The sequence below is a fragment of the Cibotium barometz genome, chromosome 4, assembly GCF_041138505.1.
Source record: "Cibotium barometz isolate CiBa-2024 chromosome 4, ASM4113850v1, whole genome shotgun sequence".
In the NCBI taxonomy this organism is placed as follows: domain Eukaryota; kingdom Viridiplantae; phylum Streptophyta; class Polypodiopsida; order Cyatheales; family Cibotiaceae; genus Cibotium; species Cibotium barometz.
This window is the reverse complement of record NC_141049.1, coordinates 55,272,066-55,344,154: the sequence shown is the minus strand read 5'-3', so window position 1 is coordinate 55,344,154 and position 72,089 is coordinate 55,272,066. Positions and strand designations below refer to the sequence as shown.

Sequence of the window (72,089 nt, the reverse complement as noted above, 5' to 3'; positions counted from 1 at the left end):
TTATGCAGCCTTGCTTAAAACCTTACAGCCAACATGAAGAGAGGATGAAAACCTTCAAAATCAGACATCCTTAATGCCTATAAAAATGACGAGCAAAATTCCTTGTGTTGAATGCAATCACTATGACCATCCCAATCCTCATTGTGCATACAAGGTACGCAATGACCATCCCAATCCTCATTGTGCATACAAGGCACCTATTTTTCTATATTGCATCATGTATTGTAAAACCTTTGACCATGATAGTAAAAAGTGTCCTGCTTCATCCACAATGGACTCAAAACCTCCATCCCTCGTGCACCAAACAGAAACAGTCCAAAGAGTAGAAACTGATCAAGAGGCAATTAATCGGGCACTTCAGTGTTTCTATTGTTGTGGACCTCACAAGGTGGCAGACTGCATAGTGTGAAATACTTCCATGCCCATAGTCACTAACACCTTGCGACCAATGTGTGAACAGTGTGGCATTGATCACATGTTCCAAGATTTCCCAAGACGAGTTGCTTTAATGCAACTTGTCTCATAAAATACAACTGTTAACATCTTAAGTGTACAAAACGGGCAATTGGCCACAGTGCCATTGAATGTGCTTACGCTTACAAGCCAAGGCATGACAAACAGTCCAAAAGAATGTAAAAGACAATACCTCAACATGGGTAGAAGAACATGCTTTAAAACATAACCCAAAAGTGAAAACAAAACCTTCTAAAACCAAGAAAAATAAGGGACAAAAAATTGTCGAAACCAAGGTCGAATTAAAAGACAGGGAAAAGGAGTTTGTAAAGGACATAAACCCAAAAGGGGACATAAACATGACGGAGCCAAAAGCTCTACATGATGCAGAAGCATCCACATCAAAGACCACCACACAAACCTCAACACCCATACGTGCGACACAAGATACAAAAAACCAAAAGAAAATTCGATCCCGTCGCATGGGTAAACATAGTGAAGAACTAACAAACCAAAGGAAGTCAGAAGATGAAACAAGTTCTAGTACATCACTAGGATAAGACAAGTTCTTACTCTTCGCTCAGTGCACCACATAGACCAATCACGAAACTAGAACCCACCCAACCACCCCAAATGGATAATAATGATCACATGACATATGCAGAATGCAACAAACGAGCTCAAGAGTGCATGCTTAGCATGGTGGAATGTCTTACAGAGTCACTAGTTGTGATTGAGCCTCATAATGCCAAAAGTAAAACAGCAACCAAGATATAAAACCTAGAGGAGTATCGCTTTCCCTTTCAAAAGGAAAACATACTCTCTACAAAAGAGTCATTTTAAATAGACTGTACGAACTATAGGATTGAGAACACACGTACGGAATTTGATAATTCCCTTACAAGATTTGCACCTTTAATGGATCAACTTGAGTTATACAAGGACATAACAAACTACATAAAACAGGACTATTAGGATTTGCAAGTTTTCAAATAGCCCTCATTAAGAATTCTTAGAGGGTCATATGCCATTGTACGCATTGGGTACTTTTGAAAAAGCTGAGACCCAAACAAAGGATGAAAGTGAATGGGAATATGAAACAGACACAGGATCTGAAGCTGAAACACTAATTGAAACACCCATGGTTCCTTTGGAAGATTCTATCTTGATATGGTTGGATTTCCCTACAAGAAATGATGTTCAATGTAAATGCGCATTGGTTAGCCCCCTCGAGCAAGTCATAACATCATGACAATAGACACTTGGTGTCATTGGGACAACCTAAACTCACCCCGATAAGTAATAGTCTTGCAAAAGGAACCAAGGAACAAAACATTGAAGTCCTAGGTTACTTTAGATACACTACTCGAACAATCGATGGTGATATGCAATTTACATTTTATGTCACCCTAGATTCCCTTGAGTATGATGTCATCATTGATAGTTCTTGGATAAGTGAATCATTGTATTCACTAGATGAATCCATGCAAATAGTCACCTTGAACACTCCTGCAAGCACTGTACAATTTCTATTATGGGAGGAAGAAACCTTGCAAGAGCTAGAACTTCCAACATATCTTACGGAAAAGATCCCTAAGATTTTAGTTAGATTGGAAATTTCAAATGAAATCACCATAGCTCAAGCATAGCTTTATCCAAAACGAGAACACAATCTCATGACCCTCGAGCTATGGGATTTGTTAGGTCAACCAACACTCACGGCATATCCTGAAAGGATTACCTTTACACAAGAATTGATCATGCCATGTTTGGGGTACTTTGAACATACAATGTATATTGAAACTAAACCCCTCACTTGCAAGTTTTTTGTGGTTGAGTATGTGTTAGAAGCAGATTTGATCTTGGGGCATAAATGGACTGTTCCTGCCCAAGCGGCACTGTGCCTTGCTAGTAGTGATAGGGTCATCATATGGTCAACGACGACAAGAAGTTGATAATACCATACTGCGAGGAGGAGGATCCAACTTTAATGGATATCTATGATGCTGAATGCAAAAGGATACAAGCCTCGTCCATAAAAGCCCCTCTACACAATGATCTACCATATGCATCAACAACCAACTCTGATAAAGACTCTACTCCATCAACCCCATCCTCACCTACAAAGTTCGATGCTAAAACCTGAGCTATTCTTGAAGAATTTCCCAGACCCCCAACCATCTATCTCTAACAGGGAACTCAAAGGAAAGACCCTGGATCCTATGCATCTTCACCAAAGGAGACAACCACATGCTCAAAGGCCTCATCATTGAAATCCACTAAACCAGAGACTCTAACCTCATCATCATCAACAATGCCCATGAGTCTCAAACCTGCAGCCTCAGCGCCAACCAAAGTTAAACCCCAAACCTTCCACACCACCCCAAAAGAAATCTCCACACACGACAACCACAATCAAGATATCTTAATAGTATCAAAATGTGGGTGGAAAAGTAGCTACTTGTAGCTCAAGGCTACTATGAAGGTGCCAATCAAATTTGGGTGCCTCGACAATCAAAATCTAATGCTCAACGTAGCACTCAAAAGCCAAGGAAAAAGAATAGTACTCCACAATACCGTCCACAAAAGCCTATGTGAGTTCCTCAAAGAACTCCACCAATGCAACAATTTTGGGTACCAAAAACATTGCTGCAAGCACAAGGGTACTACCAAAGAAATACCAAAGCTTGGGTCCCCAAGTGCATCACAAAGTCCCCTAAGCTCGCACAAAGAAGAAAGCCTCAACACCAAGCACATCGGCCAACAAATTACAGTGTTCATCAAAGATGGGTACCTGTGCATGTGCTTCAACAACAAAAATACTATGATAGTAATTCTATCATATGGTTGCCAAAATCGAACAATGTGAAGAAACCCTCACCACCGACAACTTCACCTAACGTTCAAAAAGCATGGAGGCCCAAGCAATAGCAAGCAAATCACTCAATCACTCTCGTGAATTCAGCACCAACACAAGAGCTTGTCTGTTCAAGCAAACAATTAGCAGTCTTCCCTGCAACCTCAACATCATTTCAGTAACAAATTCAAGATCAAATACAGAGACTTAAGAGCACATCAAGAACAAAATAATAATGCTCTTATCACCCCTCTGGAAATGATAAATGATCCATCTTAAGCAAGTGCAAACACAGTTGTAAAGTCACGGCCCATGTCAGTCTCTGCTATTTCAGGTAATGACTTTCACGTCATGACTTTCACATCTGCCATTTCATGTCATGACTTTCACGTCTGCTACTTCACATCACGACTTTCACGTTTGCAAGTTCACATCATAACTTTCATGTCTGCAACTTCACGGCATACTTTCACGTCTACAATTTCACGTCATGACTTTCATGTCTGCAACTTCATGGCAGACTTTCACATCATGACTTTCATGTCTGTAACTTCACGGTAGACTCTCATGTCTGTAACTTCATGATAGACTTTTAGGTCTGTAATTTCACGTCATTACTTTCACGTATGTAATTTCATGACATGACTTTCACGTCTGTAACTTCACGAACGGGCAAACTTTCACGTCTGCACTCACGTTTGCAACTTCACAGTAGACTTTCACGTCTGTAATTTCATGTCATGACTTTCACATCTGCACTTGGTCTTTCATGCCTCATTGTTTCACGTCTTAGCAGTTCACGTGAAAAAAAAGAGAGAGGTCAAATTTATAAATTCAAGGAGTCCATCTCAAGGCTTAAGAACCTCCACTTTCACGATTTAAGTCTCATCATGGATTAAGCCAGATTACACAATAGCCACTATATATTTGTTAAGCTTATTGCTTACTATTATTTTGGCTAAATTAATGTAGCAGCTGCTCCATAAGTACGAATCCATACTCATGCGACAGAGAACATTTGCACCAAAGCCTCACCTTCGACAACTTCCAGATACATCTCTGGATGGGGAGCCATGGTGGGCGGAAGCCTTGTCAATGGTACAACCCATCGCCTGGAATTTTCCTTCAAATTACAAACCTCTCTAAAAGACACCACCATCTTCACAAATCAATGATCTTCAATCCATAGTGAAGATATCTATATTAGCCTCGCAAGTCGACGTAATTCTTTCAATCCTCGCCAAACAAGTGACTACATCAGCACATAGCAGTTCAATAAGAGTCTATATGACTCAATTCTTGGACTTCATGTAAATCTGCTTCTAAGAGCACTTAAATATACATAAAAACATAAAAAGCACATGGACAGAAGACATGATCAAGTCCTACTCAATAACATTTGACAAGAATCCTGCCACACACAAAGGGACATCATCACAAGTCAATTACTTCAAATGATGAATGTCGCTTCAATGAATCAAATGAGGAACTGAGAATCACCATCTCATTCTGATGATAAAGTCTATGTTTCTCCGGATGCTTCTCTCTCTCTTCCTTCTCATTATTAACACCTCTTAGTGTCCCACTAACAAAAATCACATGTAACCTTACCAATGATTGCCAAAAATAAATTGAGCAAAAAAAAAGACACTCACACAAATATAAAAATGCAATCATTTGCAAAAATCTCCCATCCTGTTAGGAATTCCCAATACACCACTAACCTCTTCATGCATTAACTAGCTTTTCTTATTCCTTCTGGAGGAACACAGACCATTGAACGCCATTCAACATTAAAGCCATCGACAAAGCTTGTTCATTCTCCCTACACAAAAGTCTTTAACACGATCATGAGGACGCGATTGTCATCACAGGAAGGGAGGAATGTTAATCCGATTCTAGGATTAACAAGATCTACCGCCATTATCTTACATCAAGAAGTCACGGTAGATACACCAAAGGGTCATACATTCAAGATATCAAGGAATAGTGTCCAAAGCTACAACTTGGACGGGCGCCCGTAATGGTGTGACAGAGTATTTATGGCAATTCTTGCTTCAAGAGCATGTGGTAAGATAGGATGAAGTCGTAAGTGATGTTCATCATGGATATATTATGAGAGTAGTCATTGTAATAGCATTAGGCCTCTTATGAGCCTAAAGTGCTTGGCCTTTAAGTGATTGTGAACACTTATGGCCATGTATATAAGTGAATTTCTCTCATAATACAAGATACTCTCCAATTGTACAATTGAGTCTTGCTCTTGCTAATCCTCTTGCTAATCTCTCTCCCTAATGCATGCTAGTGAGTGTGTGTGAGTGAAGTGAGGTGAGAGGAGGGACGAGGAATCGTAGTGCAATGCGGCGGTGTAACAAAGCTTGCGGGAGACGCGGTGGAATTTCTTCTCAAGGAGTTGTAGAGCTTGGAGACCTCGAGGGTTACGAGCTCGGCCATTGGAAAGATCCTCCTCACCACGACAATTGCGGTTCACCAGGTAAGCTCTTTTTGGACGTGTTTCAAGGAGGGTTAGAGTGAGCATCTTAACACATGTTGAGAGCCTTTTCTCATTGTAACGGGCTGGTGAAATCGAACTCGAGCAAGATTAAGAAGCCACATGGTGATTTTTCCTATCATACAGGGCTTATTGACTAGGTACAAGAGGGCTCGATGATGTATAAAGAAGATAAACTTGGTCGCCAAAAGATAATGGCAAAACTTCTTAACCGTGTAAACCATCGCTAATCCTTCTCTCTCAGTTGTGGTGTAATTTCTCTCAGATTTATTGAGTTGGCGACGGCTGGAAAAACTGCTGGGGGGGGAAGTCCATCTTGTGTTTGCTTGGTTGGGGCCAGCACGCATCCTATGGAAAATCATGAGGCATCAATATGGACAAGGAAGATGAGATCCCAATTGGGGGATCTAAGGATTAAAGTGCTTGCCAAGGCTTTTTTGAGTGTGGTGTAGGCTCTTTGGCATTATTGTGTCCACTCAAAAACTATAAGGATTCCGTAAAGGGGTCTAGCAATATCAACGTACATAAAAATGAATTAGCGATAATAGCCGACATGTCCCATGAAGCGCTGGACACCCTTGAAGTTGGTAGGTGGGGGCAACACGAGAATGAGCCACACCTTGCTGTCATTAGTTGATATTCCTTGTTTAGAGACAATGTGTCCCAAGATCACTCCGTGTCAAACCTAGAATTGGTATTTAAGAGGGTTCAACAAGATGCGGTATAATGTGCATCACTCTAGCACCTTGCGCAAACATGTGAGGTGCTCCTTCCAGGAAGAACTAGCACATAGGTCATCCATGAAAACTTCTAGGAATTTCTAGAGATATTCCTTGTAAGCCGTACACATTAAGTGTTGGAAGGTTTTGGGGGCATTGGTCAACCCAAAGGGCATGACTCTATATGCGTATGCACCCTATTCAATAGCGAAAGCAGTTTTGTGATGGTCCTTGGGGTAAATCAACACCTGGTTGTATCTTGAGAATCCATCTAGGAAGTTGTAAGCTTCCTTTCCCACTACTCTCTCTAGCACATGTTCAGTGAATGGAAAAGGATAGTGATCTCTTATGGTGGCAGCATCGACCTTTTTGAGGTCAATGCATACCCCTTTGTAATTTATTATGTTACCCACTCCGGTTAACATTACCTTGTGCATTACTACACCTTTGTAATTTATCTTTTTATAACCTGTTTAGGCTAGACCTTAGGAGGAATTACTTTTATCATATGTATGGTCTTTAGTATAATTTTGACGCTTGTCTATTTTGATGACTTTTGGAATCTTGGAAGTAGAAGGTCATAGCTATTCATAGCACGGCAGATGTTCAGTTATGAATCGTGTGTGTTTTTGTCTATTTTGATGTTATGGGTGGATTCCAAAATATCAGATGCAGTTTGTCAATCTGTTTGTCTTATTCTGTGTTTCAGATCTTCTGTGTAATTCATACTTGAGTGCAGTATATATGCAATGATGTAGACAGAGAAATGTCTGTGATGTGTGAATGAAGTTCTGTGTAAATTCTGATTATCTCAATTGTCAGATAGAGTGTCATTTGAAATGTCAAATTGTGTAACTGTTGCTTGGTTGTGTAACCATTGTACACTGGCGATCACGGTGCTTATGAAGGGTGTTCATGGTCGAGTTTGCTCTCTTCTGTGAGCTGACAGTTATGGTTTTTGGAGTCAGATATTGAATGATTGTTCGTTCAGCAGCCTATTCATCCGTATTTCACAAGATTGGCAGCAAGGCAGCGAGGTGTGCAGCAGCACGAGAATGACCAGAGTGCAGAATGGCATGATGGTGGTGAAGAAAGTGGGATGCAAAGTGAAAATTTGGAGGATGAATCAAACCTGGGTGCAGAGGAATTGGAGGATATAGAAAATTATGGAGGAATTTTCAATGAGCCAAGAGAGGAAAGGCAATGGGATCCGGTAGGAGTTTTGTTACAGCATTTGTTTCTAGTAAGGAGGCGATCGGACTTTGATCCACTGCGGATTGGGGGGACTTACCAGTACCACCTCCATCACCAGTATCATCCTCATCATCTTCTGCAGGGCATTTAACCCCGAATACGCTAAGGAATATGGCAGCAGCGGCTAGAGTGGATTTACGCGCGTCAAGTTCGGGACCTATTCCGGGAAGTCTAAACAAGACCCCGATTGCCACGTAGCTCAATTCAAGACAAGGTGGCAGGCCAGAGGATTTGATGGAGTGTATGACGCGCAAGCTAAGATGCGACATTTCAAAGCGACACTTGAGGGAAAAGCCATGCAGTGGTTGAGTAATTTCAATGTAGGGTATTTTGCAGACTATGGAGATTTGAGAAATGCATTTTTGAAGAGATTTCGGAAGGAGAAAACTCCGAATGATGTGCTTACAAAAATTAAAGAGATTAAGCAGAGGAAAATGTTTGTGGAGGATAACACTCAGAAGTTTAATCAGTATTTGAAGAGGCTTACAAATGAAGAGAGGCATACACATGAAATGTTGGCTGGATATTACATGCAGGGGTTGAGGAAAGAATTGAGGAATGCAGTAGCAGTAGATGTCAGAGTTGGTTTTGATGCTTTGGTGGATACTGCAACAAGAGCAGAGAAGAGGTTTGGAGTAATAAATCCGAGTTCCTCAAAGAAGAGTTCTAGGGTGAAAAGGAAGAGAAAGAAGGGGAAGAAGAAGAAGAAATATTTGGATGACAACAGTGATGATGGTTCTGATTCAGATACAGATTTGGATTCCGATTTAGAAGCAAGTAGCAGTTCAGATTTCGATTCCGATTTAGACTCAGATTTTGGTTCAGATAAAGGAGATAAGAAGAGGAAGCATAAGAAGAAGGGTAAAGAAAAGTCCAAGGGGAGTGTAGTTCAGAAGATGGTGGAGAAGAAGTTGAAGGAAATGGGGGTCAAGCAGGAGTCAGGTAGCAAGGATGGTCATTTGACAACTAACTGCTGGTACAACCCAAACTTTAGAGGCTTGTTACAAAGGGGGGTTTGAAACAAAAGAGCTGCTTCAAAAAGCAGGTTAACATCTAAGATCTCTAGATCGTGTCTTGCTCACCTCGAATACGCCGAGCTAGTTGCATGTCCTTGGCAAAAATGGCAATCCTCTTTGCATCTATTGCAAAAGGAGGTTGGTGTCTTCAAAAAGCCCAACAAGGTAAGCCTCGGCGGCTTCTTGCAATGCTTCAAGGGTAATCCCCTGCACACAGAACTCTATTCTATATCAACAACGGAGAATCTCCTTCTCACTGTGCAAGCGAAAGGGGCTCTTCTTATCAGCAAGTCAGTGTTCCCTCTGATAAAACTTGATTTCTTATAGAGCCATATGCCCTTGGCGCAACCTTCTCCTTGGATCTCTCTGTGTTGTGTTGGTGCGTTGGCGAGGTTGGGACTTCCTTGGCTTGAAGAGCTTGACCTTTCTATGCTTGCGCGTACTTGCAAGAACCTCCCCTTTGTCTCTCTCATAGTCTGAATCCTCCTCTTTCTGTTGTTGTGGTACCTGTGTATCAAGTTCCTCCGGGTAGGTAGGGGACCCTGTCCTAGTAGTAGGGTCTTGCTACTTGTGGTGCTGCGCAAGGTAGGAATGTTTTCACCAACCTAGTTGAATTGCTCATCATCGGCCTCTCTGTCTTGATCTCTGGGGTGACTACATTGTGGGGTCTTCTTCATGCGCTTGCTCCCACTAGAAGGGCTTGCATGTGTGCACGTTGGTGTTGCTGTGGGAGGAGGGTTGGTCTCTGGTGATCCCATTGGACATGTCCTAGAATCCAAGGGGTCACTCTCTTCCGTGGTGTTGCAGTATGTGTGTTGCAGTATGTGGTCATTGGGTGCCTTGCACTGTGTTTTGTGAAGGCATGGTAACACGTGCGGTGTTCTTGGTGCGTGCCATATCCATGTACGACTATGTCTATTGTTCTAACGTGGTGATGTGCTGGTGTCCTTATGTGGGTGCCTACGTAGATCTTTAGCTTAAGCTCTCTAAAAAGGTGAAATGAAAATGAAGTGAGAGAAGGAACTCTTAATAGTTTTTTTTAAGGGCAAAATAAAAAACCTAACTAAACTTATTTTCTTAGCCTTATTACATCTAGATTTGTGATGGTGCATGCACAACCCAATGCCTCCCTTGTCTCCTCATTCGTGCATGCCAAGCACCATGCCTATGGGGAGCATTGGTCTGGAACCATTCAAGAGACGAGCATGACAATAGAATTTAATTAGAAAAAGTCCATGTTAAAATACCAGTTTATTTTTTTTATTGTACAACTTACCATATAGTGTGTTACTTTACTCTCTCCCCAAGCACCTAGCTCAGTTTTGGTGGTGAATTCTACGATATGTTGTTGGAATGATGCTTGTTCTTGGGTAGTTGTGCTACTTTGATTCATAGTGCAAACCATGTTATTGAAATTTATCCAAAGCTGTTTGCGCATATTTACAAGAGCTGGCATTGGTGGACAATCTACATTTGTGGTGATTACACACAGGTCTCTCCAGAGTCCCCAAGTCTTCTTTGAATTCTCTATGTTTACTGGCTTCTCCAAAAATCTCCTTGCCTTTGCTCCAGTCATGGAGACCTTTTGAGCAACCTCGTATGACATACCAGAGGCCTGATTATTCACTTCAATTTTTATGTTTTCACCATGGCAGCCTAGAGAATTCAAAAGATGCTCTAATTTACTAAGGGCTGTAACTTTCCTCTCTTGTGTAGGCATTGTGAATGCATAATCGATATGGCACTTTAGCAATCGATCAAAGATTCTCATGAATGCAAGAAGTGTGCAGCAAAAGTGAATATTCTTTAGTGGAAAATTAATGATGGGGCTCCAATTTGAATTCCTGTTTGGTTCTCCTAGCATATCAGGGTCTTCCCTTTCTTGGGACCTTTTGAGACATCCTTCCCAACAGAACCCACCTTCTGCATACCTTTTCCATTTGTCTTTTTATGCCTAGGAATATCAAACTGAGCATTGCAGTATGGACAAGGCCATCTTGATGTCACGCCTTGAGCACAACCCATCATGCATTTAATTGTCTTCAAATCTCTCCCAAGATGCCAATCCACCTTGAACTTTCCTATGTTTTCAACATCTAAACGTTGACCATCAATTTGCTTTTTGATTACATCTGTTATCCAAGGAGTCCTCTCAAACATCCATGTCAATACCTCATGTGTCTCCTTCTTCAGTACCTCGAATGCACCAAGCCACCAGACCTCTTTCTCAGATTGCACACTAAAACTTGGTTTGGTAGTCTTTCCCATGCACATATCATGCGCGTAATGCTCATACATTGCAGCTTCCGACCTTTCACAATTTGGCACTCATCTAGCATGAGCACAAATGAAAGTGTGCTCCCCAAAACTATAAATAAACGGTAATTTACAATATTCAAAACATAATAATCGTCTTCATTTTGTACTAAAAAACATGAATAGTAGCAATTGCAAGTTCTCATCTTCTGGTGAAAGACCATAAAACTTCACCATAGCTTGTTGTAGTCTCTAAATATGAACAAAGATGTTATTGTAAACATCATAGTGAAATTCTCTACATGTTGTCTTGATTTTCTTTCTACTCGACCCTGTGTCTAATGTTAGTGTGCCCTCAACGTGATAAAATTGTCCTATAGCTCGCTACACATCATCATTAATGATATGCTTGACATTGTGAATCACCTTGAGTGTAGGAAATAAAGTACCAGTGTTTCCTTATCTTAGAAATGCATCTTTTACAACCTAACGAATTTCTTCGTATCCTTTCATGCTGATTCCAACCGCATCACAAGCATGTTGAATTAATGAGGAATCAATGGAGGTGGTAATCTCGCTCACCACATTGCTGACAATAGCTTGGTGTATTTTAGAACGATGAGGGTCAGTAATAATTGAGAGAATATCTTTGGTATTCAGAATGGCTTTGACCAAATCCTTCCATCCCTCTTTGTTAGAGACACACACCTCTTGTTGCAAAAAATTCCTAGCAAAACACAAATCATGAGTATTTTGTTTAAATCATTGAGTGCTGAAAGTTTATGTTACTTTGTTGTATGAATCCTTTTCTTCCGTGCTCCACCTTTAAAACGCAAGAGATTCTATACCACAGCCAATGTCTTTTTGCGTTCACGAGTACCATTTGGCGTTGCTTTGAGTCATTTGATAAGTTCCTCTAGCCTTTGAATCTTTGCATCCTTCTCCACATTCTGTGCGAAGGATCTCTTTCATTTTATCTGATGATGTTTTAAGTCCTTCTTCACATTGTAAAAGGGTGAATTGTGATGCTTGCAATTGAGATTGGAGAATTTGGGTTTGCCAAGCTCCATTTATAGTTAATCTTCTACAGTATCCTAACAAGCCAAGCTCTTCTTCTTCACCAACAAATTGCATAAAACGATGATAAATTGCGGAAAGGAGGGTTTGCTCTTAATGGAGGGTCAATTGGATAGAGACACCCATCAACCTAAAGATCTACATTTTTCTCCTTAGCTATCCTACGAGCTTGGACACATTGTGCATCAGTATGATGGGTTGTTTTAGAGCTGCCATACTCTTTAGGAATACGAATGTGTAAATCAACCTTTTGTTTTCTAGCTTCACAAGGGACTACAAACATAGCTTGCAAAGGCTCCATAGCTAAGCAGAGGAAGAAGCTAAAGCAGAGAGATCCTCAGAGGGGGAGAGATAGATAGATAGATAAATAGAGAGAGAGAGAGAGAGAGAGAGAGAGAGAGAGAGAGAGAGAGAGAGTGTGTTAAAACTTTGCTATTGGAGGTTTGTTGTTGGAGGTTTAACACAAATCCGTTTTTCTAAGTAGAATATGATATTTTTGATATACAAATATACTAACATGGTGTTTTTCATAAATAAATTACATTTATGAGAAAAAATAAAAAATAATAATTTTTGGGGTCCCCACAATTTCGGGATCTCATGGATGTAGTGGTTCCTGATAGTTAGTTATGTTTATGGGGTTGTGGGGACCTGACAGTAGTTAGTTATGGATGTACTGGCTCCTAAGAGGCTTCTGATGTGACCCTTGAATTATAAGCTTTTTGGAGGAAAAAAAGTATTTTCATCATACATATTGGTTGGCTGGTTTTTTTTCCACCTCAAAATGTAAAAAAAATTAAAAATTAAAAATTTTCACTATTTGGGGCCCACCTAAATTACGAGAATGTTCTGCTAATGTGGAAGGGAGATATGGTGGGAGTTAATGAGGAAGGAGACTTCAAACTGACAAGAAAGATTCAATTTGTAGAGAGTGAAGATAAAAAATTCAAAAAGTATGAGAAAAGTCAAAAAGTAATAGAGAGAGTATGAGAATATTCCCTTTAAAAAGTGAAACTAGGGGGGTATGGCTGATGTGGCAAGGCAAAAAATAGGGGTCATCATAGCCTTTGTCTCCCCTAAGCCCAGCTTTTTAAGCTCTAATCCCTTAAAATTAAGAATCCTTAGGAGGCCCTTTTTGGGTCCAAAAATTTCCTAATGTCCCAATCTTCTGTTAGAAAATGTTGATCCAAGATTTGAATGCTGATTAACTTCTTGGAAGTCGATGATGCAACATTACCACTAGCCGCTAGACTATATGGCACCACTTGGATGGTCTCTGCTGGAGCCATTTAAGCGACTTGGGCTCCTAATCTTTGTTGACCTCTACACAAGGTCTATTGATTTGTAGATCTAGTAGCATGTATACGGGTCTCTACTTGCTATATTTCTTCTAGGGTTCTTCCATCATCTAGAGTTGTTGTATATGTGGGGGATGAACAAAGCTATAGTAGCAGCTATTGGTGAAGTGAGGTTTGTTTGGCTAGGAATATCCACATGGATGGTCCCTTCTGGTAATGTGGTCTCATCAAGGGTTTCCTGAGAGTTCACCTCAACTTCTTCATTCAATGGTTGGGTTGTGTCATAGAGGCAACAAGTCGAAGCCAAGCCATTTTGAGGTAACTAGCCATGTAGTTAAACAGCCTAGGGGTAGGTCTGGCAGACTCAGCTCGAGTGGGGAGTTCTCTTCCTAAGTCCTGGGATCCCTTCATTACACTGTAGTCTGAGATGAGGAGCCACTTGCAGCAATCTTGGCTCCCTGCACTACGGTAAATTGAGTTCCCAACAGTCGAAGGTGTAGAGCCAAGTGTGGGCTGGTAACTCCCTACTCTATCCACCCACTTTCCTTTAAATTGGCCTCTAAAACCCACCGAAATCATAGGTGCATGTGAATATGTGTTGTTAGAAGGTCCTATGGATGCCCTTGATAAGTTTATGAATTTTTTAACTAAAAAAAGGGGAAAATTTTTGGAGTGTCCAATTTTTTTCAAAATGTGTTTTTGGTGTTTCTTAATCCGTTTGGCACAAAAAATAATATACTTTTTCAGGTCAGACAAGCGCTATAGGCGCTAGCTCTCACAGTTAAGGAAGCTCCTTAACTATGGAAAAGCATTTTTTTTGGGTGTTACGGAAGTTCTGTCAAAATGATCGCAACATCCCAAAACATTTTTTGGGTCAACCTATGCACGCGCTTTTCCAAAACATTATATACCCCCTTACCTTTTACCCTTTTTTCCCCTCCCTTGCCTTTTACCTCTTTCCATTTTCCTTTCTCCTTTTTCCCTTTTTTTTTCTTTTTTCTTTATTTTTTTTTACTATTTTATTTTTGACTAATTTTAGGAGTTGGAGGCACTTATCAAGGAACTCAAATAACAAGATGCTAAGATCATAGAGGCAAAGGTGGAAAGGTGACCATAAATGAGCTGAACATTGACGACTAATGCTGACCTCAAAAAGAAAGTAGATCAAATGGAGGCTATGAAAAAGGCACATGCGGAGGAAGTACAATCTAAGGACAAAATGCTTCAAGACTTCAAAAGTTGGGCAAAAGGAGAAAAAAGGGCAAGGGAAGATCTGAAGACAAAAGTGCAAGAAGAAATAGGCCAGAAAAGCCTAAGTGTTTGGACGAATACCGCCCTTATGTGTATGCAAACTTTGGTCCACATGGCATAGCAGGTGGGTGCCATGAAGCCTTCCAACTAGGATGACATTTCTAAATTCATGAGCTGCCAAGTAGCTTAACATGCCAATGTTGGCTTTTTGCATTTGGCAAGCACAGCTGCATTAGTCGTCACTATTTAAGAGCGGACTAGGTGGTGTGGAACCACGTAAGTTCTGGGTCTTCACCAAATACCAACACTACTCCAACACGATTGTGGTGATAAGTCCAAAGAAAGGACCCATCATCATACCCCTAAGCATCATTGGGGTACATAATCAAACTAAAAGGTAGATCTTGAAAAATCAACATCACACATATGTGAATGCTATCATTTGGTTACAAGCCCAAAACCAACATTTGGTTACAAGCCCAAAACCAACATGTTCTTGATCAACGATCTGTGGCCTCAGTAGAGCAGAGTCTAATACATAGAATACGTATGCCTGTTTTGCAAAAAACTGCACTGTCGAAATTTCTGCAGAAAATGACGAAAACACCTGTGCAGAACTTGAAATGCAAAAATGGAGCCCGAAACGACCTCAGATGCAAATTCTGAGAACGCAATGCCCTGCGGGCGGATTCGCAGAGTATAGGGACCTGTAAGCGCTCGTGAAAGCTCACCTCAATCAGAGAACATGAGTCGAAGGGTGCTGGTGGCGTAGCCCTGGGAGCCGATGCCTGCTCTGATACCAATTGTTGGAATTAGGGTTGCAGGAAAGCACACAAAGCTTGGAGAAGAAGCAGCAAGAATGCACTAAACACAAAGTGTATTAGATTGTGTCAATGTACAAAAGATAAGTTAGCCCTAGTATGATGGGCGTATATACAAGCCAGGGGAAAAAACCTCCTTATAAAGAGGGAAAAAGTGCCCCGGCGGTCCTAAGTGTGTTCACACACACATCACTGCCTATGTATATGGCAACACATCTCCAAAAATGGTAGAGATGTAAACACTATGCGGCCAATCATCATAGAAGGCTACATGAAAGGATAACCACTGCTCAATGACTGCAATATGTTCGTGCATTCGATGCACATTGCAAGTTTATTGGCAACTAGGGAGAGGAATTACAAAAATTTATGTGTTACAACCCTCCTCCCACTAGGTTGCCGAAATTGATGTCATGGATAAACTAAAGCTTAATTGTTCTAGGCAGAAGAAGAACAAAGAGTTAGCCTAGAAAGAGAGGAAAGGAGAAGTTAAAACTAAGGCAAATGAAGAAAATCAAGAGCCAATAGCTAACTTGCACCTTGCCCCAGAACACTATACATCTTTTGTTGAAATTTGAGCAAAATGATGAGCTATGGTGGATCAAACACTAGAATCAACATAATTAACAAAGTGATTAGCAAGTGATTAAGACGTAATTAGTGAATAATTAGCACATAGATTAATGTAGGCATGGATACTCAAAAACCAGCAAATTCTCATTAGGGCTATGCCTCAATTTATAGAGTTTACATCAAGCATCAAATCCCATTGATTTCTCCATGATTCACTCCCTGAATATCTCCACCTCTTGCCTGATTCTCTCCACCTCTTCTGTTTTCCCTGAACATCTCCCAGAATATCTCCACACTCCTAAATTCCCTCATGCTACCCATTACTCTCCCAGTAGATTCTTCTCACCTTTTCACAGGTTCTTTCACAATTACATCTCCTCTTTTACAGCCTCTATCCAAGGGCTTGTTCCCGCACACACCCTATTCACTTGTATATTTCAACACCTCCCCTCAAGTGAATAATCCTAGTACACCTAGACCCTATACCAAGTTTGCCTCCCCTTACTTGATAGCCCGCGACCAGTGCCTCAAGTCCCTAAACTCCATAGTCCTTGACACTCTCTCTCTCTATGTGTCCAAGGCTACTATAAATGCCCGCGACCTTGACTAAAGTGCTCACACATACATCTACCACTTGGCCTACATCATCGGTGGCTCAGAGGTGGTTTTACTTTATTGGGGCAGGTTACATTGGGTTGTGGGTTCTCTCTCTCTCTCTCTCTCTCTCTCTCTCAGAAAAGACGATCCGACTCCACTTCCCTTGGAGCCTCCATGAAGTTTGCCGATGTCGTTCCTTCTTCACTGGGTTTGCGGTAGCAGTCTCTCGCCATGTGTCCTGGCGTTCCACATTTGTGGCAAGTGAAGGTCCTCCCTCCTACTCTGCCTCTTCCTCGCCCTCGTCCTCGAGAGAATCCTCCTCGTGTAAAGAATGCTTTTTCCTCTCCTGCTGTTGAGTCGAGCTCTTTCTTCTCTTTGCCTCTGCTCTCTTGCTCCAGTAGAGCTGCTTCTATCTCATGTATCTTCAATTCAGGTACATTCTTTAGTGTTGCTACAATGTTTTCATAATCTCCTTTGTCCACACTCTTCAAAAGTACAGCTAATGCTTCATCATCTTCTACCTTTTTGCCAATAGCTGCCAGCTGTTGTTTAATGCTTTTATATTTATTCAAGTGTGTGATTAAAGGTTCACTTTCCTTCATGTCCAGTTTGTAGAATTGCATTAACAAATTTATCTTGGAATTTTTTGCTTGTGTACCAAATAATTTATTGAGTTCATCCCATGCATCTTTTGCCCACTGTATCCCTGTGATATGATGAATGATCTCATCATTTAAACTGAGTGCAATAAGCCCCAATGCTTTTTCATTCCTACTCTTCCACTCATTTTCCCCTTTCTCTGGGCATTCATCTCTCCCTTCAACTAATCCCCACAGATTTTTCCTCATCAGCAAATACATGGTTTTTGTTTGCCATGTATAAAACTGTTCCCCATTAAATTTGGCTATTTCCTGTGCTGAATTCATGGTGATGTGAAGGGGGTCTTACCTCTTGATCCAAATTCAAGATTCAAGGGCAGTGTCTACCCTTTTACAACTCAATCTGGTGTTTAATAGATGATTACAATAATTTTATCAGCATAAAATCACCAGAAATTACATTAAATTGAGAGTAACCAATTTGTACGGGATGGTTGGAGTATCAAACCAACTCCGATTTGAAATCTAAAGTTATAGGGATCTGTATCAAATACCTAATGATTAATTTGAACCCTCAATTGCACCAAAGTACAGTGATTAGCACTGATTAATCATTGATTAGCAAATTAATGCTCTGGTTTGTGTGCAGAAAACAGAGTATGCGGGGAGCCCAGATCTGATGCCTTCCACTTCAAATGAGCTCAAATGCTTTCAAAGGCATCAATAGCAATGAGTCTAGTAGAGGATTAAGCCAAGAAACACAAGATTTGACCAAATAATGAAAGCTTAATCTCTGTTTTACCAAAGTCACTTGCAAATTTGATGAAGAGCTTGGATCTCTTTGTAGACTTGATGAAATTGATTTCTGTCTTCACCAGCTTGTAGAGCATGCTTGATTACCCCTTGGGCTAAGAGGAATTAGAAAGATTTGAACTGATGAGCTCAAGATCTGCAGTTTTCTTCAGAAAAACGGCGCCTGCTAATTAGCGAAAATTCGCTGCTTCCGCCGCGCCGGCGGTTTGCTGCGTGGAGTAGATGGGCTTGAAGCTAGGGATGTTAGCTAGCTTGTGTATAAAGCTTGTGACCTAATTTGATGTGTGCTAAGTGCTAGAGACCCTCCACTGGCTAGGGGTGAAGGGGAAGATGAAGAACTCACTAAAAATTGATTTTTTTTTTGCTAATTACATACTAATCCTAATTAATTCACTAATGGGCTCATAAATCTAGTTGATTCTAGGCATGGCTCTGATACCATGTTGAAATTTGAGCAAAATGATGAGCTATGGTGGATCAAACACTAGAATCAACATAATTAACAAAGTGATTAGCAAGTGATTAAGACGTAATTAGTGAATAATTAGCACATAGATTAATGTAGGCATGGATACTCAAAAACCAGCAAATTCTCATTAGGGCTATGCCTCAATTTATAGAGTTTACATCAAGCATCAAATCCCATTGATTTCTCCATGATTCACTCCCTGAATATCTCCACCTCTTGCCTGATTCTCTCCACCTCTTCTCTTTTCCCTGAATATCTCCCAGAATATCTCCACACTCCTAAATTCCCTCATGCTACCCATTACTCTCCCAGTAGATTCTTCTCACCTTTTCACAGGTTCTTTCACAATTACATCTCCTCTTTTACAGCCTCTATCCAAGGGCTTGTTCCCGCACACACCCTATTCATTTGTATATTTCAACATCTTTTACAATTGGGGATCGCAAGTTAGTGTTTGATAATGCCACATGAAAACCAACAAGTAAGGTAAAAGGAGTTTATGATGGTCCTATTGAAGTAAACGAAGTAGAGTTGGTTGAGCCTGGGGAAGACCCTAAGCCACTCTTTATAGCAATACCTTACTCTGAATAAGGAAGTTGAATTTATTGATCTCCGTAAGAAATATAAGAATTTCTTTACATGGACCTACCACCATGATATGTTGAGGTTGTGCAACACATAATCCCCATGGTACCAAACACTAAACTTGTCCATTAAAAACCTTATACAATGAATCCAAATTATGCTAACATTGTTAAAGAAGAGATAAATAAGCTCATAAAATATGGATTCATCGATGAGATTGAACATTCGGTCTGGATGTCACCCATTGTGGTTATGCCTAAAAAGAATGGAAAATTACGAGTATGTGTCAATCTCAAAAAGGTCAATGCTGTAATAAGACGAGATCACTACCCCTTGCCTAGAACATGTACTTGAATAAGTAGTTAGAAAGGAAGCATACAATTTCTTAGATGGGTATTCAGAATATAACCAAATTTCCATTGCTCTATAGGATCAAGTAAAAACTACTTTTGTTATAGAACATGGAGTTTATGCTTATAGAGTTATTCCATTTGGCTTCACAAATGCACCAGCCACATTCCAAAAGCTTATGAAAAACGCCCTTAAAGATTTTCTAAGGACGTTTCTTGAATATTTCTTAGATGATTTGTGCATTCATTTGTCATAGAAGGAGCACTTATCTTGTTTATGAAAGGTATTTGAATGATGTAGACTCTATTGCCTATCTCTAAACCCATTCAAATGGTAATTCTTGGTTAAACACGAAGTCATCTTAGGCCTGGACATATAGTATCCAAAAATGGGATTTCCAACAAATGAGAGTAAAATCAAAATTATCTTGGAATTACCCCCACCAATGAACTATAAGGGAGTTCAAAGGTTTATGGGATATGTAGGCTACTATAGGCCATTCATCTTCTTCTATGCCTAGATTTCATGTCCCTTGTACAAGCTTCTCATTATATTTGAGTGGACTAAAAAATGCCAACAAGCTTATGACACATTGAAGCAAGCTTTGGCTAGTGCTCCCATACTACGAGTGCCAAACTGGGATGTTATCTTCCATGTGTATATTGATGCTTCTAACTTTGCAATTGGATGTGTCCTAGCCAAGCCAAGTGAACATAAATTGGACTACACTATAAGTTTTGCCACCCAACAATTATGTGAGGCTGAGATGAATTATACCACCACAGAGCATGAAGGTTTAGGAATGGTATATGTCATGAAGGAATTATGGCATTACCTTCTAGCTAATAAATTTATTTTCTATGTTTATCATCAAGCCTTGCTATACCTTGACACCAAACCTTGCTCCATAGGGAGAATCACTAGGTGGTTATTGATTCTTCTTGAGTTTAGTAGTAGTAAGACCTAGCAAGAAACATGTCATGGTGGCTGATCATCTATCTCGTGTGCCTAATGGTAAAGAACCAATTGGAATAGATGATGATCTACCTAATGCTACATTATTTAAAGTTGAGGCTATACCAAAGTGGAGTGAGAAAGTTGTTAACTTTCTAGCTAATAATTTTCTAGAGGTAAAGAAAATATCTAGCAAGAAAGTTGCTTAAAGAAGCAAAACCTTACCAATTTATTGTTGGATGATTGGATCTCTTTATAGAATATGTAAGGATGACATATTGACACACTACCCTAAGGAGGATAAATATGTAAGGATGACATATTGACACACTACTCCAAGGAGGATAAATACTTATACATCATCAAACAAGCACACAAAACGGTAGCTGATGGGAACTTTTCACGATAGATATTACTATAAGAAAAATACTCCAATAGGGGTATTTATGGCCCACTCTCTTCAAAGATTATGTACACGATGTGCTAAACCACAAAAGAAGGATACGATGCCCTTGCACCCTATTAAAGTTCTAGAACCATTTATGAAATGGGGAATTGATTTTGTGGGACCCATCAATACCCAAAAAAGGTACATTTTAATAGCTATAGATTATATCACAAAATGGGCCAAAGAAATCCTCGAGTTTCAAGAAAGGCGGATGCTATGGCAACAACTAAGTCTCTTTAGGAGAATACCATTACCCACTTTGGTTGTCCTTTTGAGCTGGTAAAAAAATAAGTGACCAAGGGAAACATTTTATAGATGATTTAATCTAACATCTCACCACTACATTCATGATCTCACATTGCAAGTCCACTCCATACTACTCGCAAGAAAATGGTCAAGGTGAGAGCACCAACAAAGTCCTCTTTCCATATTAACAAAAACTGTTGCAAGCTCAACAAAATGATTGGGAATTCAAGCTCATAATAGCTTTATGGGCTTACCAAACCTCTTACAAAGTTTCAATTGGTTGCATACCATTTAAGATGGTATATAGGGTTGAGGCGGTAATGCACTGGGAATTCATGATACTGAGCTTAAGGGTAACAGTGACTAAGAGACTTGAGGGTAACATGTTAGTTGACTGGTTGCTCATTCTTGAAAAATTGGAGGAATAAAGACAAATTTATGTGTAGAACATGCTAATAGAAAAGAATCGACAAAAAAGTGATTTGATAATAATCTCAAGGATAAGGAAATCAATGAGGGAGACCTTGTACCTATGTATAGAGTCCGCGCAATAACTAAAGTATACCGTAAAAGGACCATTTAGAGTGTGCAAAGTAACACCTCAAGGTACCATGCATATATTGAAACCCTTAACAGGATTGAAACCGTTGGATTCCTTAATGGTAGTAAATTCAAAAAGTATTATGGTCCTCTTACCAAGGAAGCCTTGTGGGTTGCACATGATAGAAAAGGAAGCCAAGAAAAATACAAAATTGAAAAAATCTCAAGCTTGAAAAGAAGCTAAAGAAAGGGAAATATGACAGCAGCAAAACGACGAGAAACTATTCTTAGATCTGAACAAGCCTTTATGTGCGAGAAGTTGAAAGAGATATAGAGTAGCACATAGCACCTCTATAATAATCCATTCAATTTCCTAGCCCTTATGGTTGGTAAAGTGATTTATAATACATTGCTTGATATGGGGTCTAGTCAACCAGTTGGAAAAACACCAACTCGTCACAATATCTCTTTAAATGTAAAAGGTATCCATGCTAGGAATACCAAGGTTCTTGGGATACTACAGATAGAGACATATTGTGATGGCAATAAGCACCTGGTGGGAGACTTCCTGGTTATGCCTAGGAGAATATTACTTAAATCGATAATACTTGGTCGCACATGGATGATGCCTACTAGATGTATGACTAACTGGTCAATAGGGCTTGTCTCTGTGGGTGAAGCCACAATTGAATATTCTACTCACAAGCCCTTGCCACCTCTCACTCTTGTCGAGAGTCGCAACAAACGAGGAGGAAGCTCCAACATCCACAAAATCTACGGAAACCCCCTCCACTGTAGCATCCACTATTTAAGGAACTCTCATTATTTTACCTCCACACTCCATGTCATAAGGATGAGAAGATACGATGGGCTAAAAAATGGTAACCCAAATATACCTTAAAAAAGAAACTAAAAAATGAAAAAGGTTCCCAAGATTTCTTCTTCTATACCATCTCAACTGACCAAAGAAAGTAAGGCCTCTACATAATAATCGACCGGTGCAAGAGGTCCACATTATAGGTTACCCCAAAGTGGATACCTAAATACTTATTGAAAGCTCAATTCTACTACAAAGGAAACCATTGTATTTGGATACCAAAACATAAATGTATATCGCTGCCGGCTGCTTTCAAATGCCCAAGTCTCCTCAATGATGGACAAAAGCTTCAATAGCTCGAATTCCAACAAAGGAAAGTCTATTGTAAAGGAAACTTCACCACCAACATCCACACAAGTCTAGATCCCAAAGATAAACCAGATCACACGAGACATGGTGATTGATGGTGAAGATTCTACATCACAAAATGTTACAAAACCATTGTTGGCTATCCTAGCCCTAAACCAATTGGTTCCCTAGAATGACCCACTACTGAAGTACAAATATCCTTTATAAGGAGAACCCATAGGCTCCATTCGGTCTTACTTCTACGAATATCATTACTTTCCCTCCTCCACATTTCGCTCCCCAACAAATTTCATGTCCATATCACAAAAGGGAGCCTGTTGGAAAAGCTAACCCATGACAATATAGCTTGCACCAACATGTACAACCATATAGCACCTATACACATACTAAAAATCCGACTAACCATAAAAATTTTAAAAAGATAATGAGAAAGTGAACATATCAAAGTAAGAGAATGAAGTACGACTGTTGTGCTGATACTACACGCTGTGAGCATGGACTTTTCATGGATTCATATGGGTGACCCTATTGTGGTGGACCTAGATTGTCTAGATTGGTACTTCAAGGGCAGCTAAGTATTCCTCCTTTCTAAACCCTCTCAAACTATTTTTATGCACCACTAGGGGACCGATGTTGTGGAGCCACCTTTGTGGACCTATTTTACCTACAATGTCATCCCCTTGCACCATGTCTTAGCTGTGAGCATTGCATGGTGTCTGTAACATCCTACTTATGCTGGCACATTTTAGGTGCTATGGGATAGGACTCTTTAAGTCCATGGTAGGAGAAACCCCACAATGACATGATGATTGGCATAGAGCAATCCAAATCCTTGAGTGCCTTATAAGTATCTAAAGATACTTTTAATTTTCTATCAATTCTTAGTGCAATAGAAATGCATAAACTTTGAAATCTATGACACACCAAACTGAATGTTAGGCCACAAGTTGCACAAATACCAATAGCTTGATCATAAGTGGTTATGTTGAATGGTTCTCCAAGATCTTGTAGAGTGAGCTTTACACTAGGTACCATTGGTGGATATATTGGTTTGCAACTTTCCATATTGAACTTTTTGAGCTGTGCCTTGATGTACTTGGAGTTCTTAATGACTATACCATCATCTTGTTGTATAAACCACATACCCAAGTAGTACTGTTAAAAATTAAGATCAGACATCTCAAAATTTGAGGCAAGGTCAGTTTTAAAAGCAGTCATCAAATCCTCATTCGTTCTTTTATAGCATGACATCAACATAGAGATTAACAATAAACAAATCTTGCTTATCCTTTTTGACATATAAAGTGCTTTCTATAGGACTATTTTAAAATCCTTGCCCAATCAAATAGGCAATGAACCTTTTGGTACCAAGCCTTGGAAATAGTTTCAAACCATATAAAGATTTCTTATCTTCCTATATGTCACCATTTAAGAATGTAGTTTCGATGTCCAATCAGTGCACTTTCTAGTGGTCATACGAGAAGTGGAGGAAAAAGTTTCATCATAATCAATCCTTTTTGGCTAGGCATAACCTTTTTAAAAAACAAGTGTGGCCTTGAACGTATCCATAGATCCATCAAACTTTCTCTTGACTTTGTAAACCGAATTAGTACCAATTGCTTTCTTACCAAGAGGTAGATCCACTAAATCCCAAGTACCATTATTTTGAATGGATTTAATTTCATCATGTATGGCTTCTTTAACCTAATTTGGATCATGTTGCATCTCTTCAAAGACTTAGGTGGTTCATCTACATCATGTAGAGATCTAATAAATGAAAATTTAACAATATCTACTGAAGAGATGGTTTTAGCATCATACCTGGTTTCATCCAAAAGTTATGTGGAAGCTGCTGACCTTTACAAATATTTAATCATGCATCTAACCATCTCTATGAGAGCCATGCTTCTTTTCTTAGTAATGTCATTTTGTTGTGGCATATAAGGAGCATGGATTGATGCTTAATATCTTTTTATGCTGAAAATTCTTTGAAAGCATTAGACAAATATTACCCCCCCTCTATCTATATGCCAAGGGTTTGGACTTTTAAGCTAGTTTCATACTCAAGCAAAGAAAGAAGGTGTTCAAAATGAAAAAATACCTCTGATTTTTCTTTCATGGGGTAAGACCAACTGGATTTTTTGTAATCATTAATGAAGGTCACAAAAGTAAATATTTTCTCCCAAAGAAGGAGTTTGCATTAAACCACACATGTCACGTGTATGAGTTGCAATTTATGGTCAATTCTATCTGCCACATTCTTTTGGAAAGATTAGCTGGAGAGTTTGCTAAGAATATGTCCTTCACCTCGAGGGGTTCACCTCAAAAAATGTTAGTGTACCACGTGAGTTCAATAGGAGGGGTTTTTTAATTAGATACATTGAGAAAAATTAACAGGATTACATTAACAGGAGGGGTTTTTTAATTCAACTTTAGAAAAAAATCCGTTAGTTCATAAGTAAACAGGGGTTGTTTTATTGGGGGAAAAATTTTAGTTAAGGGGTTTTTTTAATACCCCTTGAATGCACGTGTGATACCTAGGGTTTTCTAGTAGTGCACCCCCCGAGTCCTTTAAGAACATATTTGGGTGGGTGGCTCTTTAGCATCCCGTGTTTTATCAAAAGCATTAATCCACTAAATTGATATATGGCCAAACCTAGCATGCCACAATTGGGCATCTTTCATTACATTTGAAGTATTTGCCAAGCATCATCACACTTATTATATGTCCAATCAGTACAAACCATGTCTAATAAGAACAATTTGCATATCTTGTTCTCTATCATGGATAATGTATATATCATCTGCACATTGAACATTAAGAACCTCTTGCTAGAGTGGGCTCTGAAAGTAGATTCTTCTTTATAACCTGGAATAAAAAGTATATTTTGAAGACAAATATCCTTACCACTAGTAGTAAGGAAAATCTCACCAATCCCTAATAAAAAAAACATTTTAAAGACAAAGATCCTTACCACTAGTAGTAGTAAGGAAAATCTCACCAATACCTTTGACCAAATAGGAGAAATTTCTGGCACACACAATAGTGTGACCATCTTGCATAGATTCCATATTATTGACCAAACTTCTTTGAGAAGTAATGTGCTTGGAAGCACCACTGTCAAGATACCATTGTCTGAAGCAGTTGCACTGAGTTATGAATCCTGGTCAAGATTAAAGCTACAAATAGCTATAAGTGAAAAGTCTTCAAAGACAGCATTCATAAAGTCCTCTTTCTTGGCACTCTAGTTATTTGGGACCCGTAGAACTGGTAGAACCTTTGTTAGATTCCTTTTTCTTCTTTTCTCTAGCCTATAAGTTATAACATAGTTCAAGTACATGGCCAAGCTTCTTGTGTAATACTAAGCGAGTAACCTTCTTTGGCTAATTAGAATCATCTTTAGCCTCAAAAGATTGGTTTGAATTATTCTTCCACTAGAACTTCTTGCCTTTATCCTTGGTGACAAGAGCCTGATCACTACTAGAACTAATAGATGCATTCTTTCTAGAATACTCCTCTTGTAACAATAAGATAACAAGATCTTGGTAGGTAAAGAGGGGCTAATGCTTATTCAGTTCTACGCTACCACATGTGCTATGAGTGACGTGGAGCTATGGTAAGTATTCAAACCCAGATAAGTATTCATGTAAAGAGTTAAGAGTGATATTATCCATTGCCTTGTTAGGAATGATATCATCAATGTTGAGAAGTTGTTCTCTTAAGTCATGAATCTTGTTTAAATGTTCATTCATGGATCCCTTCTCCCTTTTTTTTTTCATTATCAACTTGCCTTTTGACAAAACCAACTCATGCATCATTTTTAACCTGATACATAGTCTCTCTAAAGTATCCTAAGCAAGTTTAGATGATTTTTGTCATTTTTGCAAAGCTGATGCAAAATGCAAGAGAGTTTTGTAAATCTAGCTCAGAGTAAATATTCAAATTAGAACTCTTTTTCTGATCATGCCAAATCAATTCTTATAACTTGTTCAATGTAGCACCAATAAAGTTCTTAACAATCGTTGTGGAGAAGAGCAAAGATAAATCTAAGCGTACGACTATGAATCTCTTTGCTACATTTTATCATGTTGCAAAATCATTTAGTAAGTATGCTTCACTTTTGCAATTGCTATTATTTTTTGAGTTATTCTACCCTCCCATTTGAAATGTATCATAATGATAAGGTTTTTGTAATGTTTATGCAACATATATCAGTGACTTTTTGCTGAAATCACAGCTTGGTAGATTAAGAATGTCACCTTTTTTTAGTTTAATGATGGATGAGGCTATAGACATAGGAATTATGGATGAGACTATAGACATAGGAACACACCAAAATTTGAGTATCTTTGCATTGTCTCTTGAAAATTTTGACCTTGTGACCATATTTTTAGTATTCTTAGAGCTTCTACCGATTGGAACAATATCTTTTTTAATGATGCGTGCACTCAACTTTTATCAAGTCATAGACTTGATACATTCAAAATGTAGTTTTCTTTGGGTCAAATGGAGCTTGGGCCTAAGCATTCACTGTATTTCCCATAGAACAATCTTGTGCTTAGCAGAGTAGTCAAGCAATCAAAAGTAGTCAAGAAATCAAAAGTACCCGAGGAAATTGATGCTTGCATGAACTTTATTGCATCACTCTTCTCAAAGAGCTCCCTTCAAAAATCCATGCTAAAAGCCTTACAAGGGGAATTTGATTATGCAATTTGGCACATGAGTCATCTTAATAAGGTATGTTGGTTAAGTAGAGTAATTCTTGTTAAAAAGGTGCGTGATTCATATGAGGCCTTGTTAGAATTACCAAGAGTCAAAATAGGACACACTTTGAAAGATTTGTAGATTTGAGTTTATGTATAATCTTCATTTTTTGTTTGATGTTTTAGATAGACTTGCTACTTTAAAAAAAGTTTTTCAAAGTACTTTTGTGGATGTTATAGCCATGGTTGGATTTATTGAGATTAAGATTAAGGATTTAGAAATATATTTTTTACTAGATCATCCTGAGGTTGATAGCAATGCATTGACCCATGATCGATTCAACTATTATGGATGTTACATGTGTGGTTGGATTTATTGAGCTTAACATTAAAGATTTAGAAATGTATTTTATATTGGATCCTGAGGTTGATAGCAATGCATCGACCCATGACCAATTCAACTTTTGTATCATTCCTAATTATGGACCTCTTGTTAATGGTCAACTATATGCTCTATGCACCTCCATAAAAGGTGACACATAGGGGATATTCATATTCATAGAAAGATTGATGGATCTGATTTGGATGATTGTATAAAGTTTCAAAACTCATTTGTTGAGTCAAATATATAGAAAACGTGAAAGAAAGATTTTGTGATAATAACATATTGGGTTGTTTCAAAGCTTTGGCTATGCAATTTTCCATCAAGAAAAGAGAATCATGTAGAGACTTTGGGAATTATGAGATAGAGAAGCTAGTAACATTTTATGGTGAGGAAAATGTTGGTGTACTAGGTGAGACCTTTGAAACAATAGTAAGAAATTTTGAGACGAAACGAGAATTTCAATACTCTTTAAACTCCAAGCACCTTCTGACTGAAATGATTCGAGTTTAAAAGACACGTGAGTTTTCATCAAAAGAAACTCAATAATGAGAGAGAAGGGCCCAATTTTATTGAGGTTGGCTAACATTGTAATGTTACAATGTTATATTACATCTTGTGAAAGAGGCTAATAAAAAAAGTAGTGAAATCAATGACATACAAGAAATGATGATGCTCTAATGAGGATATCCATTGAAGGGCCGAGGTTAAGAGATATCGATTTCTCAGAGGCCATTAATATGTGGAGAAGTGGAACAAAAACAAGTAGGCATCTCTTTGGGGACATTGCAAGGTAAGAAGTTTTATTAAAATTTGATAAAATTTACTATTTTTATGCAGGTCTGTGATGGGGTGAGAAGTTGTAATAAAGTGTACATGCATCTCTCTCTCTCTCTCTCTCTCTCTCTCTCTCTCTCTAAAATGTTATCTTCACTTTTCATATTTTATTTTCTTATAAACCAAGTATGTTTCTCTCTTATTGAACTCGTATTAAATGAAATTTAATATCCACAAAAAAATCATGAACATATTTTTTGAAAAAAAGTTTGGAGAGATTTTGCATATAGGTTTCAAAAATTACTCATAATAGATAAACATGAGAAACTCATATCTTAGACAAACAAGAATAAGTAAAATGATTTTTTTACAACTCTTTTCAATTTCTTATATATTACCAAAATGTCTCTTGGCAACAATTCATCTTTTACAAGATATGTATGACTTTATCAAAAAGCCACCAAAAAAGGTTTTTCTTACTAGATTAGTATTAAGAATGAGCTCAAGGTGTTTGTGTCTTTTTCAAGGAAGGATACAAGATCAAATAAACGTTCACTATGTATTAAATGGTAAGCCGAAGTCTTTCTTGAGAAAGACTGTAATATTTAACAAAAAACTATGAGTAATAAAGTGCATGTGCATCCATGTGTGGTTGTGGTTGTTGCAACGCGCTTCTCAAGAAAGCAAAGAGCGTTAGATTTGGTAGGGGAAGAAATTTTGGCCTATGGTCATTGCATAGGAATGAGTCAAGCTTAGGAAAAACTAGCAAGAGAAACCCCCGTGTTTTAAAACTTAAATGAAGATGAGGCGCAAATATAACCACACATCACACTCACATCACAAAGCCTAAAATCATGAGAGCGCTACTAGAAATGTTAATAAAGCAACTTGAAAACTACCAAAGGGAGTTCATGAATCATAAGCTACATTGATAGAGAGGCATGATCTTTGATTGATGGGGTGCTCTCTTTAGGACATATGAGACGTTCAAACACGACCACAATAGGACATGTATGAGTGCTCAAATTCAACTCAAAATATCTTCAAAGATTTCTCTAAAGCTTGTGACTTGATAGACAAACTATATGCAATGTTCCAAGGTTAACAAGGTGTAGGTTGTGTGTGTATGTAGTATGAGATCAGGACGGGCACCCTTGCCCGTCAAAATTGATAGGTTTGGTGAAATATAGTACATTTTTTTTTTGTATTTCAGCATAATTTTTATGAGCATTTAAATTTTTGCAAGTATTCTACGACCAAAATGCTCAAAAACGGGCATGACCTGCTCAAAAACGGGTGTGACCGTGATCAAAAAATGAGACAATATCATGAACAAGTCATAAGTTATGAGTGAGTCTGAACGCCCAAGTTCCAATGTTGCATAGTTGTTGACCAGGTTGATTGAGGCTAGCTTATGCGGATAGAGTGAAAGCTAGGATGGACATTGGGAGGTTAGGATAACTTGGGGTCCGGGTTTAAGGACTCATCTGAGACTTGCTTCTTTCTGTTTAAGTACTAGCCTCTCTCACCCACTCACACAGCTACTTGTGTGCTGTTTTTCTTCTCTCTTCCCCCCACCCTCACCCACTCACACAGCTGTTTAGCTGACTTGTGTGCTGTTTTCCTTCTCTCTTACATTTTCAGATCACCGTAGCCTCTCTAGTCGCTCTCTCGTGCGCGCGTGTGTCAACAGTATGGGTCGCACCCCTTGCTGCCAAAAGGTGGGGCTAAAGAAGGGTCCATGGACTTCTGAAGAAGATGAGAAGCTGATTGATTTCATCAATCAGCATGGACATGGAAATTGGAGAGCTTTACCTAAGAAATGCGGTAATCACACTATTGTAATATTTAATGTCTGAGATTGGAACATAATTTAGTAATTGATTTGATTTTGTGTGTGTGTGTGTGTGTGTGAGAGAGAGAGAGAGAGAGAGAGAGAGAGAGAGAGAGCATCTAAGCTCTCCATACTATTGAGATTAATTAATTGTACTACCGTGATTTTCAGGCCTCCTAAGGTGTGGAAAAAGCTGCAGGCTGCGTTGGAGCAACTACCTTAGGCCTGATATCAAACGAGGACGCTTCTCCCCTAGCGAAGAGCAGAAGATAATCCAGCTGCATGCATTAGTGGGCAACAAGTAATTACCTTCACTCTTTAATTTTCATTCCTCGTTGCATCGATCTACGCACCTCCTGATATTAATCTTCACTGATCTCAACATCTCCCATATTTAGTCTCCACCTCTAGTGATCCTCATATTTCCATTCATCATATATTAGTCTAAATCTCTCTTTGCATTGACCTGTTAATCCCTATAACTCCAAATTTCGATTTTTTATCTCGTAGATCAATTTATCTCGTTAATGATTTTTAAATCATCTAGAATTGATTGGCTAATCATCAGCTTTAGGAATTTTTTCCATCAGGTGGGCATTCATAGCCTCCCAGATCCCCAAGAGGACCGATAATGAGATCAAGAACTATTGGAACACTGTGCTGAAGAAGAGGTTACAGAAGATGGGCTATGTATTCACAGACACACACCAGAAATATCACAAGCCACCAGAAAGCTCCTCGAAGATCTTTAGTATCACTGCTAATACTAAGCTTAGCTTGGTGTCTACACCTAGCTGTAGACACCTTGCTCAATGGGAGAGTGCAAGGCTTGAAGCTGAGGCAAGGCTTGCTAAAGAGTCCAAATTAAGAGCTACATCTTCAATTAATTGGCCATCTGGTTTAAGGACTTATTCATCAACTAATCACCCTTCTAATAGCTGCAGTAATCAGCAGAATGAGCATGGGCTCTCCTATTTGGCCGCTTCCAACATGACACAGAAGTTGAACTTGATTCAAGATCATGTGAATCATACATTGCTGGAAAATTCTAGTATCAATAAAAGTTCACTTTCTGCTTCTACTAGCTGTGACAGGATCGACGCTGGATCCTCAGCTAAATCAAGCTTATCTTCTCTAGACAGCATAACCTCAACTCTTAAGCTTGGCCCTAGTGGGAGATTTATGTCTTGGAAAACACAGGACCTTCCACTTCTCAAGGGTGGTAAGAATTCAATCCCAAACTCTATACAATATCCTTCTAAACCATCTTGTGATAATAAGTTGGACCAATCTCATGATGCCAAAGTGGACAATTCTGAACATTCGAGAGGGGATATTATGGTTGATCTTATTGATAATAGCATGATTAGCTTGCCATTATCAGATAGTTTCCATGATCTGTTGTTTGAACTGGATCACAGTTGCTTTAATCTAGTATCTACTTGCAGAAGTCAGAAAGATGAGCCTGCTACAATGTTAGACAGCCATCACAAGAGCCATGATACGTTGATCAGCAATAATTTGGATTACTGTGCTGGTTGCAGCTACAACAATAATAGCATGAGAAAGTCCACAAGTCAAGTGGTGGAAGGTGGCTTGTTACCACCAAGTCTATCTCATCATCATCGTAATGGGGTGGCCTCTAAAGCCGTTGATGCAATGGGATCAGAATGCCTTAACGTTCATCAAAATGCAGCCCAATATAATAATTTGCTCAGGGAGCTCTTCTTTGATACCCCTTGATGTAATGGGATCAGAGTGCCTTAACCTTCAATCAAAACGCAGCCCAATATAATAATTTGCTCAGGGAGCTCTTGTTTTATACCCTATCATGAATACTTGATATGTAGGTTGATCATTGTTACTTATCTAAGCGTGCCTTAAGCTACAATTAGACGCTTTAAGGCTTTATCGTTGTGTGAAGGTTCCAAGGCCATATTGTAGAAAATGATCATCTCAAAACATTAGATCAATCTTATTTAGTATATGGAAGTAAAGAATTGCTCATCCATGTATCGTTGTGTAAATATTCCAAGGCCATACTATAAAGAATTGCTCATCCATGTATCGTTGTGTAAATATTCCAAGGCAATACTGTGAAAAATGATCATTTCAAAACATTCTCAATCCTGTTCAGTATATGGAAGTAGAGAATTGCTCATCCATGTATCTCAAGATGGCCAAACTATCGTATGTGCATGTGCTCACATTTATATGTATTTGGCGAACTAAAGCTTAATTGCTAGCTTACAATTGTATAAAGATTATCATTTTGTGCCAATGAGGAAGAAAGTGCCCTACAAGCGCGGTGAAAAAACGATAACTATGGGAGAATCTTGGGCCTAAGGCCATTCGTTGGAAAAAAAAACCTTATCATTTTGCACAATGGTAATGATATTGGATTATGCTCTATGCACATTGTCAAGTTAAGTTTTCTAAAGTTTATGTCGTTTATTGATTATTGGATAGGAGAAATTAAGTCCCCCGCAAAAACTCAACTATACGAGAATTGTAGTGACCCCTATAATTTTTTTAAAAGAGCAATCAGCTAAAAGAAGTTGGGCTTTCTTATGATCAATTCATGTGTTGCTTAAGTAAAGTGGTCATACGATGTCTTATTTAGATCAAATTCATGTGTTGCTTAAGTAAAGTGGTCATACGATGTCTTATTTAGATCAACTCAAATTCCCCTTAATATGTTCTAAACTACTTCATCATATGCTAAGTTGATATGGATATTGTCTTATGACCTATTCAAGGTGCCCCTTAACGTTGTCATTCTTGTCCCCCTCAATGTGCAAATTGTTATGGAAATTGGACTGCCTGATGTTGTTTTAAAGGTCACCTTTGTGCTAACTATTTCTTAAAGAAGTACATTTTACAAGAACAAGAACATAGCACCACTAGCCAATGTGGCATGAGAGGGAGGGTATACATAGGCCAATATGGCATGGGAGATTGGGAGAAGAATGGAGGGGGGTATATGAGAACAAGTGTTACAGCAAGTACCACATCCTATTGTCTGAAAGTGAACATAGCACTAGTAGTCAGCATGGCATGGAGTGTCTTGGAGGAGTATAGGGGGAGCTACATGGGAATACAAATGCTAATAATCTTCCATGTAATGTTGATTGACAATCTCTTGAAGGAGAAGCTGATAATCTTCCATGTAATGTTAATAATCTTTGGAAGGTGAAGCTATTCCCACACTATTTTAAAGATAGAAAAGGTAAAAAATTAACAAAGCTATGGAAAAAAGCTATGTTAGTATTCAGAGGGTGTGCAAGCAAACATAGATCTTGACATACCACATTTTTCGATGATGGTATTTGAGCTGTTGTGGGGGGACAACCATTCATAATACCACTGGTTGACCACCACCACACTCCACTAGTTCCCCATCAGCCGGTGGCCGCATATTTCACATGTGCACTGTCAAGAAAAAAGGTATTTTAGTATAATTTTCACGGCTCAAATTGAGAAAAACCGATTGTAATTTTGTTTAGCCTTTCTTGAATTGAACGATTCAAAGTTTAAAAAATGTAAATTATGAAACCAATTAATCTATGCATTTTTTAAATAAAAACCGGTTGAGGTTGAAGGTGATCCTTTTTTTTTTCACTGGTTAGGGAAAAAAAAAGTCTATTTCTGACAGTGCGAGTCATGCGAAATGGATGAAGGGCAGATATCTTTCTGGAGAACAAGAATGCATAGTAGCAAGCAAACGTGGCTAGGAAGCTGTGTAAGCAAACGTGGCCAGGAAGCTGTGTTGTCGACTCTTCGAGTTGTCGGGGGCAGAAGGCCAGCCATAATTGGCCAGGGGCTTGGCCCTTTTCTGCAAGTGTGCACCTGCCTGCGTTACGTACACCACGTAATCAATCACCTGTACAAAAAAGAGCGCACTCTGGGTCCTCCGACAAGCTCCGCGTACAGCTTCACCTGGAGCCCCCTCAACCACATAAATGATCTCATCATTCTCAACCCTTAGCTGTTATCCCACTATTAAAGAAAATTTACTTTTATCGTTTTTATCTGCAGGCTTCTTTTTAGTGATATCTTCACCTGAATGCTAAAATATGGCTTTGATGCCCATTGAAGCTCTCAAGTTTCAGGCCTTGCCTCTCGCGCATGCGTGCGGGCGTGCCATAAAAATCGAAGGAATGTGGGGGATCAGTTCAGTGAGGCTGGTGATGCACATTTTAATCAGCTCTATCCATAGTAGCGGGCGAAGCACTGAAAATCAAAGGATGGCAAGAATCTGGGAGCAGTTCGATGCGGCTGGTGATGCACATTTTAACTTTTAATCAGTTCTATCCAGATTCCACAGTAGAACTGCAGCGTTAAGTACAGATATTAGAGTATCGAGAGTGTTAAAACTGCAGCGTTAAGTACAGACATTAGAGTATATCGAGTCATGTTAATTAGTTCTATCCACAGTAGAACTGCAGCGTTAAAGTACAGACATTACAGTGGAACCACCAATTCCAGTAGTAAACTACTCCTCCTATATCTACACTATACAAAGTTGACAGTCCTTTGTCACGTTCCCGGTTGCAAATTCAATCACCAATTCCTTTATTGAACTGTATGTATATTATTAGTATTACGCTAAGCATGACGTTGAGTCGTGCCTAGGGCCACGGTTGAGTGAACCGTTCTAATCCCTGAACACTAGCTTTTAAGACAGCCCTTTTCCGCCCTTTATGGCTCGCTCATTGTCATTGATGAGCTTCGTTTTTCTCCCTCTTCTTTTAAGACTCGAGCCTTGAGGTCTCAATCTCCATCAATGCCACTGCCACCTCAGAGCCTTAAATTTGAAGCCTATTTTGGGCTTCAAATAACACCTGTTGCAATGTTCAAATTCACCCAAGGTTGCAACAATGAAACCCTTGTAGGTTGCCCAAGTAACAATGAAATCCATTTTTTGGTCCAAAGTTGTATGGGTACACACACATAAATTAAATTATTTTATCAAACACTAAAAACTTATAACCTTTCAAGAATCAATGATAAAATATATGGATTTTGTGGCCCGGCACCTCCTTGCTTTGCCACCACCTCCTAGCAAATAATGTCCATGGTACTCTTGTTTAGTAGCATGTTGCCTCAGTGCTTGCACAAATTCCACATGTTGTTTGGCATTGTATCACTTTTAGCCTTGCCTATCTACGCTCTTAGCATGTCTTAGAAGCCTCACACAAACCCTTGCTACAAGCAAATCTCCAACATCTCTTCTTTTCGAAAGCAAGCAAATGTAGTAACACTACTATTGCTAATAGGACAACATTCGTGATGTTCTAGTCAGGATCCTTTTTTATCCACAATGCACAAATGCTCACATCTTTATACGATGCACAAAAGCCTTTGCTATTCACGATGAAGACCATGTTGTTTCTTTTATGAAACCGTGCCTTGGGCTTCAAATTTAAGGCATGCTCTAAAGTCTCTTAGAGAGACAAGAGTAAGAGATATCAATGTCAGAAATAAACTTTTTTTCTAACCAGTGGAAAAGTCAATCGGTTTTCATTGCAAAAATCCATAGATTAATCGGTTTTATAACTAAAATATTAAAATACATAGATTAACCGACTTTATAACTAAAATATTAAAATTTTTGATTTATAAATTTAAGGCTAGGCATAATTTCAATTGTTTTTTCTTAATTTAAACCGTAAAAATTACACTAAAGGATGGTTTTTCCTCAGCTTTATCTTACACGGGGTCTAAGGCATGGGATCAAGGGCGCCCACCAAAAGACAACCCCGTCGCTTGATTTCGTCCGTTGATCCTGGAAAAATTAATCTCGGGATAAAAATTAATCTCGGGATCCCGAGATTAATTTTTAAGTTTTGAATATCGGGTTGAAAAGGCGGCGAAAGGGTACACACAATCATTAAAGGCTGAGCATTCAGAAAAGATTTCATTCTCTTAAAGAATATTTGGTGGAATTTAATGCCGAGACCTATGGAGTAAATGCCACGAACTACCAAACTAATCTCGGGATCCCATAATCTCGGGATCCCGAGATTAATTTTTACAGGAAAAAGTTTCCTATTGCGCTTTTCTTTTTTTCTCCTTCATTCTTCTTCATGTTTGTTGTAGGGTTCTTACAAGAAGCTAAGAGGCCCATTATGGTGGTATATCTACATACTCATAAGGTACTTCACTAAATAGCATTCGTTGTTCTGTTTACATAAATGCAACAATGGATTATGTATTTGAAGAGGAGAGTAGTGATGACAACACTTCAAATGAATCTAGTGAGGATTTTAGTGATGAAGAGCTTGGGTTAAATGACACCCTAAACGAACATGAGAGTGTGTCAAATGATGAGGGTCCTCATAATGACACCCACCATGGGCATGACTCTTATCAAAAAAATTGGGTCGATCCACTTGCACATGTATCTCAAACTTATTTATATTTTAATAGAAGTACGTATGAATTAATGATAAGAGCATTACAGCATGATGTTTCCCTATCATTAGAAGATCTCAAGGTTTGTAGTCCATTGCTTGATTTGAAAAAGTGGCGAAGATTGAAAGATGCGTTGGTCCTTAGAACTAAGGAAGACAATAGTCATTGTCTTTGTCTAAAAGACACGCCTAATCTGAGGATCTCATGTATTGAGGATTGGGAGAGTATTGTTGTTGGAGCACATCAAAGTGAAAGTGATAGTGCTCACCGCAGTCTCAGTGATACAATAGACAAAATCAAGTCAACATGGTACATTGGTATTCAAAAGCATGGAATTCCCCAATCCTACATTAAAGAGTTTATCAATGCATGCGGATGTAAACGCCCTAAATGTAATACCGTTCCACAATCTCAGGATCTTTCAAAAGTAATAAGCACTACTAAATTTAAGGTACAGGAGCAGTTAAAGAGTATAATGATTGAGTACAATGCTAGATTAATAATGGTGAGATCAACAAAGACATATGGTTCTTCTAAGACCATGGTAGACTACATTTGTCATAGAGGAGGCAAGCCAAGAAGAAGTGGAAAGCAAAAGCGCCTGCGAACATCCAAGAAATGTGGTTGCACATTCAAAGTGCAAGTGGAGTATATAGAAGGGATGGAAGATGTTCATTTATTTGTATATCCATCACATAACGGTCACACACCGGGCACAAGAAGTGATTTATATCACCTTCCAGTTCATCCATCAGTGATTGAGTGCTGCATTCAAGATTTGTTTGATGTGGGAAGCTCTAGACATGTTTCTCAAATATCATTATCTAAACAGCGACTCCATATGGAAAAGGCTTCTCTTTTGGATTGCAAAATCTATAGGTTTTTCATGATTCCTCAAGAAATTGCCATGTTGTCATATCAAGTCCGTCACCAAGGTACTATCTTCTCCCTACAGTTTACAACCTTTGTCATAATGTTTTTGGATATTCTCTAAATTGAATACATTGCAGCTAATGTGTCAACTGATGATTGGACATCAATGTTCATGGAGGCTTTGGCTCTACAGCAACAAAATAAGGTACCACTAACTATTATTATATTTAAATCCAATATAGTCATTGATACCGAAAGTATTATTATATTTAAATCCAATATAGTCATTGATACCGAAACTATCATCAAGTTCGCTTCGTTTCTAAATGTGTAGGTGGTTTACTGTCAACCATATAATCCCCATGCAGAGAAGATCAAAGAAAGGCCTTTCATACTTATCATTCAAGATGATTGGATGTTACAAATGGCTATTCGATTTTCTCACAATAATGCATGGGCAATTGATAGTACTTTCAAAACCAACATTTATGGATTGCCTTTATTTGCTGCAGTAATACCAAATCAACTTGGTGTTGGCATGCCAATATGGTTTATGATGTGTTCATGTGATCCAGGGTCTCATCATGAGGTCATTGCTCTAGAGATGACACTAAAAATAATTATGCAAAGGATGGGTAGTGTAAGGCCTAGTGCTTTGGTTATTGATAAATGCCAACAAGAACTTGAGGCTATAACCCAAGCTGTAAATGAAGATCCTCACTCTTGGATTCTCGATGATAATGGGATTCCAAGACAAATTGCATGTCATGTGCTACTTTGTTGGTTTCATGCAAAGAAGGCATGGGTGGAGAATCTACTTCCACAAGTATGCAAGCACAACTTTCGTCGCTCTTCTTTGGAGTTTGTTGAAGTAATACTTACTTATCCTAACCCATTTTGATATCCAGGTCCCAAAAGAGAAGCGAAATGAAATTTATTCTTTGATGTCTAATTTAATGCAATGTGCTACCATAGAAGATTTTGAGGGACGCTACCAAGATCTCCTGCGAAGGTATTCATCTCATCCTAATGTGCTTCGATATGTCACAAATGGTTGGTGCGGACCTAATTGCATGTGGAAAACACGGTGGCCAAAATTTGGACGAATGTTCAACTATGGCAATGTTGATACAACAAATTTGATTGAAAGATTATGGCAATATATCAAATACACTCTTCTAGAAGCTCGTATTAATCGATCAATTGTCGAGCTACTACATGCGCTCATCGGTGATTCAAAGACTGGCAACCGCATGGGTGGAACATTAACAAGGTTCTTTAGGCAAAAGCAAGAAATAGGTGAGTCGTTGATATCGAAGTCCCATCTATTTAGTCAAAAGCATGGAGTTGAATGTTATGATTTACATACATTAAGCCATTTCTTATTTATTATGCAGCTGACTCAGGTCGATTTTCAACCCGTGGCTCCTCAAAAAGACATACCTCAAGATTGCATGCCGGAGAGCAATTATTACAGAGATTCAAGGACAATCCATCATGTGTGGAGGTAGTTAACTCTATGTCATTATTGTTCAAGATTCAAAGTGTCTCTACTCCGAGCTTATGGTACCATGTGAATTTGCAAAGCAACTACTGTGATTGTCCTGATTGGAGCTCCCAATGCAAGCACATTTATGGTATTCGCTTGATAGTATTACAACATTTTCCAGAATTACAGCAATTGCTTCCTACAGTGGATAATGGAGATGAAAACCCTTTTGAAGTGGTTGATGATGTCAATACTGCAACGTGTCATGATACACATGACCATGTGACAATAGAGGAATTGTCCAAGCATATTGGAAAGCTTAAAGAAATCCTCTCCACAATTGAGCAAGTAGCGCCTACAAAAGATCCAAGGGAGATGAAAGCTGCTCTAGCACAATTGAAGGCTACTGAGGATCTACTCTTATCCGTGATGACACCAGGGAAAATCAACATGCCAGCTCGAGGAAATGTCCGACTTATTCAAGCGCATGTGACTCAAACGCGTCTTGGCCACGGAAAACCACGCAATGAAGATGATGATGTGATTACTATGGATGTTGTAGCCTCTTCAAGTCAACCAAAAAAGCCAACATGCCAAAGTGGTGTTCTTCGAAAAAGGCATCAACGTGGTAGAAGTCGAGTTCGTTTTGATAGATTTCCTCGCATATGGTGTCCACATTGCTGCACCAAAACACTATTGGTGGATCCTATAGCTATCTTCTCATGCCATACCTGCCATGCATTACTACCTTTGTCTAGGAGACATGTTAGTGAAGGAGCAGAGAAGTGTCTTCTTGGAAAATCTATTCAAGTATGTAATGATAATGATAGTTTTATGGGTATCATTTCTTCATGTCAGTATGGGTCTTCCAAAGATGAAGAGAGAATATTCATATTAAGTTCTAATGTTGCACAATTGCAACAAATCAGGGCATCTCAATTTAGAATCATACTCATGTACACTGGACATGTACCTCAAATTTTGGATTTCATCTAAACATATATTTGACTTGATCTCAATTTTAAAGTTATATGTGCATCTTTTGTCTCTCTACTAATTTCAATTCTATTACAAAGGTTACAAGTTTAATTCATCGTTGGTTAGGGTACTTTGCTTGCATAGGTCTTGTTTAATTATGATTATGACCTCTCTACAACTGGTTTTGGTTTAGGGTCTATAAGTATTAAACAAGACCTGGTTTTGATGACTGTTCTCTGGAAAACTTAATCTCGGGATCCCGAGATTAATTGTTCCAGAGAATAGCCATGAGCATTATAGTGGTTCTGGAAAAATTAATCTCGGGATCCCGAGATTAATTTTTCCAGAGAATAGCCTTAAACAACATTAAGACTCTGTAAAAATTAATCTCGGGATCCCGAGATTAATTTTTCCAGAGAATAGCCTTGAACAACAATAATCATAATCATAATTAAACATATTTGAGACCATAATCATAATTAAACAAGACCTATGCAAGCAAAGTATCCATAACCATAACCATATTTGAGACCATTAACCATAACCATAACCATATTTGATCATAACAATAACCATACTTGAGACCAACAACATAACCATATTTGAGACCATAACCAACAAGATCTCATGACCAAAACTATAACCAACAAGACCATAACCATATTTGAGACTTACAACATAACCAACAAGACCATAACCATAGCCATATTTGAGACTTACAACATAACCAACAAGACCATAACCATAGCCATATTTGAGACCATTAACCATAACCATAACCATATTTGATCACATAACCATAACCATACTTAAGACCAACAACATAACCATATTTGAGATCATGAACATAACCATATTTGAGACCATAACCAACAAGATCTCATGACCAAAACTATAACCAACAAGACCATAACCATATTTGAGACTTACAACATAACCAACAAGACCATAACCATAGCCATATTTGAGACCATTAACCATAACCATAACCATATTTGATCACATAACCATAACCATACTTAAGACCAACAACATAACCATAGCCATATTTGAGACCATTAACCATAACCATAACCATATTTGATCACATAACCATAACCATACTTAAGACTTACAACATAACCAACAAGACCATAACTATATTTGAGATCATTAACCATAACCATTACCATATATGATCACATAACCATAACCATACTTGAGACCATCAACCGTATCCCGAAACGTCATTGACATAACAATACTATGATAATAATCCAACAAAACCATGGAAAACCACTAAAAAGACCATAACCATAAACTATAAAGCCGTAATAAAAGTGTAAAATATGTCCATCCTTAGGGAGAATTCGACATCGGCACTCTCTCTACAGCACTCTGGATCCACTCAAAAAGGTTCTTCTTTAGTCTGTCCACATCTTCATGCTTAAACCATCCTTTTGAAAGCTGAAAAAAAGAATGTTAGTCTTTAATTACTCACAAGCTAACACCCTTCATAATATAAATGATTATTTAAACCCACCCAAGTTTTGGGTCGACAATCATCCAATCCTCCTTTGATTAGAAACCACATGACTGCCATCACATAAAATCCGCAGTCATACGCATTTGGCTGTTGTGGAATCTGCATCCAAACAACCATATGAGTTCCTAATTATAGCTAGTTATTATAGATAATTGCTTCTAAGAGATATCTACCTCATAAGACTCGCATCCTATTTCTTCTGTTGGATTCAAAAGCTCCATTTTAACGATTGGATCACTACAGAAACTACCAAAATGGACAAGTGTCCTAAAAAAATGCCACTTTTTAGAGATCTGTGTAATAGGTACAACTTATAAATGCTTGAAATATCATAACATACCTGTATAGATGGTCGTGATACTTTTGTGACGAGCGCATACCAAGGGAGTCAAAACTTAAAATACAAGAACGCCTCCTTGGTAGGCTAGGCAATCGCATACAATGAGGATTGTAGAGAACAAGCAAAGTCCAATGTGCCCTAAATTTTTCATAGCGTTAGAAAAACAAAGCTTTCCACCTAGATACTTTGTGCCTAAATGATATATACTTTGAGCACAAAATATATTACTTTACCTATCAATGACAGGAAAGAATGTGAAGACTTTACGCCCAAGATCGGGCGTACCCAAAAAATTAGCCATTGTATTCTCGTTTTTTTGTTTTCGGCCAAGGAACGCTCGCCATAGGCTATCCACAAACCACGTTTGCTCTAGCACATTGACCGACAATGTATTTTCCATCCATCTATATAAGATACAATGCACTATTATACACAAAAATTGATGATTATTTAGAAAAAATCATAAGGTCTGTGTAAGAGATACTCACAAGGCAAAAACATTCATTGTATTTGTAGACGCCTCAACATTAATTGTGTCTTGCACAATTGACGCATGAAGATCGACCGCCAATTTAAAGCGGGTAGACTTCATGTGAAAGACTACTCCTCCACTAAATAACCATTTTAAGAAAATAAGATTCTAAGCTCAAACAAGAGAACATTCAAACATTGAATAATAAAGAGAGCTAACCTCTCTGCAAAAGCATCGGGACTGGGACTTTTGCAGTCGAAACTCCCAGAACAAACTTTGATGTCTACATGAGCATCTTCTTTTGCATTGGGAAACTTGGGCTACCAAAATGTCTATATAAGATTTCTAAAAGTCTTTGCATTACAACATAGAAAACTAAAGGTTTTTAGGTACCTGCTGACACTCATGTATGATGTCTTCTTTTGAATGACGAGATCCGGATGGTAGAGACATATCTAATGTCCGCTTTCTTTTCACTCGTAATTTACGAGGAGCTAAAGGTGGATCTTCGACTGGACTAGTCTCCATTTGCTATTATTTTATGAAAACAAGGTTATAAGTCCTATACTAAGAAAAGAGAGAGAGAGGGAGAGAGAGAGAGAGAGAGAGCAAGAAAAGGTAGCACACATAATAACTTACAGGTGTATCTGGCTCCTCTTTGGTTTCTTCTTCTACATCGGGGACATCTGTTTCTTCTACATCAGGGACATCTGTTTTTGTAGTACAATTGCGTCTCTATCATAAAAACTAGGTGTATTAGAATGTAGGTATGTAGTTTATAACCATGTATAACTAAATGCAATGATAGCCTACCCATTTCTCGTATCCTTCTGTAACACGCTCTTGCACCAACTTTCTGCGTGATTCATTCCTTGAGTCCCATGTCGCCATCCTGATTTTGACATAGTTATGTACCCATTCCTCTTTAGACCCTGTCTTCTCCTTTAAGAGGTTCCATCTCCATTCTCCCTCTTTTATTTTGCTCTTCTCGTGCGCCTTTCTAGCATTTTTTGCTTTTAGCTCCTCGTTGTAAAACCGCGTCTCACTTTGGACACGCGATCTATCCGACTTTGATTTAGTCGGTCTCTCTTGCGCTTTTGGGCGACCCATTGGAAGAGGCGGGAGTACTATATTAGTACACGCATGTTTTGTTTCAAGGTGGCGTTTCATATCCACCCTTTTCTCGAAACGTTGACTTTTATCTATGCATACTTGAGAGGCAAGGCAATGTCGCCACCATTTGCCATCCTCGTCTTGTACCAATTTGAATAGAGCATGTTCCTAAAATACATCAAGCTTCTAACATCAAACAAACCCTAAACCCTAAATCTATCTACAACACATAAAATCTACCAACTTTGAGAGAAAATCCTTAGTTACGCGTGCATATGTCCTAACATTTCACATATGCAAGGCTATGCGTATCTCTTCATAAATTCAAAGAGAGTATGCTAGCCTGCGGATTATCCCTTAAACATCACCTCTCTCTCTCTCTCTCTCTCTCTCTCTCGTGGCAAACACACACGCTTATGTGTATCGTGTATACATGAAGATCCCTACCTCCATGGCTCGAAGAAGAGTTATCGATCGTATTTGTTCGTGCAAGTTCTTCCTTGGCTTGTGTATGCAAACTATATTGACACAAAAGCTTCAATACATTAGGCCTCAAGCTATGGATTCAATTTCCTTAAAATGTTCAAGACACATGGCTATGGCGAAGACCTACACTGAAAAGCTAAAAGTATTTTTATGATCAAACTAGTACACAACAATATATTGATCCACGTTTTGATTAGGAATAGATATATCTAGCATCCACTGTTCTGCTATAGCATCCGCATTTGCGCATGTCACATTTTTACATGCCCATGTCACAAAAGTGAGCATTAGATATCCATAGTGGGAAATTTTCTAAGAACACATGCTCTCATGTCCAGTTGACATAGATGGCATGAATAAACAAGTTAATAAACAGATTTCCAAAGGACAATCATACACTCATACACACCTCAGAAGCAACATAAACATAATGTCCAACAGCAATTGGTTACCATAAGAGAACATAAAACATACTATGCCAACTATGCTGAGCTTCCTTCCAGCCTCACCATGTAGCACTATCAATACAGTCAACACTGAATGTCCTGACACAAACACACATACATGCACAGACAGGCAACCCACTCTAGCTGCATGGGTACATGTGTGGATGGCTGAACACAGCTAACCTGGAGACCCTACATATAACAAGCCATTAACACTCTGAAGAAGAGGGACTTACATTTCCAGCTACGGAACTACAGTGCTTCCATGAACTCGCATCCAAACAATAAATAATACGCTTACACCTAAACTGTTACGCAGATGGTTAATGAAGAGGGGTTCCCACTTTCAATTCTCGAATCCCCCCTCTTTTCACATATGAATCCCGAAATACCTGCAAGGTATCCTCCCGTGTGTGTGTGTGTGTGTGTGTATACTGTTACGGAGGCCCATTATGTGTGTTCCAATCCCTTGAAGTTTACACAAATTGCCGCCTCTGTAATTTCCCATTCTCTGGATTACTACAGCATCGTGGGCTTCAGCAGGGAAGGTCTACTAGCTAAGCGCGGTTGGGGGCAGTCCTTTTTATATAGTCGGCCATGGTGCACAGAAAACGCAGATGCCTGCTGCTTTGTTCACATAAAACGCAGATTCCCTATCATAGTTATACAAGGGTACTTAAGGCCAAGCAAATATTCAAAAACGTGATTAGGATGTGGATAAAACGCAGATTCCTAATCATGTATCCCTTTGATAAAGATAAGTACCTCAGCTTGCACAGAAAACGCAGATGCTTGCCCCCTAAACCCTGCTGCTTTGTTCACATAAAACGCAGATTCCTAATCATAGGGATACAAGGGTACTTAAGGCCAAGCATATATTCAAAAACGTGATTAGAAAACGCAGATCCCTTTGTGCACAGAAAACGCAGATGCCTGCTGTTAGATAAAGACGAGTACCTCAGCTTCAAGGGCGCACAGACATGGTTATACAGGCGGCGAGCTGCTGGCGTTCGTCCGTCGCAGGAGACTGTGCCTTGGCGTGGTTGGCGGGCGCACAGACGAGGCTTCAGATATGGCGCTGCTCCAGCTTGGATGTCACCACACTGCCCGCCCCACACTCCCCGACCATCATTCGATCGGCCACCCTCAAAACGTCCCGAGATTAAATTTTAAATCGGACGGCCTCCATTCAACCCGCTTTGCAGTCCGTTGATCCCATGGCCTCAGCCCGTGTTAGATAAAGACGAGGCTAGCTTTTAAGACAGCCCTTTTCCGCCCTTTATGGCTCGCTCATTGTCATTGATGAGCTTCGTTTTTCTCCCTCTTCTTTTAAGACTCGAGCCTTGAGGTCTCAATCTCCATCAATGCCACTGCCACCTCAGAGCCTTAAATTTGAAGCCTATTTTGGGCTTCAAATAACACCTGTTGCAATGTTCAAATTCACCCAAGGTTGCAACAATGAAACCCTTGTAGGTTGCCCAAGTAACAATGAAATCCATTTTTTGGTCCAAAGTTGTATGGGTACACACACATAAATTAAATTATTTTATCAAACACTAAAAACTTATAACCTTTCAAGAATCAATGATAAAATATATGGATTTTGTGGCCCGGCACCTCCTTGCTTTGCCACCACCTCCTAGCAAATAATGTCCATGGTACTCTTGTTTAGTAGCATGTTGCCTCAGTGCTTGCACAAATTCCACATGTTGTTTGGCATTGTATCACTTTTAGCCTTGCCTATCTACGCTCTTAGCATGTCTTAGAAGCCTCACACAAACCCTTGCTACAAGCAAATCTCCAACATCTCTTCTTTTCGAAAGCAAGCAAATGTAGTAACACTACTATTGCTAATAGGACAACATTCGTGATGTTCTAGTCAGGATCCTTTTTTATCCACAATGCACAAATGCTCACATCTTTATACGATGCACAAAAGCCTTTGCTATTCACGATGAAGACCATGTTGTTTCTTTTATGAAACCGTGCCTTGGGCTTCAAATTTAAGGCATGCTCTAAAGTCTCTTAGAGAGACAAGAGTAAGAGATATCAATGTCAGAAATAAACTTTTTTTCTAACCAGTGGAAAAGTCAATCGGTTTTCATTGCAAAAATCCATAGATTAATCGGTTTTATAACTAAAATATTAAAATACATAGATTAATCGACTTTATAACTAAAATATTAAAATTTTTGATTTATAAATTTAAGGCTAGGCATAATTTCAATTGTTTTTTCTTAATTTAAACCGTAAAAATTACACTAAAGGATGGTTTTTCCTCACACTGGGAGATAATGATGAGGGAGCAATGTAACGATGCCATGACTCCCATGAGCAGTGCTTGAGAAAAAACATTTTTATGAACCAATAGAAAAACCTTCTACTCCACACTCTATTCATGATTTTAGAAGGTCAACCAGTTTTTAAAGACATCAATTTTTCTCGTTTGGTTGATTTAAGGCAAACTAAGATTTAAATCCTTTTGTCCAAGAAAGATACAATTTTAAGACACACATTGCAAGTAATTCTCGGTACACAATGGAGATGAAAATTGAAAGGAGGACTTACATATTGTGTGTTTGCATTTGTAGATGGGTTTATCGTCTCACCTGAATTTTCTTGATATTCATAAGTTATAACTCGTAATCATTACTTCAACAAACACATTACAAATTTCCTTGATATGCATAAGTTGTAACTTGTACTCATTACTTCAACAAACACATTACAAATTTTACAAAATCACTGGTCTAAGCTTTTGTGTAATAATCATGAGTGACAAGACTAAAAAATATACTTATCATATAAGTTCTTTCGTAGGTATCTTTGAACTAATCCTTCCAACTTTCTTTAACTCATTTGGATATCTGCAAATTCCAACCACAATGATGCAATCAACAATAGCTAATTTAACCATACATCACAACTTAGATGCAATATTTAAAGATCCAAACTATACATGATCATAATGTTGTAATAAAAAAGAGTTAAACTACACATGGCCATCTATAAATCCTATCGCAAGCATTAAAGAGGAAGTGCTTATATCATGTGACAGTTTTGGCCTCAAATTAGGTAGGGTACTCTTGTATACAACATAATTTTTTTAAAAAATAGTGCTTACATTATTAAAAAAAAGACAACAAAAACTTTAGTGGTGAAATAAAGAAGTAAAAAGAATAACAAATACATTTTTTGTTAGAGCGACATGAATAAAATATTTTAAGAGAAAATAGAAGAAAACCTTTGAAATTTAAAAATTAAAATGAAAAAGTCAATATATGAAATAAAATAAATACAACCTAAAGAAAAAAAGGGAAGGGGGGATAGAGAGAGAGAGAGAGAGAGAGAGAGAGAGAGAGAGAGAGAGAGAGAGAGAGAGAGATTGTTACAATACAATACTAGAATCTACCCAATCTCAACTTAGCATTTTTATAATCTAAGTATGAGACGTTATCATCATTGACCAAAATGCGAGGTTACTTTTATTAGAAGTTATGTCTTTACATGCCTATATCCTACTTAGAATACTTAGAAAAGTAAAAAACACTAAATTATAAAAAGGAGCATACGAGTTCAATAAGAGAGAAACATACTTGGTTTATAAGAAAATAAAATATGAAAAGTGAAGATAACATTTTTAGGGGAGAGAGAGAGAGAGAGAGAGAGAGAGAGAGAGATGCATGTACACTTTATTACAACTTCTCACCCCATCACAGACCTGCATAAAAATAGTAAATTTTATCAAATTTTAATAAAACTTCTTACCTTGCAATGTCCCCAAAGAGATGCCTACTTGTTTTAGTTCCACTTCTCCACATATTAATGCCCTTTGAGAAATCCATATCTCTTAACCTCGGCCCTTCAATGGATATTCTCATTAGAGCATCATCATTTCTTGTATGTCATTGATTTCACTACTTTTTTTATTAGCCTCTTTCACAAGATGTTGTAATATAACATTGCAACATTACAATGTTAGCCAACCTCAATAAAATTGGACCCTTCTCTCTCATTGTTGAGTTTCTTTTGATGAAAACTCACGTGTCTTTTAAACTCGAATCATTTCATTCCGAAGGTGCTTGGAGTTTAAAGAGTATTGAAATTCTCGTTTCGTTTCAAAATTTCTTACTATTGTTTCAAAGGTCTCACCTAGTACACCAACATTTTCCTCACCATAAAATGTTACTAGCTTCTCTATCTTAGAATTCCCAAAGTCTCTACATGATTCTCTTTTCTTGATGGAAAATTGCATAGCCAAAGCTTTGAAACAACCCAATATGTTATTATCACAAAATCTTTCTTTTATGTTTTCTATATATTTGACTCAACAAATGAGTTTTGAAACTTTATACAATCATCCAAATCAGATCCATCAATCTTTCTATGAATATGAATATCCCCTATGTGTCACCTTTTATGGAGGTGCATAGAGCATATAGTTGACCATCAACAAGAGGTCCATAATTAGGAATGATATGAAAGTTGAATTGGTCATGGGTCGATGCATTGCTATCAACCTCAAGATCCAATATAGAATACATTTCTAAATCCTTAATGTTAAGCTCAATAAATCCAACCACACATGTAACATCCATAACAGTTGAATCGGTCATGGGTCAATGCATTGCTATCAATTGCATTGCTATCAACCTCCGGATTATCTAGTTAAAAATATATTTCTAAATCCTTAATCTTAATCTCAATAAATCCAACCATGGCTATAACATCCACAAAAGTACTTTGAAAAACTTTTTTTTAACGTAGCAAATCTATCTAAAACATCAAACAAAAAATGAAGATTATACATAAACTCAAATCTACAAATCTTTCAAAGTGTGTCCTATTTTGACTCTTGGTAATTCTAACAAGGCCTCATATGAATCACACACCTTTTTAACAAGAATTACTCTACTTAACCAACATACCTTATTAAGACGACTCATGTGCCAAATTGCACAATCAAATTCCCCTTGTAAGGCTTTTAGCATGAATTTTTGAAGGGAGCTCTTTGAGAAGAGTGATGCAATAAAGTTCATGCAAGCATTAATTTCCTCGGGTACTTTTGATTTTTTGACTTCTTTTGATTGCTTGACTACTCTACTAAGCACAAGATTGTTCTATGGGCAATACAGTGGATGCTTATCTCGTAAATGGATTATCTTTCGTCAAATGAGTAGATAAACTAGTATGAGGCCCAAGCTCCATTTGACCCAAAGAAAACTATATTTTGAATGTATCAAGTCTATGACTTGATAAAAGTTGAGTGCACGCATCATAAAAAAAGATATTGTTCCAATCGGTAGAAGTTCTAAGAATACTAAAAATATGGTCACAAGCTCAAAATTTTCAAGAGACGATGCAAAGATACTCAAATTTTGGTTTGTTCCTATGTCTGTAGTCTCATCCATAATTTCTATGTCTGTAGCCTCATCCATCATTAAACTAAAAAAAGGTGACATTCTTAATCTACCAAGCTGTGATTTCAGCAAAAAGTCACTGATATATGTTGCATAAACATTACAAAAACCTTATCATTATGATACATTTCAAATGGGAAGGTAGAATAACTTAAAAAATAATAGCAATTCCAAAAGTGAAGCATACTTACTAAATGATTTTGCAACATGATAAGTTGTAGCAAAGAGATTCATAGTCGTACGCTTAGATTTATCTTTGCTCTTCTCCACAACGATTGTTAAGAACTTTATTGGTGCTACACTGATAAGAAACAAGTTATAAGAACTTGATTTGGCATGATCAAAAAAAGAGTTCTAATTTGAATATTTACTCTAAGCTAGATTTACAAAACTCACTCTTGCATTTTGCATCAGCTTTGCAAAAATGACAAAAATATGGCATACATTCTATTGAAATATGCCCAATCAAATGTTTTTACCCATGCTTCATTCCAATAACTTTTTGCTTTTTTCTTTTCAGTGTCTCCAGGTCCTTGACAAGATCATCCTTCCCTTTAAACTTCTCATTCTCTGCTTCAGCTATATCATGATCTCAGCAATTGTAGATATATTCTGATTACTTACTTTTCTTTTTTTAGACCTAGATGGTGCATTAAATTGTGTGTCCTTCCTTGTGAATCCATGCATCCTAAGCAAAGATGATTGCAAAAAGTTAGACATTGTGTGTCCTTCCTTGTGAATCCATGCATCCTAAGCAAAGATGATTGCAAAAAGTTAGACATTGTTATATCTATACACGAGATCCACGTGCTCGATGAGCTATGATAAAGAGATCTCTATATTTCACACTACACTAAACTTTGCATTTTTCACACTCCACTAAACTTTGTCTCTTATAGATGCAACTCTCAAAAGGAGCATATGCACATGTAGCCAAGATACTAAAATAGAAAAATTAATATGAAATATGCATGAAACTATTGCATGCAAGTCTCAAGAGGAGCGTACATGCATAGGTAGGCAAGAGATTTAAATAGTGAAAGTAATATGAATACATCCAGTTTTTGCATGAGAAATGCATAGAAGTAAAACATGTGCCATGGTTTTTGTTAGACATTTATGGGAGTACTATAGTGAGGCCATGTACTGATGCCATGAGCACTTTTGTCCCACTGGGATTTTTCCCATAGTCATCCAGGTGTGAATAGATAGATTAGGGTTAGTAGCTAGTATATAAGCAACCACATCTATTGTTTAGGGTTGCTACGCATTCCTTTGTGCTTGTAGAGAGCTTTATCTCTCTACTTTTTGAGCTAGTCATTCTCTCACATACTCGACACCCTTGTGTCCTTCTTATTGAGCATTTTGTGTGTAGGTTCACTGACATTGTGAGCTAACAGGGGTATCAAAGCTTTCATTAAAGCTTGTTTTGATTGCACTCTAAAGCCTCCATAGGTTTTGGAGCTCTATAACAAAGACTGCCAAAGACCTTTTGTCCATTGTGAGCTTCTGCAAATATCTATAGAGGAGCAATCTAGCTGTCAATATCCCATCTCCAATAGTAGATTGTAGGCAATGACTCTATCTCCAAAAAGCAACTAGACCGTCAACGTCTAGCTTAAAGGCTACTATGTGCTTGATCTGTGAAGAAGGTGACTATTTTCTCCTTGGTTTTACTTCCAATAGTGAGAAGAGAAGGTGGTAGAAGGCAGCTTCTTCACTGATTGTAAATGAATTCAATAGGTACTAAATGTGTCATCTTCTGTTTGTTCATTGTGCAGCATATGCTGTGTGCGATAGTTATCATCTCCATTAACTCACATGAACTGATACATGGTTGTTGATAACCCATCAGGACATTTCAGATGTCATTTGGAGGGCCTTTTGGAAGACTGAGAAAATAGAGCACAACCAATGAGGAAAAAGCCAATGTAACATTGAAAAATAGCTCAATTCATTGAAAAAATTCAAAAAATAGTCACCTTCACATTCAATGAGGGTATCTTTTTTTAAAATGGCCAAGTACGTGTACATTCAATGCAGGTATCTGTTTCAAATGAGGTAGAGTTACTTTAAATACGACTTACGTCATCATTGGATAAGAAAAAACACTTCGAAGCTAAACTTTGTAGACACTTGAGCCTATACATTTCTTTTGATGGTTTTTTTGTGTAGAATTTGGTGCTTTTGACATCACCATTGCATCCATAGCGGCCAAAAACCCCCACAACAACTTTTGAATCACTTAAATCAGACACCCAAAGAGGTAGAAATGACCAACACAAGGGGAGAACTGACTCATAGCCAATTGACGTGCATAGAGGCCTTGACCAAGTTCTCCCCTTGTGTTGGTTGTTTCCGCCTCTCCAAGTGTCTGATTTAAGTGATTCAAAAGTCGTTCTGGGGGTTTTTGGCCACTTCGAACGTAATGGTGATGTAAAAGTTATTCTGGAGAGACAAAAAAGGAGTTTGTGAATTTCTTACAAGGCCCTACAAATGACCTCCAAAATTTCCTAATGTATCACATGAAATATAATCTTTGTAATCGTCCTTGATCTAGGTCGAATACAATCGACAATCAAAGCTTTGCAAGTGTCACTACTAGCCATTGGGGGCTGTAGCGAGGTGTTAAAAATATACACCGTCGCTTAAACGATGACGAATGCGTCGCTTAAGCGACGTTAAATTTTTTTTAAAAAAACCCCTCGCTTATGCGATGCTTTTTGTTGCTATCACGTAAGTGACGCTCTTGAATGACGTCTGTTGCAACGCTTGCAGACTGACTAGCGTCGCATAAGCGACGTTACCCATTTTAATACTCCCGCGCACCGAGAACCTCATTTCTGTTCGACTGCGCGGCGGGAGAGAGAGAACGCATTTGTGATCATCTCATCGATTGGGCGGCGAGAGCACGGAGAGGTAAGATTGTGTGTTTGTATGTATGTATGTGTGTGTGTGTATGTAGTACAACTGAGAGCATGCGTCTCTCTCTCTCTCTCTCTCTCTATATATATATATATATATATATATATATATATATATATGAGAGAGAGAGACGCACGCTCTCTCTCTCTCTCTCTATATATATATATATATATATATAGAGAGAGAGAGAGAGAGAGAGAGAGAGAGAGAGGGAGAGAGAGAGAGAGTATATATATATATATATATATATCTACTCTCTTTCTCTTTCTATATATATATATATATACTCTCTCTCTCTCTCCCTCTCTCTCTATATATATATATATATACTCTCTCTCTCTCTCCCTCTCTCTCTATATATATACTCTCTCTCTCTCTCCCTCTCTCTCTCTCTCTCTCTCTCTCTATATATATATATATATATATATACTCTCTCTCTCTCCCTCTCTCTCTCTCTCTCTATATATATATATATATATATACTCTCTCTCTCTCTCTCTATATATATATATACTCTCTCTCTCTCTCCCTCTCTCTCTCTCTCTCTCTCTCTATATATATATATATATATATATATATATAGAGAGAGAGAGAGAGAGAGAGAGAGAGAGGGAGGGAGATTTGATTTGATATTTACGTCCGGTTGGCTTGTACTGTAGTGCTCCCAGTATTTCGTGTTTACATATTTGCAATAGTAGTCAAATTTGGACCGGTGTATGGTCGTTTGCCATTTGATGTGGAGGGAATCTAGTATGGCTATGTCAAAATTCAGCATATGTTCACCTTCTTTTCCTTTGTCAATCGGCATGTCTACATATGCTTCCACTTTCCATTTAGCAAACCATTTTCTGATGTCTTGAATGAGACTAGAAGCTATAAATTTACTCTTCTTAGTCTTTTGTCACACCCAGTTTCCCGTGCCATGCAGGGGATGCGAGTGATGGGCATCAATTTGACTTTCATGATGTATGTAAACATCCTTTTCAAAGCCTTTATCTCTACAGGCATATTTCCAGTTTCCAAGAGCAACACTGAGTATGGTGTAGTTTACTTGACGCCCAATTGTCTCCATAGAAACTTCTTTTGTATCTTTTCGATCTCATTCCATGTGTGGGCTGAACTGCTAGCACCCCAAACTTCCACCCCATATAAAAGGGTTTGCACTATACATGTGTCAAAAATGATGGCCTTTATCTCCCAGCGTCTAATAGTTTTTTGCATGCACATGTTTTCAAATTGATAGTACTTGGCGTGCCCGGCATCAATTCTGTTTTGTGCACATTGTCTCCAAGCATAGTTAGATGGGATATCTATCCCCAAGTACTTGAAACTGTTCACTTGTTCAATTTCCTGTCCTCGATATTTGAGCATAGGCTGATTTTCCTTCTTATGAGTACTCACTATTATGAACTTTGTCTTGTTCACATTCACGGAAAGACCGGTGGCTTCACAGAAAGCATGAATCACATCTACCAATCTTTGCAAAGCTATTATGTCATGTGCAAAAAGAACCATGTCATCTGCATATATGAGTAGTAAGAGTGTGAGCATTCTGATGGCTGGCCCTTCCCTGTCTTCTTCTAATGTTGGAGGCATGTAGTCCTCTAGTTGGTCTATGCATAATCCAAAGAGTGTGGGGGACAGAGGGCAATCTGTTTTACTCCCATGTTGCTTGAAAATTCTATGGAGAAACCTATGTGTGTTTTTAATTGGCATCTGACCTGTTGATATAGTTGTGCACCGCAACTCGAAGATGCATGGGAACCCCAATATGTTCCATTCTTTGCCATAGACCGGCTCTTGGAATTGTATCAAATGCTTTTGTGAAATCTACAAAACAACAATGCAGATTTTTCCCTTTCAGCCTGCTCTCTTCCATTAGAACTCTGAGCGAGATGAGATGATCAATGGTGCTGTGCTTGGGTCTAAAGCCCGCTTGCCCCTTGGCCCGTTTGCCATTTGTTTCTACCCATGAGCTTATGGTTTGTTCCAGAATGCTCCCCAAGAGTTTTGACATACAAGACCCCACCATGATAGTGCGATAGTTAGTGGGCTGATTTGCATCTCCTTTCTTGAATAGTGCTTTGATCCAATTTTTTTGCCAATCTATGGGCAGCCCTTGTGTGATGGCTTTATTAAGAAGCCCACATATCCATTGCCGTGTCCGGTTACCTGTCCATTTAAGCATCTCCGAATTAAAATGGAGCGTGTCGGGTGCTTTATCGTTGGCTAATTTTTTTATGCCTTTTGTAACCGTCTTGAAATCTAAATATTCTCCTATCTGAGTGTTATTGCACATGTCCGGCATTCCTTTGGCATCTTTATGTACATACAATTGTGCGACATATGTAAGCATGTCCTCCGGGCTTATGTCTCCTATATATCTTGCGTGTGGCTGCTTGTTGGATATCCCATATGCAGGTGGCTCCCCATTTGTAATATTCAATGTTCAGTGGGGCTGATAGTATGCTGTTGTGGTTTGCCGGTGTATGTATGTATTGATCCAAGCAATCAGCCATAGCCTATATTTTCCTGAGCATTCCATAGCCTCCAGTGAGCTTGTTTTTGACTGCATGATTGTGCATGCGACCTAACTTGTATCTCTCTGTGTTGGGTTTTCTATTGGGTTTACATGAGATGGTACCATCCATGGGTAAAACGTCTCACTGCTTTGATCAATTTGATGCTCCCACGTTATTAACCATTGCATGGGTGTAGTGGGGTCTGTGTTGAGTTCCATGAAATCCCCATACTCACCAAAAATGAAACATACACAAGTATTCCAATGTTCTTGTTGATTGTGCTCGTCCTCTACGTTAATCATGCCATTATTTGAGACGATCCAATGCAACATTCTAGAACGCCAAACTTGATGGCACCCAAGCTTAGTTGTGTTGTGGGTGGCATATTCGTGTGTTTCAATGCTATATGCCGCGTAACATACCTGAGAATCTGACCGCCTGTTTGTCATTGATGGCTTATGTATCATATCCCTGTGTGTGATGTTCAAGTGCCTGTGACAAGCTCCCCTTGCTTCACCTATGATTCCCACGTTCCATTGCATGACCTGCATGCTCCAATACTCCACAAAAGCACTATATGAATGTTGATGTCGATTTATGGTGAATCTAGCCTCTCTATACTCCATTATCACTAGTTTACGGGACTTATCCTTTATCCCGTCCAATGATCTCCCTGTCACACGTGGGGTGTTGCTTCCCTGTTAGGCCGTTTTGAATTGGCTTTCTTTCTCCATCCCAATCCCCATCTGGTTCAACATACCACCTTGCACCCTTCACATTGTCCTCTTCGTCCGCTTCATGGAAAACTATATTCACGAACAAACTCTTCCATGCATCCTTCTCCATCCTCCATTCCTCTGGTGGTTGCATCCTCTTGTTTTCGAAGGTTTTGTATCTCATCTGTTCATGAGGGTCGTCTCCTGGTAGGTTATCATGTATCTCCTGGCTCAGGTTTCGAGTTCCTTTCCAGCCAGAATCTATTCTACACCCACGATCTGTCCATGAGAACTCCATTGTCTGGCCGTCCCCATTCTCCTTTATCTGTGGGTGTTTGTTTTCTGCAGGGAAGTTCGCTCTGTGTCCCCAGGTTGTTGTTAGAATACGCAGCGGAGATGATGACCAGATCTGGGAACACAAGAGCAAAAAATGTATGCAGAAAAACAGCACAAGAGAGAGAGAGATGTAGGCGTGTAACTCTGCTCTGATATACACAAGAAGATCCCGATATGATACACTGAGTGGTATGGGCTGGGGGCCTATTTATATACCCCCAGATGGGCAATCGGCTTGCTAAAAAGGCCCTCTATGACTGTAGCAACAGTCGGCCAGCAGCACATGAAGGCCACGACTGCATACATCCAGTCGGCCAGTAGTGAGACACTCCACGACTAATGTCTGAGCAGTCGGCCAGGTACTGGGTCCTCAAGCCGCCTCAGGGCTGCCTCCCAAGCCACAGAAAAATGAAAAAAATAAGGGAAAAAATACGGAGAGCGGGAAAAAATGATAAAACACCTCATAAGGGCGGGCACACCCATAAATTGACTCCTCTCCAACAATCTATTAAGCTCCTCTCTAACAATGTAGTGAGCTCTTCTCTAACAATGTAGTGAGCTCTTCTCTAACAATGTATCTCTAGTCTAACATATAGTTGTTTTAAATATATAGATACGATGTGACCACACGGCCGTAAAGTGAGGTTGGCGATCATTGCTACGAGGCACTGGACTTTCTGGAGATACACTGTCAGAGGCCATGACAGATTATGTGGAGATGGATGATGCGGGTTTAGACGACGCGATTGAGATTCTTGGGAGATTCAGTATGCCCGTACGACCTGGAGAAGGTACATCCTCCCAGCCACATGCAGGAGTGGAGACGTCTTGGCATGCACATACTACTGCGCATCGGGAAGCTTCTTGATTGATAAAATAGTAATGTCATCCATTTTTTAAATATAGAATTCTTAATATATATATCCTTTTGATGTCCTTGTTTGCTTAGGACTCCTATCCCAGTTACATCACATCATGAGAGTTAGTGGCTTACTCTTGATGTACCTCCTAGTACTCAGGTGACACCTGATTCACAGGGTAGTGGCCGTTCCTCCCGCAGGTATATCTTTTATGGCGATTACGGATTAAATATCAAGTATTTTTTACGAACTCACATCTCAATATATGGTATGTTCGTATTGCGTGTAGGCGTCAACGGGCAGAGTACCACACCACCAGCCAGTGCCGATGCGCACGTGCACTGGGACTTTGGGTGTCACATGCGACATCACACCTGACGGGGGTATCCTTTAGGTCGGAGCCGGCATCGCCTCAGACGACGGATGAGAGATCTTTGCATGTCATATCTACAGTGAGTTCATATGCCATGGCAGTAAGTATTATTTAACATAAAGAATATGAATTATAGTTTTTTATTTGAATTACTAACTGACTTTATTTTGCAATGCAGCGATCAACTCGAGGATGATAAGAAATATGTCATCAACACACTGGAGATGGAGTTTGGGGCAGGATGGAGTCGGAAGTGGTTGTTGCTGAAACAATTGTGTAAACTCCTAAGTCATCGACGCGACAATGCACGGTAAGTAGAGAGAGAGAAATGAAACAAAATGAAATGCTATATTTACGTCTTCAAAAGGCCAAAATGACCTATGAGACCAAAAAGTTACCACCAGAGAGCTCTGATACCAATGGGTAGCATGGGGTGTGTTGCGATTAAGGGTACTGCGGGTAGTCACTGATGCTGTTGGAACTACTGCCAGAAGACTGCTGGCTTTGATGGTCTACTGCTAGGCCAAGTCGATCCAGGGAACCTTGCTTGATTGCGGGTACTAAAGGTTGAGATGCTGATACTGGGGTTGAAACGCGAAATAGAAGCCTTGGTAGAGGAGGGGAATCGAATCCCGATACGAACTTTCTTTCATTGAACTTGGAGCTAAAATTACCCTGTACACAGCTAGAGCAAGAAAAACGAGTCTGAGGGGAATCGAACCCCGACACTAGCCATATGAGGCTATCACACGAGACTCCCCACCACCACCACCCACCCTTGTTAGTAAGTTTATAAAAAAATAAAAAACAAGACTTCACAATGAATGATTTTGAGATTAAATCTTACCGATCCGTGAGTTGATACGTAAGACTAATGGTCCTCATCCTCATCTTTGAAATAAACCGTCAATAAAATTTCATTGTCATATCCTTGTTGACTTCTTCGAACTCCTCGATCATTAAATTTGTGTTCACGTTCATTTCCTCCGTAGGCTCAACATTCATTGTTTCCTCCTCTTCGGTGTCTGTAGTGTCAGAGTCTGGATCGTTGTCATTCTCATCACCTACAATGTCATCATGATCGACGGATAGAAGAATTCTACACCTCTCTGACGTCGATGTGTCTAGATTCAAGGATGTAATCAAATCATTCTGATCCGCTGTCTCAGAGTCAACGCTATCAAACAAGTGTCGACCTCTAGGTTGGACACGCACAACTTGCCACCATGGATGAGCATCTGTATTCTTGTAAAAGAATGCTTGTTCAACATGAGTTGGCAGAATGTAAGGCTCTTTTGTTGCACGTAATAACTTCGAGGAGTCGACGGACCAAAATCCGGATGGTTCTCTTTTCATTGTGGCATTATTGCCTTTATACCCGGCACGGAACCAATCCACCTTCAAAACCACCTGTCAAACTACACGAATCAAAACTTTAGAATTATGTATAGCTTTAAGAAATCTACATGTTATTGTTGCATGAAGAGAGATCTCATTTACTTTCTTACGATATGATACGTCATAAATGCTGACTATGGTTCCCACGTAACCAAGTTCACTGTGAATAAGATTTGTGTCTCTTGAACTTGCACGTGATAATTGCTTAAAAAAGGCAACAACGCAAGAATCCTGAGTTAGACGTAAGTCGTCAATAGATTTTATCCCAAGATGTTGTCCATAATCCCACATGGTGGTATACATTCGAGCCTACACCAAAACATAAATTATTTAAAAAAATTTGAGATTCATTTGTTTAGTTCATAGTTTTCAAAACCAAACAAGTTACCTGTTTTTCACACCTGATCATAAACTCTCTTTGTTCCATAGAGATTGGCTCATGATCAATGATTTTATATTCACGTGATCACAAATTTTTTTTTGTTAATAACATGTGTTAACATGTTATTAACATGTTAACATGTTCCCAAAAAAGCCGGTGGGAAGCTCCCTGATAACCGGATAAAATCCCACCGGGGTTTTGCAATACCCGGCGGTCCCACCGGGAAAAATGAAACCCCGGCGGGTCCCGGCGGGGTCGTCATCCAGGCGGGGTACAATTTTCTATATATATGGGCCCGAGGGGCCCTTTGGGAGTTGCTGACAGTATACACAGGTAATGAAACTTGTGTTTATGTGTGTGTGTGTGTGTGGGTGTGTGTTCGTGCGGGCAGCCGCCCATTGTTGCAATGCACGACAAGATGTGGGTGGTCCGCCACACGAGGGATGTGTGTGTGGGTGTGTGTTCGTGCGGACAGCCACCCATTGTCGCAATGCACGGCAGGATGTGGGTGGTCCGCCACACGAGGGGTGTGTGTGTAAGGCCATTCTTCGGAATGGTGCTTACCCTGGGGCACTTAGTCGGTAACGCGGCTAGTCTGTGTCCTATGGTAAGTATGGCACGCCGTAGCGGTACTAGTCGGTAACGCGACAAGCATAGTATCATTATGGCGATGTCACCTTCCTTTCCCTTCCCTTTGTCAAATGCGGACATATGGTCGGTAACGCGGCCAGTGTATGTTCGTATCCTATTCGTATTCCCATAGAATCGGGCGGCATTTTGTCGTTAACGCAGAAGTTGGTGTCGTCCGCTAGTGCATATATTGTTTTTTGCATATTGCGGCATTTGATCGTTAACGCGATCGAAAAAATGTCGTAAATTTGCTTGCATATTACGGCATATGATCGTTAACGCGATCGAAAAAATGTCGTAAATTTGTTTGATTTGACTTGTATTGTTTTTATTGTGTTTGATCCATGCGATACTTGGTTGCTAACGCGGCATGAGTATTTCATGGATCAAAGTTTACATCATATTGTCTAAACGTTTTATTTTATAATATCGTGATTCGTAACTCGAAAAAATGAATATCTCTCTCTCTCTTCCTGCCCCCCTCTCTCTCTCTCATGATACACTTCACAACTCTTTCTCTCTCTCTTTGTCTCTCTCATGATACACTTCACAACACGATAGATGTGTAGATAAGGATTTCTTTTTTTTCTCTCTTAAAATATACATAATTCCTAATAATTTCTTTTTTCTCCCTCTATTTACTTAAAAATTAAAACAGTACATTATTTTCCTCTTTAGGAACTCACAAAAATATTGAAAATGTCATCTAATGTTTCTTCTCTCTATCTGTCTCACAACTCTCTCTCTTCCTCTCCTCTCTCTCTCTCTCTCTCTCTCTCTCTCATGATACACTTCACAACTCTCTCTCTATCATGATAGGTGTGTAGATGAGGAGTGCTTTAGGAATACAAAACATTATTTTCCTCTCTTTAGGAACTCACAAAACTATTAAAAATGTCATCTAATGTTCCCTCTCTCTCTATCTGTCACACCTCTCTCTCTTCCTCCCCCTCTCTCTCTCTCTCATAATACCCTTCACAACTCTCTCTTTCTCTCTCTATCACAATAGGTGTGTAGATGAGGAGTGCAACATGTATACACTTGATAAGTAATAAAGCACTTGTTGCGGTTGTCTCACGTTCGATAATGTATTGCATGATGTTGAGTTCAGTAATATTGTTTGATATTCCGTTTTTGTTTGATCATTGATAAGTAATGATACACTTATTGCTGTTCTCTCACGTTTGATGATGTATTGTCCGATGATGTTGATTTCAGTAAAATTATTTGATATTCCGTTTTTGTTTGAACATTGATAAGTAATGATACACTTGCTGCTGTTCTCTCACGTTTGCTTGATGTTGATTTCAGTAATGTTGTTTAATATTCTGTTTTTTTGTGTTTAGTGATATTTGCTAGATTTACGAAGACAACCAACATGCTTTCCCCTGAAGAGCGTAAAATCGTTCTACGAGCAATTCGCATTGAAGCAGTCATCACAGTGTCACAATGTGCTGATGACGTCGTCAAAAAGATTAATGAGTTTAAGATACTCATGCGAGATCTAATAGACCAGATATGGAAAAACGCACAGCGTCGACTTTGAAGTGGAGGCAACGCTGAGTTGCTTGATAGACAGAAGATGGCAGATTTCAACCATCAACATATAACACGAACCATTTTGGGGAGCATGCGTGTAGCATGCAATGATCTTAGAGATGCTGCCCCGCCTGAAGCTAATATGCATCGTCTACAGTTATGGGACATTGTATGGAGCGAGCAAAGAGCCAAGAGCAAGCGCACGAAGGCGCTGGATGCAGGGTCACTCCCCAAAAGAGTGCGCATTGCCCAGGACGTCGCTGCAACGTCCAGCCAGGCAGATGCGAGTGGGACAAGTGTCATTAATCGTACAATCTACAATTCTATGTGCACACACCTCATTGGCATCCCGCACGAGGCTCTGTTCGAAGGGCGAACAATAGGCTCTCGTGTTTTTGGCACAGTAAAAGCGTATACAGTTAAAGGTTTATCATTTTTGCCGGAGCACATTACTTTTTACGGAAAACACTACAAAGGAGAAGGCAGCGCCAAGTTCGAGAGCTTCCAGGCAGAGCAGGGCATGCAGGTTCTACACCCATCAAAATTGTCAGGTGTATTGCCTTCACAAAAGAATCTCCTTGGATCACTATTTTCCCATACTATAATGGCGGCTCGCTTGGTGATACTCTTCTGAAGGTCCCCTTTAGATTCAGTGAGTTCACCAGAGCAATTTTCCGTTTGGATCAAGGATGGAGACAACCCCCACCCGATAATATTCCTTTAAGTCATCTAGAACTTTCTAAAATAAAACAAATAGTAATAACCATGCCACATATTATGCATGCCCTGGTGGAAGGCCTAGCGGCAGCACATCTGCTGGCAGGAATTGTATATACCGACCTACATCCATTCAATGTAGTGTTGGATTTTACAAAAGAGTTGAAGCCATGTGTAGGTATTATCGATTGGGGGTTACTGTGCTGAGAGCGCCTTAAAAATGGGTGTCTCTCAATTTTGTATTTAAAGCAGACAAGAACCCTGAGAAGGTGGCACAGGTGGTCTCCTACGCAGACAGAGAGCGAAATAAACAGCCGTGGATAGCCCCGGAACTTTATGATCCGTTTCTGCCAGATGCATACACTCCTGCATCTGATGTTTTTGCTTTAGGATATTTATTACAAACTTTATATGACTTTTGGCAGAAAGTACAAGAGTTGTGGATGGACAATAGTTCCTATGACAAAGTTACCATGGATACTATTATTTATAGAGTCAAAAATTGGATGTGCCTGCCTAATCGTGATGAGCGAAAATCAATTTTGCAAGTAGTGAAATTTTTTAGATCACTAAATACTGACCCAACGAGGGCACAACATCCTCTTGTAGAGCTATCGGTGTCATTCACCCCAATTTTGTAATGATACAGTATCAAGAGATTAAGTTCATTAAAATCCTAAAGTCATTTACGTTCATGCAGATATGGCAGAGGCGCAAGCAAACGAGCATCAAGAGCTAGCCAAGAAGGCATACGAGCGAATGAAGGCCCTTGCACATGGCCTGACAGCCTGCGAAGCTACAAGAACAGTATGCAGGTTGTCGAAATGGACAAATCCTACTTATGCCCAATGGAACGACATAAACAAATGCGTAACCACAGAGATGATAAAGGAAATATGGCCATGTTCAGATGGCGAGATTAAGAAGGGAAGATGGAAGATTTCACGTTGCACTCACAATGATATCAAAATTAATGCCGAGCGCATTTTCTTGGAGGTGTACGGTCGTCCTCTCCATAACGCCGACGCTCCACTCTATTTTGCTAAGATGCTATATGCACAATTTATTCTAGAAACTCCAGTGGACTTCGCCTCCAGAGAGGCCACTGTCAACACCCACGACATACGTGAAGAGACAGTGACATTCACAAGGAAGGAACTTGCTCTCATGGTGGAGGGCGCTGGATTGGAGTTAAACAAGGTCAAAGAAATCTTAGGGGCATAGCTAGCAGAGAAGGAGAAATAAGCTGAGCGATTATCTCAAGCGTCAACTCCTCCCCCGGCCAATAGAGGGATTCAAGAGTAGCTCACAAAGATCAGCCAAGATGTACAGACCATCTCTTCACGTATTGCTCCTGTGTGCCAAGGAAACCACATCTCTCATTTTTTGATACATCCTGATCTTGTGGGAGTTTCTGCTGAGGCTACTAGTTCCTCCACCCCCCAATGTCCTGTATGTTACAAAGTATTCGATGGGTGGAGCGGCCAGTATATACTACCCTGTGGATACTACTACCACTTAATATGTTTAGTGAGGCAAATGCAAAATATTTCCACATGTGCATTGTGCAGTGTCCTAATAAATCAAGGTATTTATACAGTGTTCGGCATGGCTAGCGAATATAAACCACCAGGACCTTTAGATGCAACTCCTAGTGCAATTCGCAATTTATTTCAAGATGAAAGCTAAGAAAGACATAAATCCTACTTTTGTATTGATAATTTCTCCAAATACGATCATTTGTACAAGTACTTTTTATGAAATTAATGAAATGACTTCTTCCTCTATGTCAGTATCTTGCTCCAAAATTCTTTCACCGTTTACTCTCTCGTCTGCTAAATTAAGCTCATCTAAGTCAATGTCTAAATTGTCTTCTATCTCAAGGGTGGTGCACGACGTGCGTCCAACATCAAAGTTCTCGTCTACTACATCATCACAATTGTACATCCATCTGGGCATATCTTCTTCATACTCTTCGCTTTCAATGTCTCGCAAGATCTTTTCATTGCAATACATGTAAACAAGTTTATCTGCTCGATCTGCAAGAAGTCGATTGCGAATAGTACTGTGAATATATTTATACATGCTCCAGTTTCTTTCTGAGCCTGAGTTTGAAGAGCACTGACTTAGAACCTTCATCGCAAGGTTGCGCAATAAAGCATAATGCTCACCACCATTCATCATCCACCACTTCCATGCAGGTTGCTCTTTAGCCATTTGTTGAACAAGGGAGTTGAAAAATTAAACCTCTTTCAATCGAAATGAGGTCATCTCCTTTATGCACTTTACACGATCATCAACATTATTATAGAAAGTGTTTATCACTTTATAAAAATCTTACACCACCTCAATGTTGGACATCAAATCCATATTCCAATATTCAGGATCTAACATGTAAGCAGCACTGTGTAGTGGTGAATGCGCTCCAATCCATCTAGCATGAAAGTACTTTAATAGGACTTTTCTTTGTCTACTGGAGAATGGTACACGCCATTGCTTTTCCACCACTGAATGCTCTAATTTCTCAGGACACTCCAAACTCTGCTAGACAGTCCACCATTGCATCCATGCTTTTTCGAGATTAGGCGCTCTTTGATCAAGACTTCATACGGCATACATAACAGGCATCATTACATGGTATGCATCCATCACACTGTTCCACCAACTTCTTCTCGTAAGCGCTGCCTTCAGGACTTTGATTTTCTCTTTCACTTTTTCAAGTTGAGTGCTCTCCCAGTCATGAAATGCCATGCATGTAAATGTTTCGCAAACTGCATCTTTATTTCGAAGAAGAGACTCAAAAGTATAAAAGTGAGTGTAAAACCTAGTCTTCGCTAGAAGCTTTAACATAACTGACATGCGAGGTCGAAAAATATCTAACACTCTCTGTCTCTTGAGCATGAATCTCACAAGCTGGCGAGCAATGTCGACGATTGAGGCAAACCATTTGGTATCATCACTTTTATACCAATATTTTAATACAAGATTCAAACTATGAGTATTACAGCCTACCGGAAAAACATGTGGATATTGTCGCTGTAGGATTTTGGATGCATTTTTGCAATTCTTTGCATTGTCCATGACGACTTGGACTACATTTTTGGCACCCACTTCCTCTATCACAGAGCCAATGACTTGAGCAATGTAAGCCCCAGTTTTGATTGAACCAGCTGAATCCACGGCACGGATGAAAGTCTCACCTCTAGGTGAAATAACCATTATATTAATTAATGGTTTTCTTTGTACATTAGACCATCCATCACTTACTATACTACATCCAGAAAGCTCTATATTGCTATAAATTATTCTTTATACACGTTCTTTTACTTGCGCATAACATTTCTCTAATAGATTATTTCGCATAGCATGGTACGTAGGCGGTGAAAACCTTGGTCCAAACTCACCAATTTTATTCCATGCTCTCTTCCAATGCTCACTGTCCACCATCATCGTAGCACTCCCAGAAAAGTAAATCGCTTCAGCAAGGGCGAGTTGTGCATCATCGAGTCGACCTTGACGTAGGCTTTCTTGCAATGAAGTTTGACGCATGGGTATATTTCCTACGTCAAAGTTTCGCTTGTAGGAAGATGCACTAGGTAGATTACTTTCTGGTTGCACATTGACGTTCGGGGTACAAGCAGGCGATGTAGCGGGAGTTTGATGATTAGAACAACAGTGTTCTTGCTGCCTTGATACATTAACGGTAGGAGTGTCATGTTTTCTTGAATCTTTCTTTTGAATTTCTTCTCTTATGCGTTTGGCCACTACAGGTGCAGAGGGGTGGGTACATGACTTTTTCTTCGGTCCGCCTAAAAAGTGTTCTCTTAGTCGAGGCGCCCCACCTGATTTTACTGCATGGCATAGCTTACACTCCCAATCTATGAATCGATCACCAACGTTAATTGCATATTGCCACTCTATCCCAGGTGCCTTTTTTTTCCTGCTATTTGAAATTTGGACTCTATTGGAGGTATCACTGGATCCAACATTGTCCTCCATCTCAACAAATAACCTATTCAACTAAGAATATAACAATGAATACACAAATGAAAAAACAACAAAGTCACTCACATATTACAAAACATACATTAGCAGACAAAGTACTTTGAAACTATCTTGACAAATACAAAAGATCATCACATAACAAAAAACTACTTCGAAACTATCTTGCAAGGTCTTACTACAAAACTACTTCGAAACTATCATGCACATTGCACCCCCAATGAAGGATGCCTTTTGTACCCAATTAAGGATACTTTACACAATCAAAGATCTATGCTTGCCCAATACTCTAGTATAGGACAATAGACCTTCTCTAACATTCACAAAGAAAATCAAAGATCTATGCTTGCCCAATACTCTAGTATAGGACAATAGACCCTTGTCTACTCTAAACTATATCAAGTATCAAGAACCAATACAAGCCCCTAAGCAGGACTCTTGGCTCCATTAAACCATTCATAAAGCAGAATGAGGTAGATTACCTACGTAGCTCAAATGCAAAGCTAAATGACTCCAAATTTGTCCCTAAATCTCCGCAAGTATTAGCTACGAACCACACCCTGTCCCCAATTCAAAGAACTAAGGACGAGTGGCTCAATAGCCTTAGGAGTGCCTACAAGGAAAGACGACAGTCCCTAAGATAAGGGCGTTCTTCCCAAGAGGACACTTCTAGCAACTCGAGAGCTCTACAAGTACTTTGAGGAGAGATATCATGCCCCCAAAACAAGGACTATCTCCCCAGAAGTTCCACGATGGGTGTCGGGCAGTGTTTATAAACAGAATAGAACCCCGCCGGTGTTCTTTGGTTTTCCCGGCGGGCCCGCTGGGATAACTGCTTATCCCAGTAGGGACGCCGAGAAAACCAAAAGCCCGGAGGTGTTAAGGGACTAGTGGGTTCTGGCAGGTCATTGCTCAGGTCATGTGAATATACAATGTGATCACAAGTTTTAATATGATAACAATAGGTTTTGTTAACGTGATCACGAAATTGTGAAGACGTTAATGAAATCCCTGCTCATGATCACTAACCGCACGACGTTGCATACGGGTGTATAACCAATCCATGAAAGTAGGTACGTCCCTGTCGTTATTTACATTGGTTTGACGTCTGGATCTCCTCTTTTTACGTCTACCAACTCATTTGCTTGCAAGTTCCTCCTCGTACTCATCAACGAATTGTTGCATGCATTCGCTATTATAGACAATGAAAGTAGAAATATCCAATTTATCTTGGATCTTAAGTCGAAAAGGGACTCCCTTACTGGACAATACCTCGTCATACATGGTAGAAGACAACTCATTTGTCCATACGCGTGGAGCTTCAGAATCGGTTTTCTCAAGGTATTCACAAACGTAATACATGCATTCTTCAAGCATCCATCCCTCCACCATAGAACCCTCTGGTCTTGTTTTTTGACGTACATAACCTTTCAATACTCCCATAAACCTTTCAATACTCCCATAAACCTCTCGACCCAAAACATCCATCGAGTGCTGACAATACCAGCGAGCTCTATCTCGTCTACTAGATGGATTAGAAGATGAACCTGGATATCAAAAAAGGAGGTTGGAAATTCCTTTTCCATTAAACAAAGAAGCTCTATACATTCACGCTTCTTTTGTGGAATTGACCCTTTGGCAATCTCTTTAGATGTAATCCATCTATCAGTAAAAGAAAGAAGATATTAGAGATGTTATTGAGTAAAGAAGATATGAAATAAAATTTTATACTAAAAATTAATGAGCGATAAATACCTTGCAAGCAATCCAAGGGGATATATCACATCTCGGACTCCTCTTGTAGTATATCCATCAATAACAAGGGGTAGAACATGCTACATACATCTTTCTTAATGCTGAGATAAGGGGGTAGATTATAGTTAATAACTACCACTGGCCATGTAGACCATTTACTTGATGTACTCATTGAAAATGGATTCACGCCATCCAATGCTACACCCATCTTTAAATGGCGTGGTTCTTTTGCAAAATCTGGCCCATCGCAGATCAATATGCTCAAATGCAGGACAATCTGATGGAATTCACATTACTCCATCTTTGCTCTTGTGCTCCGCTCCCCATGTCATAAGCTTAGCTAATTCGGGACTTTGGAACATATGTTTTATATGCGGAGCCAGGGGAAAATGTCTCAATACCTTTCTAGGGACCTTTCTCCTCTTTATAACAAGGAGTTTGATATTTTGGACATGTCACACCATCCTCGTACTGACCTTTATATAAAATACAATCGTTGGGACATGCATGTATAGAAGAATAGTCAAGTCCAAGACTACTTATCATCTTCTTCACCTTATCATGTGATGTAGGAAGGGAATTGCTTGTCGCGGCAAGAACTTCTGAGAGAGTAGCCTGCAAAGTCCATTAAAAATATGATCAATAAGAACAAAACATATTGTGATTACTCCTAAAATATTTAGATTTAAAAAAATGTTAGATTGTTACATACTTCAAAAGTGCTGAAATGGATATATTACTCCATCCAAAACGGTTTTGAAGATTCAGAATAAGTAAGCTTGCATTCAGTCGTGTCAGTTTTGGCTTCCTGCGTAGATACGCTTTAGAGCTTCTTCTCGAAGATACCTCTCGTTGTTATTAGGAATATCGCTCGCACTATTATTTTGATACCAATCCTCAATAAAATCAGACATGCCATCGTCTCGTCACATCAAAGATATGGTCCCGCACATTATTGAAGTCCTGAGAATATGGTTTTTTTAGTCTTGCATATGCATTAGGATCACTCCTGCATAGGATCCTCATGCACTCTATTGACATGTGAGATGCGTCATGTGAACGTTGATTTGTGATATTGTCGATGTCACAATCCGGAATCTACATATTTGAAGGCAATATCAATAGCATGCTTCTATATAAAAGAAAAGAGAGATACAAAACAGTTACAGACAATAAAAAATGATTATCAAATTAAAATAGAGGCAGTAGCTTGACACTGTCTCCCCGCTTATCTTTATGGTCACCTCCAGAATGGATTTGCCATAGTCATGGACTGTTTCCACATTCCTGCACTCTGTGGACTAGATTTTTCATTTCCTGTGCACGCATCTGCACCAATCTTTCACTTGGCACTATGGCCTAGGGCAGCTTTTGCCTATAATTCTGAACCAGATTCAACATTTGGTCCAATGTGATGTTTAGATTCCTTTTGCTAAGATCCTCCCCATAGGTCGTATTCCTTCAAGGGGTTGCTACTTTTCTCCTTGTCAGTGGGCATACTATGGTATTTGTGAGGGATAATGTGGAAAAATGAGAGTTAATATAGAAACTGTATTTGTAAACTGTTTGTAAGTCGCTGTTTTATATGGCTGTTTGTAAATGGCTGTTTGTAAATGGCTGTTTGTAAATGAGAGTTAATATAGAAACTGTATTTGTAAACTGTTTGTAAATGTTGTTTATAAGTGGTTGTTTTATGTCAAGAATGCTGGGGAAGCATTTTGACCGTCTTGTGATTAAGGTCGTGGAGACCTAATTGATAAAGTTGCAACTGCTTGCTGAGACGGAGAGTCAATGGAGGACGTCTCGCGTAGCAAAGTCGACCGAGGTCTTGACCAGCCTCGGTTTGATTAAAATGGTGAGCTTCTGGTACGGTGGATGAGGGTGAGTGAAGTGCTAGGTCACCTGTGAAGGATCCTAGAGGGTGCTGACCATACGGTGCCTCGGGCTCTGGGTCGCCTAGGATACCCACGCGTGCGTCGAGGAAGATATTGGAACAAGGAGTAAGAGTTGTTTTGTGAAACCGGGCATGGATCTGGTTGATTGACCTTGCTGGTCTTCAATGGATGAGTCCATGGCTCTTTATATGGATCTGTTGGTTGATCTTGCTGATCTTCAACGAGAGTCCATCTTGATTTTTATAAAGTGATTATAATACCGAGTATTATGGGCTAGGAACTATTGAAAAGGTCCCTGAGTGGACAGGTGGTGAGCGTTCTGGTTGCCAATGATGTCATAAATACTCTGATGAAGGAATGATGGGAAATTATGAATCAACCGGATAATTTGGAATATTGTGATCAGTGATACTATGGTTTCATTAAAGGATTGTTTTAAAACTGGTTGAATCTGTGAAAAGGCAATTTCATATTGGGTGTGTGAGTGGTGTGACTAGTTTTATTTTTGCATGAATATCTGGCTAGGGGGCCTGGGAACTCTTTTTCCTGGTACCCGGGACAAAAAAATCAAATTCTAAATTGGATCCCATCACTACAGTGGTTGGGCAGTTGGCTAACCCATGGGACTGGATGGGGTTAGGCTGGATTGATGGATCCGTAAATCGAGACTCAAATTCTGTTACTACGATAGATAAAGTAAATCCCGAATAGTAATTGTTCTATGGATAGGAATCAACGGCTGTGCCTCTTGATGGGGAAAAAAGCATTGATCCCAATGATCCAAGTGCAAGTTTCTTCCTTGATCTGACCAAGTATCTTTATAGATGCAGTCGGATCAGCTTGATCAGAAATGGTTTGACTACGTTAGAGTAAAAATTATCAGGGTGGAATCGCCCGTGCTTTCCAGATAAGGGAAGTTTTTTTCGGGTTCGATTTTGGATAAATAGTCTCTTGTCCGGATATCCGTGGGCGAGGCCCCGAATGTGGGACCCCTGTCCCTCGCGAGAAGTATTACTTCCGCTGCTAGTACCCCGAATCCATTGCTCGGTGGGAACAGGGATCTCACAAGGAGCATGTTTGTGCTAGATGGTCTAGACGTTCTACACATGGTGATTTTGTTGAGGATCTATGTGGTTATCTTTACATGGATGGTTTGGCATTGCTTGCAAGGGATGATGTATGTGGGGAATTGATTGAGTGCCCTATATTTGTGAGCAGAGATGACTATATACTTGAGGATGGGTATTATTATGACATGCATTCAGTGGATGATGATGTGGATAGTGATGATGATTATCATGTTGATGATGATATTGATGTTGACACATACACATGGTGATGGTCATACACATACATTTGATGACATTGATGTATCACACCCACATACCTATGATGATGTATCGTGCACACACACACATGATGATATTGATGTATCACACACACATATACATAATGATAGTGATACACATACACATGATAACACTAAGGCATATGCACATGATGATGATGTATGTGATAGTGATAGTGAGAGTGATGTGTGTGAGTTAGATCATGTGGACATGATCTCGAGAGGGGCATGGATGGCAGTGAGCACATTGAGCATTACGAGCATCATAGAGCTACCTATCTCTATTCCTAGTGATCATTCATAGGGATACATTAGATGACCATAGTGATGCATTCCATGATCTTGATGGGCATTTGACTAGTCATGATCATTCGGCTAGTCATACATCCTTAGTTACACATGGGATTGACACTTCACATGTCGTTGAGCACATCATACACCATGAGGAACATAGACCAGAGGTTCTAGTACTAGATCTGTGGGGGGTTACTCCTCTAGATTTGTTACATGTGGAGAGATTTTGGATATGACCACTACTTCTAGTTTTCATAGCATTCCTG

The 72,089-nt window shown here is 39.2% G+C and overlaps 3 protein-coding genes across 6 annotated transcripts; 2 read left to right on the top strand and 1 right to left on the bottom strand.

Annotated features, from left to right (window-relative positions):
• Positions 1–30,002: 30,002 nt before the first annotated feature.
• Positions 30,003–32,612, top strand: LOC147639414 (uncharacterized). 2 transcript variants are annotated; one of them, XM_086791113.1, is made up of 4 exons: positions 30,003–30,250; positions 30,383–30,565; positions 30,744–30,873; positions 31,163–32,612. In XM_086791113.1, exons 2-4 carry the CDS (start codon positions 30,433–30,435, stop codon positions 32,313–32,315), a joined length of 1,416 nt encoding a protein of 471 aa, XP_086647239.1. In that variant the 5' UTR covers positions 30,003–30,250; positions 30,383–30,432; the 3' UTR covers positions 32,316–32,612. The 2 variants fall into 2 exon arrangements, with proteins under 2 accessions (XP_086647239.1, XP_086647230.1); XM_086791104.1 differs by having other exon boundaries at positions 30,008–30,565.
• Positions 32,613–36,554: 3,942 nt separating this feature from the next.
• LOC147639413 (uncharacterized) lies at positions 36,555–40,295 on the top strand. The gene is made up of 6 exons (XM_086794106.1): positions 36,555–36,730; positions 38,000–38,067; positions 38,197–38,688; positions 38,771–39,161; positions 39,260–40,161; positions 40,281–40,295. The coding sequence occupies exons 2-6, from the start codon at positions 38,029–38,031 to the stop codon at positions 40,293–40,295; spliced, it is 1,839 nt and encodes a 612-aa protein (XP_086650232.1). The 5' UTR covers positions 36,555–36,730; positions 38,000–38,028.
• A 1,304-nt stretch (positions 40,296–41,599) lies between these two features.
• LOC147639412 (uncharacterized) lies at positions 41,600–45,942 on the bottom strand. Of its 3 annotated transcripts, none has more exons than XM_086791078.1 (12): positions 45,669–45,942; positions 44,227–44,297; positions 43,480–43,947; positions 43,306–43,401; positions 43,060–43,197; positions 42,886–42,986; positions 42,683–42,805; positions 42,428–42,598; positions 42,195–42,332; positions 42,028–42,121; positions 41,852–41,953; positions 41,600–41,775 (listed from the first exon to the last, which is right to left on the bottom strand). In XM_086791078.1, exons 2-12 carry the CDS (start codon positions 44,230–44,232, stop codon positions 41,668–41,670), a joined length of 1,545 nt encoding a protein of 514 aa, XP_086647204.1. In that variant the 5' UTR covers positions 44,233–44,297; positions 45,669–45,942; the 3' UTR covers positions 41,600–41,667. The 3 variants fall into 3 exon arrangements, with proteins under 3 accessions (XP_086647204.1, XP_086647220.1, XP_086647212.1); XM_086791094.1 differs by having other exon boundaries at positions 42,028–42,100; XM_086791086.1 differs by lacking the exon at positions 45,669–45,942 and having other exon boundaries at positions 44,227–45,461.
• Positions 45,943–72,089: the final 26,147 nt, after the last annotated feature.

What these genes read in the sequence shown, in the direction of transcription:
- LOC147639414 (XM_086791113.1), top strand. Translation starts at nt 30,433, where the DNA reads ATGGGTCGCACCCCTTGCTGCCAAAAGGTGGGGCTAAAGAAGGGTCCA. An exon ending in AGCTTTACCTAAGAAATGCG is followed by an intron (nt 30,566 to 30,743) that starts GTAATCACACTA and finishes CGTGATTTTCAG; the next exon opens with GCCTCCTAAGGTGTGGAAAA. An exon ending in CATGCATTAGTGGGCAACAA is followed by an intron (nt 30,874 to 31,162) that starts GTAATTACCTTC and finishes TTTTTCCATCAG; the next exon opens with GTGGGCATTCATAGCCTCCC.
- LOC147639413 (XM_086794106.1), top strand. Translation starts at nt 38,029, where the DNA reads ATGTTCATGGAGGCTTTGGCTCTACAGCAACAAAATAAG. An exon ending in CTCTACAGCAACAAAATAAG is followed by an intron (nt 38,068 to 38,196) that starts GTACCACTAACT and finishes CTAAATGTGTAG; the next exon opens with GTGGTTTACTGTCAACCATA. An exon ending in TAGGCAAAAGCAAGAAATAG is followed by an intron (nt 39,162 to 39,259) that starts GTGAGTCGTTGA and finishes TTTATTATGCAG; the next exon opens with CTGACTCAGGTCGATTTTCA.
- LOC147639412 (XM_086791078.1), bottom strand. An exon ending in ACAATGAATGTTTTTGCCTT is followed by an intron (nt 42,599 to 42,682) that starts GTGAGTATCTCT and finishes TATCTTATATAG; the next exon opens with ATGGATGGAAAATACATTGT. An exon ending in TAGGATGCGAGTCTTATGAG is followed by an intron (nt 41,954 to 42,027) that starts GTAGATATCTCT and finishes GTTTGGATGCAG; the next exon opens with ATTCCACAACAGCCAAATGC.